Source organism: Harpia harpyja, chromosome 23 (assembly GCF_026419915.1).
Source record: "Harpia harpyja isolate bHarHar1 chromosome 23, bHarHar1 primary haplotype, whole genome shotgun sequence".
Classification (NCBI taxonomy): Eukaryota; Metazoa; Chordata; class Aves; order Accipitriformes; family Accipitridae; genus Harpia; species Harpia harpyja.
The window spans coordinates 16,000,678-16,061,625 of NC_068962.1; the positions used below are offsets into that span (position 1 = coordinate 16,000,678).

The 60,948-nt window shown below is 41.3% G+C and overlaps 2 protein-coding genes across 12 annotated transcripts; one reads left to right on the forward strand and one right to left on the reverse strand.

The window, feature by feature from the left end:
- The first annotated feature begins 12,147 nt into the window (after window positions 1–12,147).
- Window positions 12,148–41,399, forward strand: CPM (carboxypeptidase M). 5 transcript variants are annotated; one of them, XM_052774154.1, is made up of 10 exons: window positions 12,230–12,244; window positions 12,445–12,595; window positions 13,819–13,890; window positions 27,762–27,859; window positions 35,859–36,031; window positions 37,507–37,691; window positions 37,941–38,111; window positions 38,953–39,105; window positions 39,788–39,936; window positions 40,690–41,399. In XM_052774154.1, exons 4-10 carry the CDS (start codon window positions 27,845–27,847, stop codon window positions 40,921–40,923), a joined length of 1,080 nt encoding a protein of 359 aa, XP_052630114.1. In that variant the 5' UTR covers window positions 12,230–12,244; window positions 12,445–12,595; window positions 13,819–13,890; window positions 27,762–27,844; the 3' UTR covers window positions 40,924–41,399. The 5 variants fall into 5 exon arrangements, with proteins under 5 accessions (XP_052630113.1, XP_052630112.1, XP_052630114.1 ...); XM_052774152.1 differs by lacking the exon at window positions 13,819–13,890 and having other exon boundaries at window positions 12,154–12,244; XM_052774153.1 differs by lacking the exons at window positions 13,819–13,890; window positions 27,762–27,859 and having other exon boundaries at window positions 12,148–12,244.
- A 485-nt stretch (window positions 41,400–41,884) lies between these two features.
- Window positions 41,885–60,458, reverse strand: MDM2 (MDM2 proto-oncogene). 7 transcript variants are annotated; one of them, XR_008233060.1, is made up of 12 exons: window positions 59,831–60,005; window positions 59,612–59,684; window positions 57,360–57,434; window positions 56,855–56,988; window positions 56,647–56,696; window positions 55,313–55,380; window positions 55,060–55,153; window positions 52,527–52,687; window positions 51,375–51,530; window positions 49,642–49,719; window positions 47,505–48,126; window positions 41,885–42,440 (listed from the first exon to the last, which is right to left on the reverse strand). XR_008233060.1 is itself a non-coding variant. In XM_052774159.1 (12 exons), exons 2-12 carry the CDS (start codon window positions 59,851–59,853, stop codon window positions 47,557–47,559), a joined length of 1,482 nt encoding a protein of 493 aa, XP_052630119.1. In that variant the 5' UTR covers window positions 59,854–59,917; window positions 60,328–60,448; the 3' UTR covers window positions 47,095–47,556. The 7 variants fall into 7 exon arrangements, 5 of the variants coding, with proteins under 5 accessions (XP_052630119.1, XP_052630121.1, XP_052630120.1 ...); XR_008233059.1 differs by lacking the exon at window positions 41,885–42,440 and adding an exon at window positions 43,792–46,172; XM_052774159.1 differs by lacking the exon at window positions 41,885–42,440 and adding an exon at window positions 60,328–60,448 and having other exon boundaries at window positions 47,095–48,126; window positions 59,831–59,917.
- Window positions 60,459–60,948: the final 490 nt, after the last annotated feature.

The window sequence follows — 60,948 nt, forward strand, 5'->3', positions numbered from 1 at the left end:
AGGTATGGATGGGAGCATAAAAAAGGTGAAAATAGTTGGATTTTGAAGGGTGGGGAGAGATATGTTCACACTATGCTCAGAAAATGCTCTGTATTATCAGTGGGCAGTTCCAAGTCAAATTTTCTTCTTCCCTCATTTTTGCTGGTAATTTGTCCTTTTAATTGAACATATCTGCTCTCCCCCAGTTCATTTAGATACTTTTTGTACTTTCCTAAAGCTTATTAGCACGCTCCATTTTAATAGCTTCTCCTGACTGTTTCCCCCCCCACTTTTGTCTCTTTCACAGAAGTAATCAGAATTGGCTGAAGCTCCCAGTACACACTGGCCATTCCCACTGAGTTAATGAAATAGATTAATTAAAATATCAATGACTTTTAATGTTACCCTTCTTTAAAATCCAAACTATCCAACTTAAAAATTTCACTGATACTTCTTATATTAGTCAAAGTAACACAAAAGAACTTTCAAAAATTTCTGAAAGAAAGATTTCTATCCAGTTTTAAAGATGCAGGGAGGAAGGCACCTAGTGAACTCTGAAAAGAAGATCCTTGGGTATTTTTGGCTAGAAAAAAGCCTGTTTTAGGTAAATGGAGGCAAACCAGGCCTAGCAATGTCTTTGGTACATCTTGTGAGTCTTGTTAAGTAAAGACAAACGGAACTGGAAAAAGAAGCCAAGCACCAGGATGCATCAGAGTGGAAAAGAAGGTGGTGGATATGCAGAGGGTATGAGAAGTCAAGCTTGTTAAGAGCCGCTTCTGTGCCCTCCTCAAGGCCAAGACCAGATCCCTGAGGTTCCCAAACCTCAGCTGGTACCAAATATCTTAGAAAGGTGCTGGCACTGTCCCAGGTGTAGCTGTTGACACAAATGATAATAAACCCTTGCTGGTCTCATTAACTCAACTGGCAGAAAGCAAATAGAACCTTGCTCATGAACCATATAGAGGACGAAATTTCACAGGGCTGAATACCTGTTCTTTCTACTTGTTTTGGATTTTTCATGTGGAAGATTAAATAAAAAGTCTCTTCGCTAAAAGAGTATCATTGCAAACCAGAGCGTCCATGCATCCTTTTCCTGGCTCCTTCATGTGTAGGACCTGTAACAGACTTACTAAGTGACACTTGAATTTAGGCTGTAAATACGGGTCATAGCTGAGTCTAGTCTCATCTGCTGCTGAAGCTGGAAGGGATTATCTGAGACCACAGAGTGTGGGAAGAAAACACAGTTAGTGTTTAAGGTTGCAAATACTGTCCAGTTGAACAGGATTATGTCTCTGCCTCTACTATGTGATGCCACTTCGTAAAACCACTTACCAGATGTGCTGTGTTGCTGATTTTTGGGGACCTAGACTGATATGGAGGGGTCAAATTTGTAAAAGTCTCTAGTATTTACAGCTGCAGCTGAAGTCAGTGATAGTTTTCTTTTAAGCAGAAGAAAGTAATATAATGCTAACTATCCTAAAAAATCAATTTGCTGGTGTTCAGACTGGCTGCTAAGACTGATGAAAACTTTTGATCCTGTTTTTTCTGTGCTTCAGTGCATCATCTGTAAAATGAGGATAACATCAATCTTCAGAGAGGCTTATACATTAATGCTTGTGAATTATTCATTTTCCATTTGTATGAACATGACAAAAAAAACCTGAGGAAATTAATGATTTGGTCCTCCTAACAGGGTTTGGGATGTCTTTTTCTGGTTAAAATAGTGTTTTATTGAAATGGACCAGTATCATGTAAATGAAATTGTTTTTAAAGTTCACCTTGAATACAAAATAGGAAGGTTACACTTCTTTTGAAAGTAAGTCAGTTATAAATACAGGTTATATACAAAGTTGGTGAGAAGCTGAGCTCCCTGTCTAGTTGAACGTTAGCTGGAGGGACTAGGTATTGTTTGATGGAGATGCCAGCGGAAGCAGAACAGAGACTAACAGCAGTAGACTTAATGCTAGTGTTGCTTGAAAATGTAAGACAAGAAAATGCTTCTTGACTGACTCCTACTGAGTTCAGCAAAATATCACTTCATGACCATCTATTCTTTCTAAATGAAAGGCATTGAATTAACAAGATGCTTGATTCCATCACTAGTCTCCCCTTTGAAAGGGAACGCCCACAAGATCTTGAATGTTGATTGATCTCTCAGGTGCAAACAGGCCACTCTGAAAAATGAATATAAATGAAAATATTAAATAGTTGCTCTTCAAGTGGCACTAGTTAGTGTGTACTCTGACCAAAATACAGGTCCTGGGTACAGAAAAAAATTTAGTTCATATGATAAATATCATAATACAGGCACAAAGTATCAGAGTAACTCTTGTGCCAGAAATCTTTATTCTATGCTAGATTTATGCTTTAAATCTTTACTCAAGGCCTGATTTTAAAACTCCGCTAATATTTTTTCTATTCTGTGTATATATCAGGTAAAGGATCACTACATAAACTGAGATCAACACACTATCAATTCTCTTCAGAGAACTTAATCCTATATGTAATAAGAGATTACACATAAACCTTTATGAACTCATAAATAGAAGAGACTTCAAAGGGAGAAACTAAAATATTGTATTAAAAACTTTTCCTTTGTATTTTTAACCATATTGAAATTAGAATCATGGCTGAGATTTGCAGAACAGGGTGGAGAATATAAACTAAAGTCCTCCATTAAAATTAGTTAAATTCAGAGTGTGTCAAAGCATTTTAGCCATGTAATCTGTCTCATTAAAGAAAAAAAATTTAGTGGAAATATATCTATTTTCATAACACCTTCCCGTGGACATTTTTTGAGGTCTTTTCTGACCAGACAGAGAAAGGAAGTGAGTGAGAGATGCTGCAGACTAACCATAACTGAAAACCTGAGGGTTCATTTAATCCCCAGACAGCTCCATCATCTCCCACTGGCCAGGGACTCCAGTCCCTCTGGTCTCAAGTTCATTCAGATACTGGAACCGTCCCTCAGCATTGTGGCAAGTAGTAAAACCAGTAGTAAAACTGTTCGTCACAGAATACATAGACAATAATATGGTGGTGTTTGGCTTTCCAGCAGCCAGAAGCAAAGACCATTTACCATAGCCTCCATATTCTGTGGAGGGTGATGCAGTTGCTAGTTCAACATCAGTTATCCATACACATGAACCAGTGTTCTTACCATGTTTATGATACATGCATTGTTGCCTTGTTTTTAGAGCATTTTTGACTTTCAATAAACCTTTCGAATGAGCTATTGCTACCTACAAGTTCAGCTAAAGTCAGCAGAAATACAAGCACCATGTCTTTCTAATTAACCCTATTGACATAATTCAGCAATTAAATAAATACAAAGCTTCTGCAAGCAGCTCTGTTTTCATTTTAATTGCCCATGGTCTTTGCAGAATGTCAAATGATAGTAGACTTATTCTCCACGGCCCCATCAACACATCAGTGCCAAATGTGTGGAAAAATGCTAATTTACCACTTTTGCACACTCTTCAATTACTCTGTGTACATAAATGACAACACAGGGCAATGCAAAACTGAGTCTAGAGAGTCTAGAATCTTGAATGGAGCAGAAAGAGAAATCATTGCCACTTCTTTAATTCTTTGAAGAGACAGGAGTAAGATTTTTTTTCCATGTTAATCAGTTCTGAATGGAACATAATCACAGAAAGGAAAAGATCTTCAAAGAAGAGTAAACAACAATATCATATTTTAACCAGATAAAATGCCCATACAGGACAGGGAAAGTTCATGAAATCACTATTAGCCTAGCAACTCACTAAAATTTTGTTTCAAAGTAGGGTGGGAGAAATTAATGATGACCAAAATTCTGAGCCCAAGTCATTAAAAGGAGACACAACAGAAATTACAGATGCGTATGCCTATGGATCAGCTCTGGTTTTATATAAAGCAATGTAAACTCTAGAGTGACTAATGAAGACAGACATTTCCAGAACAGTAGAACGCCAGCTATGAAAGCTCCCAAGCTTATTCCCTCTCCTACAAGATAGCACACATCATCTTAATAATATGCTTAACTGTGATTGAAGTCAAGAGAACTTTGGCATAAGTTTAAAGTTGTTGAACATATGGTTGTGTGATTTACTGGCTCAGATTCTCTATTTGCAGCTGGGTAAGGCTGGACAACAGATAGAGATAAAGATCTCTTTTGTAATTCTAGATCTAGACAAAAGTACCAAAAATGCTGAGAGTCATTAGGACAACATTGGCTGGAGTGGAGGAAATAAATTTTGGTCCTTTTATAAGGAATAATGTCCTAAAAATAAACTTATGTGAGGAATAATATCTTTTGTGGTCTTTTCTCACATGCAGTGAAAAGAAATAATCCTTTGTTTGAAGACAAAGAAAGAAGTCTGATAAAATGACCTAGTAGAGTGACCACCCATTTTGGTTACATTTAGACTAAAAGGCCAAATTTAGAGGTCCAGTCTCATGAAATGTGAATCTAAGGGAACCAAGTAAAAAATCTGAGTTTACATTAATATAGCTTACATCATAGGGTCAGGAGAAGATGCAACTTCTGCCAACTCAGGTTCTCCTTTAAGTTTAGTCCATTATTTAAAATTATTATAGGTAAAATAAAACCAAGAACTTTCTTCAGTTCATGTAAGAACTGGCTAACATTCCAGTCCTGTAAAACATCTATCTGCCACCATGAAGCTGAGATCCGTACCATGAATCTGTAAGCCAGCAATCACATTAGGCTTATACTGTGTAATTTTGATAGCCACTTTGAAATAATACCAAGTGCCAGAGCACAACAGATCTATGAATATTAGGAGAAGATGAAATAATTTATATTCAAAGGTGGCAGATATGGGAAGTGGAAATTTTTGAATGGTCAAATATCTATATCCATGGCAATCTATGGCAATTTTTGTAATATATAGTGCAATTTGAAGTATTACCCCACAACCAGATAGTTTTAAGGGCCAAATAATTCTCTGAACAGTCCAGTCTGTGATTGAAGACAGAATCCTTCATGTAGTTAGGCTTGCACAGGAGCAGTCATGGTAAATGAAAGGCTCAAAAAAGTTACTCAGTGTGTAATGAAAAGGGCAGATTGAGGCTCCATAATCATCCATTAAAAACCCTGTAGGATGAACAATAATTAACACCATGTGAAAAACAACTGACTACAGAAAAGCTTTTGCTATGCAGTATGTCAATCTTTGCAGTGCATGCAACATTCAGCCTTGCTATCTGTTATGGAGATTTGAATAGATGTCTTGAAATGAGGGCATCCTTCAAGTTATCTTAATTTAGTGATCTCTCTACCACAGGCTCTCTGGGGAATTCATATTTTTCTTCTTGTGTATTTTCAGGCTTCCTGTGTGGGAGACTGCCAAAAAGAACTACTAATGCAAATGAGGTGAGGCTACTCTTTCTTAAACACTTGAAATCTCCTCATTCCCAATGGAGAATTTTATATTACATTTACACAGTCATATATTAACAAAATCAAAATGAAGACATTTGACCCCCAAGATTTGTCTCCTTCTGAAGCTGGTACAGGAAATTCTTTCAGTCTGGGCCTTGCCCAGATGTCAGTTTGGTGCCTGATGACCATGCTTAAGGCTGCTGTAATGTATGTTGTTTTGAAACATCCATTCCAAGGGTGTGCCAAGAATGCAAGAGCGTCCCTTATCCTACACGTCCTCTCTAAGGATGGATTTGACAGGAAAAAATGCTGAGTGGTTACTGTTAGGGAAGCATTATGATTCTTCTTACACGATTTAGTTTAAGAACAAAGCATTCTAAAGCAAGAAATCACTGAAAAGTCTTTGTAAATAAGTGACATTAGAAGAAGCTTAATCACATAAAAATTCAATAAGCCAAGACAAAATTAAGCTTACCTGGTCTTTCTTGCTCCATATCAAAGCTTGACTACCTTTACAGTTTTCTAATCATTCCATAAAACATTAACTAGGAAAAAAAAAAAGTTCTCTGCTGTCAGCAACAACTTTTTTCATCCTGATTTTTGATTTTCTGATAAAGTTATGCATGACCTTCAATAAACTACCTTCAAAGCCTGAGGACTGGAAGATTCGTTCTTTCCAGGTTGTGTCTTGTTAAGGGCTGCTCTTTAGCCAGCCTCCGTAACCACCATGGGAGCAGCTTTTCTCCGTGGACTTACAAACATTTAGGAATAAAAGTTATTATTTCCAGTGCTCTTTTGTGCAGGCTATTGTGTTTGTAAATACTGATTGTATCAAGATAACCTTAATAAGCTTTCTGTCACAACAGGTTGCCTTGGAAGGCTCATTTGGCTGGAGGAACTACCCCTGTATTATCGCTTTCTATACAGAACAAGAAATAGTATCAGACTAAGCCTGATAGAGGTTTCCATATGTGAAAAAGCATTCTCTTTCTCTAATTTTTATTTAATTGGCATTACAAAACTGCTTGACATGCACTAATAATCTACAGTTAAATTCAGCATTACTTTTCCCATATCATCAGTGGGGTAGGAGAGTAACAGGATTTCACGTCCAGCCTATCTCTAAGGAACGAGCCATTGCCAGAAGTGAGGCGCAGCACAAGAGTCTCTCTCTTCTGTGCACAGCTCATTCTTCTGAAGAAACTCTCTTCTGACCTGTGGTGTCACACACCTAACTACCTCTAGCCAGCAGTTCACTCTCCATTCATTCTTACTCTGCATGGGCCATCTAGCCCTTCTGCTTCCTCAGCCAGGGTCAGTGCTTGTATGGGCTGGATCAGGGAGCTGAGCCAGGTGAAGATGAAGAGATTTTTTTTTTGGATTGTGTGTCTATTTGGTTTAGCTTCCAGATGCACCGGTTCCCCAGTCCAGCTGACCACATGGCTGCTTGAGTGCTCACACTGGCAAAAGGGAGGCAGCAGGGTTGGATGCAGGGTTGCCTTGCTCAGGGACAGCTCAGTTTTAGGTTGGTTTGAGCTGGCCACAAAACCATACCCGTATCTTTGGAGAAATGGAGCCTTCACAGATCCATATGGTTTAATAAATGATAGCATAACCAGTACAGATTAATCCAAGAAAAGACTTGCCAGCTGCTTTCAGTGAGGTCAAGTGGCATATTTGTTTATTGCACCACTAAACATTCATTTTTAAACTGCTGATCAGCAAATTCATAGATATTGTATATCTAGAATGCTTCCTTTTCATTTCTCTCCCGAAAGAAAAAGGTTAGTTCAAAACATCACAATGTGTACTTTTCACTGATGGGAGAGTTCAGCGCATACTGTTTACTTGGTTGTCTGTGTAGAAGCCCATTATGCATAAATCAGTGCAGAGAAATAGAGGATTGTTTTATTACACAATGAAGTTTTCCAAAAATGTCTTAATTTCTTGTTCAGGAAATGGCACCATTGTTTACTTGAAACAGATATGTTAAGTGGCCTGGAGGACTTTTGTTTAAGGAGACAGACTAGCCATCATTGTGAGTAAGAGTGTTGCATTGTTCTTGACAATGGCAATTAGGAAGATATTTTGATCTGAAGGTAATTAGCAAAAATGGCGAAATGCTATTCCAAAGCTTGACTAATTTTCCCAATGTTGAAAGCTGAGATGAGTCCAGTTCTTGGGACAAATTTCAGATTACTCAAAAGTATTGCTTAATATCAACAAGAAATCAGCTATGAAGAATCTCTGTAATTTCCATGGTATTAACCGCAATGCATTTCATATACGAATTAGCAGACCTGACAAGATGCTATGTCAACATCTTAAATCCCTCAAATTTTATTATCCTGGGGTCAGATTAGCGAGATGTTAGTGAGCAGAAATCCTACTCTCAGTCCTTTTCCATATGACACCCCCACACCCACTCCCCAGTCCTCTCAATTGCTTTTTCCCAACAACAGTATCTGTAACCCTTCCACCTTCCAGCCCCTTCTCCCCAAGCTCCAGTCCTCCCACCTCCTCAAGACCTCTAGGGACATTCCTCACCTTCCTTCTTCCCATTTACTTCCCTGAAATCCATCGGTCCCCATCCCACTGACCTTCCCATCAGACCTTCCTGGCTTTCTCCATTCTTAGTCCTGTGCTCTTACTTACCTAGGGACCCATTATGCCACAGGTGCAAAATTAAGTTCTGCCATTCCAAGGATAGTTTATTTTCAAATTACATCTAATTCTGTGTGAACTGCTGAAAGGGCAAGTGTAAGCCAATTTAAGAGGAGAAAGATAAAACCAAAATATTTTACAATTGTATTACAATACCCAACACACAACGCTCAAGACATTTGTCTTGAACAAGATCATGTTCCCATGCTTCAAACCCCTGTGGAGCAGAACTGACCTGTTCCACCATAGCACATGACAACGTGTTGTCATACGGTAGCTCAGAACCTCTGCTGCATGCAGATTTTGCTGTTTGCAAGATGGGATGAGTGTGAGGCTTGTCAGGCAGCTAGTTGTGGTTCCAGATTCTCCAGCTAATTCAGTGCATGTCTGGACAGCTTTAAACTATACCAGCTGCTAACAGTCCCCCTCGGGATCTTTTTCTAATTGCAGATTACCAGACACAGCAGGGCATCCCTTTCTTCTCCAGGGGTAATCCTTGTGCTGGGATGGAGGCGAGGAGATTTATGAACCGAATACGCAAGCCTCAGCTGAGAATTGCCTGCGTGGTAGAGACAACTAGTAAGGTGGTGAATGCTTGAGCGATTTCTGGTGCTTTTGTGCTCTTTCACGCAGGGAATCTGTCTTTCACATACTAGTATCAGCCTGTTAATTAACCAGCGTGGGTATTATACACCAGAATGGCTTCATTGCCGTTTATTCAGGTGATTGGTATCGGGGTTTACGCTAATCCAGGACTGTGCTGTCCTATCAAATTCACACATCTGTGTCGTCACTTGTACTGGACTCACTTGTCTGGTCCATCTCACTTGAGAAAGCCTTTATCCCGTGTTTTTCCCACACCAGAAATCTGATTGTCACGTCCTTGGTGTTACACTGATGCAAAGAACATGAAGCTGTAGCCTGTATGCCTAGGACATGATTTCAGATGATAAAGTTTTAATAGCAGCGGTGATCCTTAAAAAGTTTAATGCTTGTTAGTGACCTCTTTGTATTTCTCACTAAAAATATTTTGAAGCTTCAGTTATAATGTGGGGCACTCATTTTTTCTTGCTAATCTTTGGAAAGTGCAGAAATGCTGCACAAAAGATGACAAAACACTAAGTAAGATTTCAGATTCCAAGATTGCCTCTGTGAATGGCTCTCCAAAATCAGAAAAGCTTCCAGAAGATCTTTTTACTGCTGAGACCCATCTTAACAGTGTGTGAAGTGTCAGTCTTATCGTGCTACCTAACTATTGCATCAGGAAGAGTTTTTCGTACCTGTTGCCTGTGACAGGCTTTTCTTTACCTGTCACTAGAGGGCAACACAGCTACTCACATCATTCCTCCACCCCGACGTCCTCCCCAGCAACTCTCTGCTGAGGTCCACGGGTGCGGATGTCACGTCAAAACCTGCATTTTTTTCCGCTGCAAACCCCACGCTCAGGTGCTAGCTTTAATAGTTACTTGTTGAATACTTTTGAATGGACGATCCGGAATGACACTGAGAGGAGAACAATTAATGCTTTTTACAGCAATAGGACTTTGTTTATCTCGCTTCCTTATAGGGGTCATTGTCCACTGCAGTGCTGAGAACAGCAACTGCAAGCAGTTTCAGACACGTACTCCCTGATTTTGAACTACTGATGCCAATGGGAGATTTATTGCTGACTTAATTTCATACAAGATTTGGTCTTTAGTACTGACTTTTACCACAACTGCGTATACCAGTGTGTGCCCAGATTGGATTAAACTGACCTTCTGAAAAGTGATTCAAGAGCAACAGGTATTGCTGAGTTTTGTGCAGGCTGGGAAAAAAAAAAATTAATTCTGTCACATGTAACTCAAATATTGCCAAACAGGCTGACTTGTCCTAACTTGCAAGCACCTGGCATGGAAACAATCTATCATTTTGAACATTCCTAAATACAGTAATGCTCTCATTTAACCATGACTATGATGGCTACATTAAAGGGTGGTGTAATTTCCACAGGAGATAACGCTGTGTGTGATTACCTAGTATCAAAGGTGATTTTAGTCGTTTCACTGAGATTAAGTTTTTACAGCCCCCTGTGATTTTTATCATGTTGCCAACACCCTACTCTGTCTTGGAGTCAGAGTTCTCTGATTTCGTGTGATTATCTTGGGACAGTTTCCAAGTATGTAGATGTTGAATTACCACCTGAGTATTTTTTCTTTCCTGCTTACTCAAGTGGTGTCTCCAGATCATCTTTCAAGGAGCCTATAAATATATATATTCAAGCCTCACAAATTCAAATGTGAAGCTCACACACTTGACTCGTTCCTCCTGCTTCTCTGCAGACATGTTTGCAGTGTAACCCCACAGTTTCTCTCCCATTCCATGTAGCAAATGCAAGTAACTCTAACCAACTGTTAACCTCTTTTTTTTTTTTTTTTTAAATAAAGAAGGTAAAGTCATCCATATTTAGGTCTTACAAGAATTTTATTTTGTGGTAGGTGAGAGAAGGTCTTGTCAAGCTGTAAGAGTTAAAAAATGGTGGAGTCAGAGTATGGGAGAAGGGCTCTGGGGCTGTCCCCTCCCCCAAAATGCCATGCTTGAAGGAACACTATTCAACAGAAGCCAAATATATCTCTTAACCATGTAGCCTTGTACATTGCACACATCCTGTGTAATATGAAAGTCCCTCCCATGAACTAAGAATACTTGAGGGGTCTGGACATAGATATCTTACAACCATTTTTAGATGTATATGCTTCTAGTACATTGGGATACTACAGATACTTGCATTAAAGTGTAGTTTGATTTTTTGTTCTTAAAGCTTTGGGGTGAAAAAAAAAGGTACCTTTTAATTTAATGGTAACTTTTTATTTAAGAAGAACTTTTTTATTAAATACAGCGTCTTCTATTTGGAATGCAGGACTTGTTATTTGGGATTGACTCATACGTTCAATTTCCTTCAATATGCTTTTTCTGACATTGACCAGCATAGCAAACTTCGGAAGAAGGCGGGTGAAATCCTGCTGCTGGTTATAATGAAAACTCCATTTTTCTTCCTCAGAAAAATTATGCAGAATTTACAAATAGTTGTATTCTAATACTCAGCTATATCCACATCACATTTTAAAAGAAATTTAGATGCTATCCTAATTTTTATTGCTGGAGGCCAGCTTCACTTTCTTCTCTTAGTCCTTTTCAATCTTAATAAAAGGTGATGAAAAAGTCTTTGTGGTGAATCCCAAGACTAGGATATCCCCAAGGCAATGTGGTTAGCGCAAAACCAAGAAAAGCGTTTAATTCCGTAGAGATAATCCAGTCCTTTCAGTAAGTGAATACAAGCCTATTAAAAACTCATCCAAACAAACAAACAAAAAAAACCCTCAACACGCTAGGCAGAGATTTTGTTAGATTTGGGCAGTTAAATTCTCTCAAGAGTCCTTCTGCATGCAGCAGGTTTTGTCTGTGGGCCCCAGGGGCTGACACCCTGATCACAGCCCAGGAGCACACAGGTGCTGAGGAAAAGCAGTGATATGAACGGTACGTGTCAGCTGGAGATGGACAGCTGTCACACCTCCCACGGGGAAAAAAAAAAAAAATAAAAAAAAATTAAAAAGAGTTGTTTTTTTAACAACCCTTCCTGTGAATCAGAACAATCACCAAAAGTCAAAATGCAAACTTTTGCACACACCCCCCCCCCCTTTTTTTTTTTTGGTGCCTCCAGACACCCCTCACCGCCTCCGCGAAGAAAAATGAGGCAAAACCAGCCGGGACTCGCCAAAACGCGGCCCCGCTCTTCCCTCAACACACCGCCCAGCAGCAGGGCCAGCCAGCGGGTCCGCCACGACACCAAGTTGACCGCCAGCCGTATGCCCGAGCCCTTTCCCTCCCCTCAACCTACAAGGAGGGACACGGGGAGATGGAAGGGGAGGGTTGGTTTCGCCCCGAGGGGCTGCCGAGGACGGCGGAGAGAGCTTCGCCGCCCGCCGCCCTGACAGGAGCCCGCTCGCGCACAGGTGAGAGCCGTTGGCGAAAGGCGGGAAGGAGGGAGGGGAGAAGGGGAGGGGTGTGTGCCCCCCCCTCCCCGACCCTTGGGCGGGCCGGGGGGATCTGAGTGGATGAAACCCGTGTCAGTCAAGGGCAGGGCGAGGCCGGCGAACGGGGGATGGCGGCCCCCGCCCGGCGTTGGGGCTCCAGTTGTGGAAGAGCGGCGGCACCATGCGGGTGGCCGCCGGGGTAGGAGTGGCGGTTGTGGTGGAGGGGGTGTGGGGGGAGGCACCTGCTCCCTGTGAGGGGAGACGGGCTGAGGCGGGAGGGCTCCTTCTGCGGGCTTGTCGCTGCCCCGGCTCTGCCGCCGCCATTCGGCGGCGGCAGAGCCGGGGCAGCGACAAGCCCGCCGGTTCCCGCGTCTGTTCGGTTCATCCTTTCCTTTCTAGGACGTGGCGGGCATCCTCTGCCTGGTGTCTGTGGCGGCCGCGCTGGATTTCAAGTACCACCACGCCGAGGAGCTGGAGGCGTACCTGAAGGGGGTTCATGCCGCCTACCCCTCCCTCACCCACTTGCACAGCATCGGGCGGTCGGTGGAAGGTAGGGGGTAAGGGGGGGGGGGGAGCGAAGGCTTTCGGTTTTACTGAAACTGGGACGAGTGTGGGTAAAATTGGCTGTGGTGGCGTTTGGTGGGCGCTTGCTGGCGGCCGGGCTGCTCTGATCGCAAGTGCCGGGTGCCTCTCTGCTTAAATCTCTGTGAAGTTTCTTCTTCCTCTTGCTTAAGCCGAAGTAACAAACTCTGACGACACGTATGACGCTTCAGCTAGGGTGGAAGTTCTCCCAACACCTACTTCTTTTGAGGATTGGGAACCCCCTGAGTGGCAATTTCAGAAACAGGGCTGTCCGTAAAGAGCTTAAAATGAGTGGTACCCCATTTGCCAAGTACCCGTTCTAGGTGGGGCTGTAATAGGAGCATGTGTTTCCTAACTTGTGGCTATGTTAAAAATATCTTCTCGGTTGGCTTTACCTATTTTTCCAGTAAATCTGGACTGACTAGAAAAAGAATTTCAAACTCCAGACTGATACAGGGTCTTGTGCTTTAAATGAAGAATGGCATTTCAGTCTCAAATCCTACAGGAAAATATATGGACATCAGTAATCACCTTCCTGGCCTTATATAGATATTTGAATTTATCCCTCTATGACTGGTACTTTCTTACAATAAATCTATAGGGGAAAAAAAAACTTTTAAAGTTGTTTTAAGATATTAGAAAGCGTAGTGTTTATTCTGGTAATACAGTTAATAGAGAACCTAGGCAATTAAGCTGTCCCTGACATCAGTCTGCACAAACATCAGTGGAACATGTGCCCAAGATATGCCAGGGATCGGTTTAAAGCTCCCGACTGTTCTGATACAGTGTGATTGATACTTTCAGGCATTTACAGGAGGCTATTAAACAGGGGAGTGCTAAGCTCAGGTTCATTGCACTCCAGTGAAAATATTTAATAATAAAAGACCAGGTATTGTACTTGTCTATATATTGATAGTCTGTGTATATAGCTGAAAAATGATGTTTACCTGGGGAAAACCAGAAATTTATTTTCAGACATTTCTTGTGATACAGTATGGAAGGAGCCTGGGTCACTGCCACCAATAGCAAAATGCACTGAAAATTTTATTGAATTTACTTTAGGAACACTTATATTCTGGATGTCTTCACTTTTGTTTAAAGTACTAGAAAACAAGTTTTACTGCTGGAGAAAACAAAACTGGAATATGTATCCATAAAATGTTTGTACTCTACTGAAATTGTTCTTATCAGGTTAGTTTCAGGAGTCCTGGCGCGGTACAAAAATAGAATGAGAAGGTTATACATAGCCCAGTGTACTTTGAGGTAAGTTTCTCAGTGTTACCTGTTATTAAATGTTTGTACAAACTAAATGCGAGTACCATGTAGTTAAAAAGGAAGAAAAAAAAAATGATGATAAAGAAGACTTTTTGTCTTGAAAATAAACAAATTGTCTAGAGGAAAATCCACAGCGAATGTGATGTCTTTAAAGAGAACATTGCAATTACTTTTTCTGTGGTTACATGCGAGGTATGTTTGTGTAGAAGAGTATTACCTTCTCTTTGTTCCATTTGAATGACTGCTGCAGATGGCTTTCCTCATGTCTTCAGTCCTTGATATCTCCCCTTCCCTTTCCCCTTCTCATCTCCCATCCCACAGATTTCCTTAGTACTGTGAATTACAGGTTCATCGTGCAAGCATGGCATGTGTAGATAATATAAGCATTGAGATTTTCAGTGTTCAATTTTAGAAACAGGAATGAATGAGACATTTCCCGCTCTGAGGGCCTCATGTAAAGCACACTAAAGTCGCTTGGCTCAAGTGCAGAGTTTCATTTAAAAATGGGCATTTTATCGTGATAGTTAAACTTTTACACATTCTTGCCTGCTTCTCTTCTGAAATTCTTTTCCCCTTATGTACCACGTGCTCTTTTTGGTCTCCTCCTTCATAACCATCTTTGTTCTAGTATTTGTCAGTACCTGTGGCATATAAGTGTATGTTAACAAGATTCTAGGTAGGTTTATATGTTCATTTTATTATTGAAAGAGTGTTTGGGCTTATGGATGGGCTTGATCTTAACAGCCTTGTAAACTCTATTTGCAGCATATTATGTGAGTCACTGCAATGGGAAGGGAGAAAAAAACAGGAGGAGGAGGACTGGCTCCTTCAGGGTTTGTCTAGTCAAGGCTAAACCATGACTTCAAACACAAGAAGTATTAGTCTGTATTTTTAAAAATGTTCAGCTTCCAACTGAGCTTTGCTCTAAACCATGTGCTTAAATAAAACTCACTGTTACTGCATTAGCTTTAACTTCTAAGTCCATTTGTCCTAACTGAAGCTAAGAAGTCTTTAAATGTTGAAATGTAGTTTTGTATTTCATCTGACTGCATCCTCCAGAATTAGTTTAAATGTGAATACTGTGTATGTCTACTTATAGGAGAAAAGCCATAGCACTTCTACCTTCTGCAATAGTAGTCTGACTACTGTAATGTGACACAGGCAGTTTGTAATCAGTCTTCCAATAGCCAAGTACTAAGATTTTGCCTGATAACATGAGTTAACATTGTTTTCCTGTCAGTATGGCTGTGCTTTTTATGCAAATAATTTATAAAAAGTATGTAGCTTAGTCAGCATTGGATGTTTAAAAGGTTGATAAGTTAAGATGTTACTCAGAGATGGGGTCACTGACTCTGAGCATGTTCCTATTCTCTTACAGTGAAAGTAAAATAATTGGCTTAAGTCTTCTTTATGCTTGCTCTGAATTGGTCAATCATCTTTGTCTTGCCTTCTATGCTATTTCCTACACCTAAAAATAATAATGGAAGTGTGTGTATGTATTTGTATGTGTTGTGCAGTTTTCTTTTACATACGTGCACACACACATAAATGAAACTTAAATACCGTTCTTGCAGAAGATCTTGTGGGAAGGTTTTTTTCTGTGAAATCTGCCATATCAGAGATTCCTGTCCCAGCCTAAAAAAAAAAAAGTTTCAAACAACTGTTTGAAGGGGACCTATCCTAGCAACATAGATCAAACACTTCATATAAAAACTGTCATCTAGTACTGGTACCTTTATGTTGTAACTTTGAAACAGGACGATCTGAGCTATTTAGAAATAGTCTGCTGTTCCTGTGAGCAGCATTTATTTAAAACCAGAGTTGTGGGAAGAATCTCTGCTCTCCTGCGTCCTCTCTGCCCCTTGCTTTGTAGTTGTGTAGTTGCAGCATATATTTGTCAAACTCTTCTTCAGAGCAGTAAAGGTCTTAAGCCTGCAGCCATCCTGTTTTCCCTCAGCAAGACTTTGCAGATTCCCATGTTTGTTTAGAAGCAGGCAGAATTGACAACTGGGTATTGTAATTCACACCAGTGAAGTTAGCAGTGTGGGGGAGCTTGTGTAACATAAAATCGGCAATTGCAGCTGGTGGGTGCAGTTTGATTCTTGTCAATCTCCATATCCTTTAGCTGGTGTTGAGAAAGTAAGTATGTAGAAAATGTTTTTTAAAAAATCAGCCAAGTACAAAACCACAGAGCTCAGTATACTAAGAATGGTGCATAATGGACAGGTAAATTACTGGGGCTTTCCCCCCTCACTTCTTGTAGGATTCTGCTCTTTGGAGTATTGTACATAAATTTTTAATGATGTAGATAAGAGGTGTGATCTTGAAACATGGCTTGTGATCCTTTGTATAGCTCATAACTATACCAACAATTTAAATTATGGTCTGTTGATTGCAAGGGGCAAATTAAACCTGTACTCTTACTTCAAGTTACTTTTTATATATAACTCAGTGTTGACTAACGCTGGTCCTAAATAGGTATTCAATTCCTCCAACTGCTGTTTTTCAGATGCTGTAGAGTAGCACAAGAAGAGAAAGATTTTCCAATAAAGAAAAAAAGAGAAAACATAACCATTAATCAAGAGATGGCCTTCGATTAAAGGTCTTCTGCCACCAGATTAGGTCTCTCTATTAGCCTGTCACAGCCTACATATGCTGGTCTTTGGCTTGTGCTACAGGGCCTATATTTCCCTAGGAACAGGGAAGATCAGGTGAATATTGATGTTAATGATCAGTGATGTGGGTTGAATTGCCCTTTCAGTACAATGTTGTTAATTTTTAAACAAATTCTAATCACAGACTTACTTGAAATAAAACTCTTATCCTATGCCTGTGTTTTACCCAGATGGTCAGTCTGTCTGCATTCTCCTCTTACTTGAGGAGAGCACAATAACACATACCTCCTACCCCACTTCAGGGGATGAGGCTTTTTAGTAGAAAAGTATTTCTACTAGCTTTTTAGTCATGCCTCACAAAAGAGCAGTGTACCTTGCATCCCTTCTGGATGGCCTTTCTGCCAAGGACCTCTGGCTGTAGATCCTTGGAGCTACCAATGTTGCTGATTGTCGGGGCTGCCTAATTAAAGCTTTACTATATGTAGCTGTGGTATGGCATATTGTGTTCAGCTGGTTCACATAAGTATAAATGGAGACCTACTCATAATACATTAATTAGTTGATAGGCAACATGTGACTGCTTACCCTGAAGCACTTGTTCCTTAGGCAGTTGTTCCATACATTATTTTGCATAGAAAAGAGATCTAGATTTTTTTTTTTTAAGGCTGGTTTCTTTCTGCAAAAGCTGGATGATGATTGCTAGTTCCGCTTTCAGAACTTTGTATGAATTAGCTACTGGAGATGGAAACAAATAATGCATAGGGGCTGGCTGTAGATCTCTTCCCCTCCCAGCTGAGATACTACCGTCCCTGTAAACTGCTCTACTCCTGGCACAGTAACTCTTATCTATACAGTTGTTCAGATGCAAGAAAAAGGTTAGGGGCTGCTTCTAAGCAGATGATTCTGCAGCTTGATGTCTAGGGCTTACTTGTTGTTATGTGAAAGGTCAGTTCATGGCAGTTGGAGTTATTTAATTAAATGACTGTAGCTGCTGTAAAACATGCTGAGCTCACAGTGGATTTAGGACGGTTGAGTTACATTTCCTGTTTGTTCCTAACCAATGTGTTCTACATCCATGAGTCTTGCAGTTACCTGCGGCATTTAAGCAGAGCTTGAGCAGGTCTGCAAAAGTAACATTTATCCTAAAGCTAAAATAAAAGCAAACTGTGCTCTTAAAGACAGTCATACTGCATCAGTTCAAAAGTCCAGTCTGGACCAGTATTCTTTTTTCCAAGAATAGCTAGAGAAAAGTCTAGGAGTTGGATAGGCACAGCATGATACTCCCTCAGTACGCACTTCTGGCTATGTGCAACCTGGGTGTTTCTGACAAAGTGTATTTCCTAATCGTGGTGGATGTAACGTAGGTTAAAGTACAAAGCTTGCTTTGATGTACAGTTGCACTAGGCTGATCTCAAAATCCAAGAGGAAACAAAGGCCACCAGAACATGTTTCTCAAAGGAGGACTGAGTTACTCTGTTTGTAGGTGCCTGAATTTTAGTTCCTTGTAGTGTCTGTTGCCTTTCTTAAAAGGCAGTCACTAATGTTTCTAAGGAGACATTTTGAAAGAGAATCTGGAAGCAGCTGGTCAAACTCATGTAGCCTGTTAACTAAACCAGAAATAGATGATGATAAGGGTTGGATTCTTTTTAAAAAAGTGAATCTGTCTTGCCTTTTTTCCTATCCAGCCAGTTTAAAAAAAAAAAAAAAGTGTGGGGGGGAAGCTGCTCACTGTCTGAATTTGTAGGACTCTGCCAGTGGGATGTGTATTGTTTGGAGCTTGCTATTCTTGGAGCAAACATAATGTCTGGGATCTGCCAAGGATGTTTACAGGATCTGCATAGTAAGTCTCTTGATGAGGCACTTCAGTGCACTGAAACCCTCAAAGTTCACCAGGAACTTTTCAGCCATGTAGGAGCAACAACCTATAGTCTCCTCCTAGTTTTCTACTCCCTCTCTTGCCTTCAAGTGGCAGGAATAGTTTTGGTCTTCTCTGCCTCTGGTGACAAAAGGGTAGGCCAAATAAAACTGTTGAATCTGGATAAATTGCACTTAAAAACAAACCATCCCCTTTCTTGTGCCTGGCTTGTGTTATAAGCAATCACTCTGCTCGTGGTGATCCAACAGTACTACTGTGAATGGGTAATGTTACTTTCTTTTATGTATACAATAGCTTTTCTGAAAATTACTGGATGCATACCAGTTTCACATCTTTCTCAGAAAATAAAGCACATGTTTTCAGAACTAGGTTTAAAAACCCTGTGGTAACAGAAGCAAGAGTTGGTGAAAAGGAAAAACAGTCTGTTTGGTTTCTGGGAGTGAATATGAAACCAGTTAGTGTAAGTAATGGGGAGAGCCTGTTTGGGCTAATCCTATGTGTCTGTGGTTCTCTCTTCTCAGTGAGCAATACTGGATAAGGTTAGTGTATATTAATTTAAAAACAGTATTTCCTTCTGGGTTGTTTTTGTTTGGACTTTTAAAATTTATTTTTATTTCTTGATTTGTGTTGAAATAAACTGTAAGGTGCTATTGTAGAGACTGTGCTCTGGATTGGCAATTTTTCATTGTTTTGTGTATAAAGTGATTATGAGAACTGGAAATGGTACAGTGTGGTGAGTCATGTACATGTAGGAAAGAAAAAGTTGTCGTTCTCATAAAATACAAGTCCTGTGAAAGTGTTTAAAGCAGCTGTGGATGTCCCAGTCAACCAAAGATTTGTAAACCTTTAGGAAGATAGGCAAGCACATGAGCCATGAACTGTTTTGACTCCCTTCTCAAGTGCTTTGGTTACAAATAAACAGTGTCTAGTTTTTTTTAAAAGTCATTGGTCATTCCCACAGTTCTGCTTATAAGGTACTGACTCTGGAAGTAGATAGGTGCTTATTAAATAGTGGGAAATTGTTACTTTTATTTATTTTTTTTCTCTTTAGAGAGAGGTAGCCTTATGCCTGTAAGAAGGGATATGTGAGAAGAGACCAGAAGTGTTAAGTTAAGCAGTGGCCCCAGCATAGTAACTATGTCAGTGGTAGTGCAGCTGTTGCTGAGACATTCTGGTCCTTTCTATCTTAAGAAATACCACAAATTGGCTGAGATAGGACTGTCTGTATTAGCAGTCAGAAAGTTGACAAATAGAAATACAGAGCACAGGATAGCCCTAACACTTTGAAATAAAATTTAAAAGTGCTGCGCAGGTACTCTACCAATTAGTGTCTCTTGCTGTTATCCTCAAATAAGAATGTGCTTCCTTATCAATGATTTTTACTCCTTCCAATAGCTTACTAAGAACAGTGTGGTTAGATTAGTTCTTGCTAATTATGATCTTTTTTACAGGCTCTCCATTAAGCAGGATACTTGGGGAAGCAAAGCAAGTACTAAAACCTTTGTCCCCCTCCCCAGATAAGAAGCGTGATCAGTTTGGGGTGGGAGGGGGGATGTAGCCATGGTAGACCTCCAGTCTAATGTTACCTTGGGCTCTTCTAGGTTTGTTCTGCTTACCTATGCACTGTGCCAAACATTGCCAGATGTGCCCGGTTAACATATGTGATTGATCTGTATCTTTAATCCTTCAAAAACCTTGAAGGCTTTCTTATATTTAAAGTGTCCTAGCTCTTCTTGGGATACCACCTTTGTTTATTACTAATGCTAATCCAGGCTGAGTCTTTAGATAATCCTTTCTGTCTCAGTGGACCATAAGAACATGGTATACTGAAAGTGAGGATAAACTTTCACAAAAGAATCTGATGTACTACAGTTGTTCATACAGATGTCTGTCTGATCCCAGCTTCAGGTACGTAGGTTATTCTGAGTGTAAACTAGACATTTAGAGTGTCTGTTTTCTGAGCAGACAGCTGCCTTTTTTGGCTGATAATTTACAAAATTTATATCCCCAAAGGATGCATGTATATTACTTACCATAATCGGGAGGGTGCTTTATTCGACAGTCTGGTTAGGTTTAACTCACATATTTGTTCATGTTTGTAAGGCTACTTCTGCAATGCTACTACCTCAGTCATTCTGATTAAACATTTCTGGTTATATAAATAATGTGTTGGTAACTCAAATTCTGTTAGAATCTGAATCAAGCTGTGCGTGCTGTTGGGCAGTCCGCTTGCGGAAGACAAGTACCAAAATAGCTTTAGATCTTCCAGCTTGAATTGTTGATGGCAAATCAGAGTACCACAGGGCAAGGATGCTGCTGGTGCTCGCTTAGCAAAAGGGAATTGCTCCTGAAGTCCTTCATTAGCTGTGGTAGTGTTTGGCCAGAAGACAGTGTTGCCCCACTGTTATCATGGAGAAACTAACACTTTGTCTTTGTACTGAAGCTTGGAAGTGCAATACTAAGTTACGTAAGCATTTAATGTCTTTGTATTCCCATCTTCTTGCCTATGTGTGCGCACCTAGGTGGCAATTGTACTCCTGTTACACAGTGACGCTACTGAACTCTGCAGGGAATACAAGTACAGGTCAGAAAACTTAAAAACCGAAGAATGGTTTATGCTAGTATGCAAACAGGTTTACCATGAATGTGATTTAAAAGTTAGAAGTGATAAAGCCAGGATTGATTTCTTCATCTCTCTCTTCCTGCAAGATAAGGAACTTTTAAGTAATAAGCATAGTTTGACATAGTCTCAGAAAGTAGGTGTCAGGTGCAGCTGGAAAGATACCCTGACATAGTTCTGCAATGAAAAGAAAACTGTAAAGTTGCCTTAGTGTCTTGCATGGTAACAATTAACCTAGATTTACACTAGTATTATAGGTAGCTGGTAAGGATGGAGTATCCCAAGACATTGCAGAATATGTTGCCAAATGCAGTTAAGGAAATGTTTTCAATATTAGTATGCATAGTTAAAGTGGATTAAAGAGCGTATGAGAGATTATGTGGGAATTGTGGTATATCTACAGAAGAATTTATCAAGGAGTGACTCTCATGCCATCCCATCTCCCCACAATATTTTGTATAAGTAATGCAGATGCTAGTTATTTGCATCGTTTCTCTTTCTTCTGTCAAACCATAATTATGTAATGATTGCCTTTGCAGTGGAAGCTATTATAAAAATCAGCTGGTATGTTTATTTCACTACTGTTACTTGGTGTTCTCATCATAGAATCTAGGCTGAAGCTCTTCTGCTTATACTGGAATTGAGCAGGATTGATACAAGCTATGCCTCAGGCATAGCCACCACCCTCTTACGTTCTTGTTGAACAAAACCTTGTCTGTCTGGTCCCCCTTCTTATTTTGCACTGCTTTGATTGTATGCTCTGGGGGTCAGAAGCAGGTATTTTAAAAGTTTGTGTGGAGCACGATAGAGTGAAGCCCTGATAGGGAGAGTTCTCAGGACTGCTGAAATATCAGTAGTCAATAACAATCTGAAAAATAATGATAAAGCTTTTAAGTTGTTTGCAGTTTCTATTTAACTTCTCTGTCTTCTTCTCTTACTATTAAGGTGGCCTTCCCTACAACTTAGGGCCACATCTTTCTGGGTAATATGCAAACCACCCTGACAATATACTACTTGGCCTGTAGAGTTTGTTGCCAAACATTGGGTAAGTAAGAGTAAAAATTAGTAAGTTTTAAGGAAGAGGATATGAAATACAAAGAGAAGTAAATTGTTGTGGCTTGGATCAAATCTCAGGAGTATATTTTTTGAGGTCATTAATTTGATTTGGTATAATGTCATGTCTCTTTTCATAATCTAGCTTTACGTGTTTTATAGGTAACGTAGATGAATCCAAGCAGACTCATATCTGAGGATTTAGACATCTAAAACCTCAATTTTCTAGCCAGTGTCAGAGCAAGTTTTGTATGAGCCATGTTCAGTGCTGTACCGTTCAAATAGGTATTCAGTGAGATCTGGAGCCAGAGTAAACTGTTTTTGACACTTTCCCTCACAGCCTTCTCCTAGACAAACTGGTAAGCTGCAGATTGGATAGGTGGCCTGCAATATAAGGAGGAAACTGGCTAACAGGCCATATTCAGAGGGTGGTCATCAATGTTTTTTTTACTCAGGCTGGCAGCCTGTCAAACTGGGGTCCCCCAGGGATCGATACTAGACTCTGCACTGTTCAACATCTTCATAAATGATCTGGATGATGGGATTGAAAGCACCATCACCACATTTGTTGACGACACCAAACTGGGTGGTGAGGTGGACAAGTGAGAAGGGTGAACCATCTTAAAGAGACCTGGAGAGGCTGGAAGGGAAGAGTGGGCTAGCAAGAACAGTATGAAGTTTAACAGAGACAAATCCAAAGTCCTGCATCTGGGATGGAATAACCAAAGAGCCCAGTATAGGCTAGGATCTGTGTGGCTGGGGAGCAGCCTTGCGGAAAGGGACCTGGGGGTCCTGGTGGAAATACAAAGCTGAACATGAGTCAGCAGTGTGATGCTACAGCAATGAAGGCAAATTGGATCCTGGGATGCATCCACAGGGGCATTGCTAGCTGAGATAAAGGTGTGATCATGCCACTCAGGCTGTATCTGGAGTACTGTGTCTGGTTCTGGTACCCACAATTCAAGAAAGAAGTGGACAGACTGGAGAGGGTGCAAAGAGGGGGGGCCACAAAGATGATCAAAGGGCTGGAGAACATGCCCTGTGAGGAAAGACTGAAGGAGTTTAGGCTCTTCTTCCTGGAGAAGAGAATCCTCGGAGGGGGAACCTCATCACAGGATTGTAGTGCTTAAAAGGGTGGCTACAAAGAGGATGGAGGCTATCTATTCACAAGGAGCCACATGGAAAAAGACAAGGGGCAATGGATGCTAGTTCTGCCAGGAGAGATTTCATCTCAATATAAGAAAGAAACTTTTTACAGTGAGAACACTCATTCACTGGAACAACTTCTCCAGGGATGTGGTGGAGTCCCCATCACTGGAGGTTTTCAAGATGCAATTGGACAGGGTGCTTGATAATCTTGTTTAGGCTTGCTTTCCCATGAAACGTTGGACCAGATGATCTTCTGAGGTCCCTTCCAACCTGGGATGTTCTATGGTTCTGTAATTGTTTCTAGGATTAAATTGTTCTTGGGCCTTGCATTCCAGTGAGAGTCAATCTTTCTTCCTCTTCTCTGTCCTGTGCTTTCTAGGTAGGGACTGCTTCAACATGGATCAGCATTGCTGCAGCTCCTACCCATGAAGTCAGTGTGCAACACATGGCCAGCCCAGGAGGACTGTAGTCAGCCTATTGCTTTTTCTGGGTCAAAGTGGACCTCCATGCAAACCTGAATCAGTAGCCTAGCCTGAGCAGTACTGACACTGGGTCTGGTGCATTGCCCAGTCATTTCACTTAATTTCCTAGCCATAACTTTCTTTGAAATGACAACAGTTCTTTTTCATAGATGAAGCTGTAAAGAACAAAGTGAAGAAAAGTAGAAATAAGTTTCAGAACAGAACAAACCAGGGAGGCAATCCAGATGGCAACATGTACAAATGATTTGGTTTCTTTCCCACTTGATCTGGAGATCAAATTCGATTCTCCATCTTAATTCCTAGTTTTCATAGATCTAGTTAGAATACTGATACTATGCCATGAACTGTGGCAGTGCTAGAAAATTTTAAAAAAGACTGCTCATTCTACTAGAAGCTGTGTGGTCTGGCTCTGTTCCAATACGAGGCTTGTTACGTGTCCTGAGACACACAGTTAGAAACACACGTTTGTCCTGATTACTTGAAATATAGTTCACTAGTTAGTAGAAGTCAGTTCTGGTTTGGCAGTGAGAAATGGCTTTCTGATACACATTCAGTTGATTCAAAGCATGGGAGATAGCTTTGCTGTTCACTTCAGGTACAAAAACAGAGTTATCTAGGCTTTACTGATTAAAGGAAACTATCTATATGCTGAACCTTTTTATATGCAGTAAATTACTGCTGTATGGAAAGAAATCTTACATCATCCCTCATAGGTACACTATCCAGTACTGCAGGCTGAGCAGATCCAGGAATTTATTTTAATTGTTAATGGTAGGTTTAATACTTCTCACAAGCTGGAAATGCCAGGAAATAATTGCTATCTCAGTTCATGGGAGTGTTGATCATTTAGATGGCCCTCACATAAACTATAAACAGTCTAAACACTAATGCTGGAAAGACCAATTTAAATCAGTACTTAATGCTAGTCTATACTTGTAGAGGACCTTGGCCATGACATATACTTAGCTCTTCCTTGTGTTTCCCATGAGTGCAGTTTCACAGTGATAGCAGCAGGAATGAACACTGCTGATGGCAAGGCACTGGAAATTTCTTTTTAATTTGAAATCAGAATACAATATTATTTGTAGAACGTCTTAAATGATAGAAATAACTATAGCATTTTGGCTGTACTTGGACTCTTGTTGCTTTAGTGTATATATAGTACTGAATCAGTGCTAGTGCTGCTGTGGGGAAGTGGCTAAAGAATGTGGCACTGTTCTACAGTGGCTCATGAGATGCTCCAAAAAGTCTGTATGCAATGGATGTGGATGTTGTCATTGCTAGCAGTTGGCTTTGAAATAGTCCTTGTGACCTGCTTCCTTTCAAAGAAATCCAAGGCCTAATCTTAATGTCTAGTTATTGGTGAGATAAGATGCTTCATGTTCTAGGGACTACAGTATTGTTTGGCTGCTGTGATTCGTTGGTTATTTTATATAATAGATAATAATTATGTACAGAAAGGTAATATAATTGTAGTAAATATATTGGTTAGCTTAGTGCAGGACCAGGACATTAAACCATCTCGCCTTCTAGGTCACTGTTTTGTGCTTGTGTAGGAAATCATCGAGGATTTGAGGAAGCTAATGCTTTTAATTGGCACTTATTTCACTTGCTGTGAAAGGGCTTTTTACATGTAACTCACTGAACCCATTGGCTCTGAGATATTTTGAAGCCCTGTCTGTGTGCTTGGTACTCATGCTGATAATGAGCAGTCCCAGGGCTGAATGAATTTATAACCTTATAGAAGGCATATGACTCCTCTGTAGGAAACCACGTGTTTTACAATTTAGCTGTATCCACATCCATCAGGGAGAGAGCTGGGACACCATCAGGTCTCCAATATAGGTCCTTTGCTACCTTAATCTTATAATTTCACCACTTAGATGTTGGATGTGCTCTTTGACACTGCAGCTTCATCTGATGAATCCCTAGCTAGGGAAACTGCGCATTGTATGTTTGCCAGTAGTCATCTTAAGTTTGGGCTGTGACAGAAAGGCTGCAATCGCAATTGTAAGCAGGTATGTTCCTCTTGGTGCAGCAGTCCATATGGCAGCTGACAAGTTGGGAACAAAGGAGGGATGTCTGAAATTTCCTTCCAGTAGAGGGAAGGAGAGCTGGGCATAATGGCTTAGAGGGCATAAGGACAAACAGTCATAGGAGTCACTCTGGATGGACTTCCTTGGTACTTCATTGCAGGTTGCCCCTCGATGCAACCATGGAGAAGATGACACATTGCAGAGATAGAAATTGAGATTGTTGTCCACGCTTGATTATGAATAAAAGTAGCATGTTTTTTTCATGACTAGGATTTTTTTCAGTTCCAAGCATACTTCTGCAGCAAGACTTGTCATCTATTTTCACAGAATTGCAGGATGATTGAGGTTGGAAGGGACGTCTGGAGGTTTTGGAGGGGAGAAGGGCTAGGGTGGTGAGGATTGATGGTGGTTCTTTGTTCCTTTTTGAAGAAGGATGTGCTTAAAAGCTAGCATCTCCGGTTTCTCTGCTCTGTAACTTGCCTAGGTTTATAGAAGTCAAACTATTTTCTTTTTTTTTAATGAAACAGTTTCTCTGCATACAACAAAGCCAAATAACTAGCTTCCTCACCAAAGCACTTACCGTGAACTTATTTTTAAAAGTATGGGTTGCTTGCTCACATTGTCCTTTAATGAAAGAGTCAGTAGCAGCATCTCACAGCTTTGTGCATAGCATATGGATATAAGGGTTGAACACCAATGTCTTCTAGAGTGACTGTGTAAAACTAAGGGATCCTGAGAGTTGAATCTGTCTGCTCTCAGTGCTGTCTTGTTGCTTCTTGATTCTAAGCCTGAGACTCCGATTCAACCTGTTAAGTGAGAATTTAGTTTGGCAGCCACTGTCTTCAGTTTTACCTGTCTTGCAGTTGTTTTCAGTCCATCTTGTCGTGTTCTTTCTGCCCTCTTCAGTTTTTTTCCCCACTCCTGAAGGTACTGCAGTTGCCACAGCATTTTTGTTTTCCTTTCTAGCTATGTGACTGGCTCACTGCCGCTATACCATGAGGGTCATGGCTTACTCCTCTGGGAAATTGTTACGCTCCAGAGTTTATTTACTGCAGATTTGATGATCCACAAAGATTTAGGAAATAACACTTTTTATGGTACTGCATATAGCAGCACCTGCATTCTTTCCTGTAAGTAACAATGACGGCTGGACTCCTCTGAGACAGCTCATGGGTCCCAACAAGCCCTGTGTGAGCTGGGGACAGGTAGCATATATGCAAGGTCTGGGCATTAGCAATCTATAGGCTGTGACCACTATTATCAAGGAACTGGTCCAGTTTCATTGCTGCCATCTGCTGAAACTAGAGCTTTCCACCTCCTTGAGCAGACTAATGGGAAGCATAGTTTTCAAGGTGAGATCTGAAATGCCACAATATCGCTAAAAATAATAATTAAAAATGCCCCTACCCCCAGTGAGGACTTCCAAAATGTTTGTTTGTTTTTTGTTAAAGTTCAGCTTCCTGTGCAGCTTTACTGGTCCTAACTAATACTCATTCTGTATCTATTAATTCTTTCCGTGCTAATTTTTATTATTTAATGTCTCTGATACAGCTCTGCTTGGTATCTCCTGTTTTCTGAGCAGTAACTCATAAATGTGTTTAGTTTTTCTGTGTTGTCTTTAATACAAAAAAGATGCTCTTTCTTTGTGTTAATGAAAACTTCTGTGTGTACTTCAGAAAACCCTTATGATTTAATATTTTGGGGAAGAATGTCTTTTATTTTAAATACTCTTTAGTTGCTTGGTGACTTTGCTTGACAAGATCTTGCTTGCTAAACTTGATTTGAAAAATGTTTATTACAAAAAAAACCCCCTGAACTATTTTCCTGTAACTAATATAACAAGTACTCATAGAATAAAAAACCCACAGCCTACTTAATATGCTATATATAGGACTGACTGGGCAGCAATGAAATATGAGAATTTGTACGGTGGTCTTAATGACCAGCTCTTTTTTTAATTTTTTTTTCTAAGGTTTGTATGATATTATAGTTGTTTAAAAAAATGTTTTTTCCCCTTCCCCTCTAAAGGTAGAGACCTGTGGGTTCTTGTTCTGGGAAGGTTTCCAACCCATCATAAGATTGGCATTCCAGAGTTCAAGTATGTTGCTAATATGCATGGGGATGAGGTACGTTTCAACTTTTGCAATGTCATTTATACCAAATACACTTACCAGAGGTTTAGAGTGAACTTCTTAGGTGTGTGCTGCTTACTATTGAGGTATGTCATACCTCAAAGAAGACCTAATATGTGTGTATTTCTTGAGGAATTTCAAGAATAAAGTTCCCTTGTTCTGGTGGAAGGGCTTTAGGAGACCTTACATCACAGTAAAGAATCCTACAATCCTACATGTAAGACCTCTCAAGTGGAGAGCTTTGTCTTCTCCATGTGAATAAACCCAGAGGCTTTAACTTTCCTGGCAATGAGTCAGATGCAATAGTTTGCTTGTACATTATTATTGCCTAGGCATGAAGTATGACTGATAGAACTCTTCAAATACATCATAAGATTGAATAATAATTGCTGTGAGGCACCAAATTATTTTAGGAAGAAAATTTCTCTTGGAAACCTTAAGCTTAGAATACCTAGATTTACCTGAGATAACACAGTGAGTACAAAACAAAAAGCAATTACAGGATTAACTTGCTCTGGAAAGAATGCCCACTTAGTAATGATAAAGGAGAAAATGGTGATTATGAGCCTTCCTGGTGTAGTACATGAATCTGGAACAGAAAGACTTAAAGCTTCACTCTTCTCTCTAATCTTTTTTTGCTTTCTAGTTCCCTTATTCTTTAGCTTTACCTGCTTATATTAGTCATGTTCAGGATCTAAGTTTAAACTACACAATATATTTCTGTGCAGCCTTTAATGTGAAGGGTAAATAATTCAACAGAAATGGCAAAATCTTTTTTTATCTATCTATCTATATCTGCTAGACTGAATTCCTCAAACTAAGAAAAACAGATGTAGTAGGAAGTGTATCCTGTGTAAAGCGTAACATGTCACAAGCAATTGCTATTACTAATACCGTGCGTGAGCACTTGCACGCCTACAGACACTTGTGACATTATGTGCCAAGAATTTTCCCCAAGTTAGACTAGTTTCACCTTGTTTGACAGTGGCTATGCTCAAAGTGCTGCTGGGAGTCTGACTGCTTTGGAATTTAACTCTGTGGGAGGAAGCTGATCCATGGTTTCAAATGGGTACGCGTGTTACTGGATGCCCAAGATGGGGTTTGCAACTCCTAAAACCTAGTGTGTGTCAGCAGGGTAGTCTAGGGTGCCTAGGAACTGAGGTTCCATATGACAGTCCCTGCAGACTGCTGAAGGGAATTGAAAACCTATGGCTACAGATGACCCCGCTTTGGTGGGAAAGAGATGGAGGGCAGGATATGATCTCATCCAGAATGGCCTGGCTCTCAAATCCGATATTGCTGGACTGCAAAGGCCACTGCTATTGAAACCTCCACAATGAAGCACTTCTGCCATTATCACTGCCTAGCAGGATATGCACAAGGAACTTTGACTGTGGAGACACGCACCATTTGCATATCCACAGGGTCAGGAATGCTGGAGATCAGGCAACCTGGATCACTGCCTAGGATCTAAATTCTTATATTGACTTTGTGAGGAAATGAGGCAAGAATTTTTTTTTTTCTTTTTTTAAAGGGATCTGGCACTGTGTCTGAGTTTGAGCAGGGTTGATCCTTGAGCTGCCTAGGTACCCTATAGTATTAAGTGCCATGCTGCATTTTAACTTGTTCATTAGACCAAGCATGCACCTAGGGAAGATTCTGGAAATAGAGGATTCTTCCTTTTTAGGCCCTCATGATGATCTTTGCCTTATGGTTTTTTGTGTATGGATGTAACACAGTTGGTGTTTGTTTTTCCTATCTGACCATAAATGTATTTCAGATGGCAGGAAATGAATTCCTTGTATAGAGAAGCATTGAAGAACTTCAATATTTTTTCCCATAATATAAGATTCTGCTGGACTAGTCACTGGGGAAAGATTCAACCAGCCCTGTAATACATTAAGCAGATAAGTTTTGTACTGACTGTATGACAAGCTTCAACTTGTGTTCCACAGTCTTTCATAACTTAAAATTGCAGGATTATGGCTTCATTGATCTAGTTGGGTCTTTTGTGCTTCAGTGATGCTTTTCATAAATGGTACAGAGTGAGAAAACTTCTTTTCTCAAGTGTTGTTTGGTGATGCTGCCCTTCTAACCTGTCATGATCACACAAATGACATTTTTCTTTTTTGACTCAGCTGGCTGGCTGCTCCTGAAACCTAAAAGTTGGGGGGGAGCCTGAATTGCATGTGTGCAGGCTATTTGCACATGCTGCTGGAAGAAAACCTAGATTATTTGGAGAGCTGCCCAGCAGGGAAGTTCTAATAAACTAATGCGAGTATGCAATACTAGGAAGAGTATTTTTTCAGAACTGGAAAGATTTATTTTTTTAAGTAGGGTAATTTTTCTTAATACTGTAAGACATGACCAGCCAAGGTTTAAATGATTTTATTTTGTGATCACCATTGCCAAATAGCGTGAACTTTTGTCCCAGATCCCCAGAGGTGCAACAAAAGACTTCTCCCATTCTTTGTGTGCCTGTATGAAGTTGGACACCATTTTTAGCAGTACTTTTTGTTTAACCTAAGCCAGATTAAAAATGATAATTAGAGGTAGTTCAGTCACTTGCAGCTATGTGAGACTTTAATCAAAATGGCACTAATAGACTGCACAAAATGCATAAGCCTGTGCAATGTTAATAAAGTCTGTACTGAGGAAGATGAGGGAGAGTTTGCCTGTTGTTCTGGGGCAGCTCTCATTCTGAACTGAGCAGCAGTCTCTCTTGTCCCAGACTTGTACTATTACTTGAAAGATCCTCTCTTCTTCAGTGTGCACACTCACACGTTCCTCTCTGGGGAAGAACTTATTCCACTTAACATCGACTGCAATCAAACCCCCAAACACTCCTAAGTCATAAATGGAGCAGAACTATCACCTTTTGACCAGCTGTACCAGTGACTTGAGTCCAATCTACACAACTGAACCACAGGATCTAATTAGGCTTTTCCTAAACCGTGTATATCACAGAAGGGAAACCCTTTAAGGAAAAGCACATCTGAACAAAGTGTAAACTACTTGTGCATTTCTGCTTGTTCCCTTTAATATATTAAGTATATGGCTTCCTTAACTTTCTGCAGATATAGTGTAACTGGGCCATCACAAGATAAACTCTTTCCCAGGATGGTAATGCTGATACCAACCCTTTTCTCCTAAATCATCCACTTCTGATCACTTTCTTTTATTAGTGTAATAGTATTTTGCCTCTTTCGTTATGAGAAGCAAAGCCTGTACTGATAGGCCTGAGCTAGCCTACATGAAAGATGTGTTGATCTTGCTGGCTTACCTTGTGATTTAAGTTAAAGCAACTAGACTGTTTTCCATGTCATCATACACATAGTCATATCCACAGAATGGTTTCCTGAGATATGGTGACTTACTAGGGCTTGGGTGACTGAGGACTGGGGTAGGTTTATTTGTGATCAACATAATTGGGGCTTAAAAAAACCAACCAACCAAAAAAAAAACCCCAACCAAAAAACAATGAACTAATGAGTTTTGTGTAGAATTTCTCACTCTCTTTTCCAAAAAAAGAATGGCAGTGGCATTTACACTATCAAAATGCCAATATCAAAAAAGGTGCTTTTTCTTCCACCAGGTTGGGCAAAAAGAGTTGTGTCCACATACTACACAATCTGCTATAAGGAATTTTCAGCACATATCTTATGTCCTTTGCACTGTGCAGTATAGTATGGAAGTGGTGTGGCAGGGAAACATACATGCTCTAGAAAAGAGTAAAAAAAAAAAAAGAAATATTTCTTGTGTAGTGAACTATTTTCCACCTGGCTTCAGTATCAGCTGATGTGGTATAAAGAAGGTCAGAAGCACCAGAGATTTCAAAATTCAAAGCAACCAAATCTATTTGCTAACAACAATTTAAAAAAAGCTGGATGCTGCTGAGAGATCTTTCAACACAGGTAGGGCTGCTGCCTTGCCCCAGTTACCTTTTTCCTTATCTTTACTCCCACTCAGAAGAGTGGGAAAATAAAAAAGTGATCCATTTCTCAGCCAGGTGAAGCCTGTGCTGAGAAGCCTGAAGGCTGTGGAATTTGTCCAGGTGGTACCATCTTATGCCAGTTACTAGTTCAAAAGCAGGCTTTATGTTGCCATTTCCTTAAGTGATAATCCAAGGAACTGCAATTCCCTGTCATACATGTGGTAGTTCTTTTATTTCCATAGCAATTGCTGCTATAGAAATAAATGGGTATGTGCCAAACTCTATTTGCACAAACAGTCACTTTAACACTTTAGTAAAGAAGGACAAATAGAGTGGGGTGTGTTGCAGCTGTGCATGATAATTAGTGCTTTACAAGTGTTAAAAAGGAACATCTTGTAAGTGTGGCATTTAAGTGGTAAACCAGGATGGACTATTGGTTTCTGTGCTGTAACTCCACTTCCTTAGGCGGGGTTGTGCTAGAGCTAGGTCTGTAGAGCAGTCAGGGCTAGAGCAAGGAGATGGGCAAGACCATGTTGCTCTGAAACAGGTCCTACCTGATGGTTTGGATCTTTCTTTCAGCGTAGTTCAACTTAAAAACCAGGCCATGTTTAAGGAAAGAATTTTAATCATAAAAATGGGCAGAGTCTATCCACCCATAGTCCCCTGGTATTAGGTCTCTCATGTGGTAACAAAAATGTTTTAAAAACAGGGGTGCTGCAGTGAAGTGTTACAGCGCAGGTGCAATTGGAGATAACCTTAATCTTTTAACTGGCTGCTGCTAGGGCTTCCTGAGTAAGCCCTTCAGTAGCTGAGCAGGGCGCTGACCCAGCCATGCCAGAAGCAATAGTCAGCAAGTTTAAGGGGTATGTGTACAGAAACAGCAGTAACACCCTTTTCTACAGTGTCGATCCATGCCCTGACACATGCATGCTGCTTCATTCAGGACTTCCCCTGAGGATCCCTGAAAGCCTTTCACGCTGACTCTCTCCCTTTGGGGCACACAAGGAAACAGACAGCTGAAAGTGCACAGAGAAACTGAATGTCTAACTGTATCCCTGGAGGTGGGAGAAAGGGTCTTCCTTTGCTTTTGTGTCACTCCTCATGTGAGCTACAGCAAAACAATGCACCTGGGCATTGCCCTTGGGATACTGCAATTAAAACCAAGTATTCATCGTGTCTTCTCAAAGTCCCAGAGCACATAAAGGCTGTCCCCTGCTCTCTACATCCTCATATTAGACTAGAGGCAGGTTAAGGTGTCTGTCCTCGACTTTACTGTCAGCAACCTACCTCCACTGTGTCTAGATCCTTTTTTTGAAGCTTCTAATGGCTCTACCTGGCTGGGTGGCAGATGCCTTCCAAGGGCTTGATCAAAACTTGAGCTATACTTTCCCAGAAACGAAAACTTTCCCTCCCCTCAAACATCTCCAGATGTGCTTTCTCAAGAAATGCAGGGTACTCTGGACCAAAACAAAACCACCCCTCAGTTGCCCCACCAAAACAGCGTTGTAATAAATACACTCTTCTCCCACAAGGGAATGATCAAAATGCCAACTCTCTGTGATAGAGATTAGCTGAATTGTTTAATCTACTACATACTTAGGTACAACAATAGCTATACAAGGAATCCTATAAAACAGGGTTAGTTTTTAAAATACTGTATATGTAAGTAAGTCTGGGTTTAACTTCTAAGTGTAAAGAATGTCATCCATGAAAAAGCTGTCATCTTCCATTCTTTATAAATGTTGTCCTTTTCCACCACCTTCTCTTGTTGCTTTATCTTTTTTTTCCCCTTCTTGTTCTGCTTCTCTACTCTTTCTTTCCTGGATATCTTTTTGTCAGGTACTGCAGAGAAGTACAGTAGGATTGGAGGCACTTTCCCAGTTTCTCCAGAGAGCAGTCCAGTCTTGTCTGTAGTTTAGCTACCTCTGTGGTAGGGCTGTTCTTGCTGCTTCTGAGTCTGCCAGCTTTATCTCTCATGCCCAGGGCCACGTCTTGGCTGACTTCCCTCCCCTCCTTTCTTTCCCCCCTGCTCTGTGTGCTTCCCAAGATGTCTATCACCCAGAGCTGGAACTGAGGTGCCTGTACAAGACAGGTTCTGTTGCATCCCTTCTTAAATTTCACAGAGTAAATTTATCAAACCTGCAGAGCAGTCTGCTTTCATGTGCTCAGGTGCTGTTTTGAAAGCTACTGGCAATGGAGGAAATTGGGTACCTTTTACCCCTTGTCCAAGCCCATTTGCTGTGTTGTCTAGAAAAAGAACAACTTAGTTACTGACACAGTATATGCATTTGTGTAACGCAGCTTCCCCTAACAGATTACTGGATGGTGGCTTGCAGGAGATCAGCAGGAGCTGACAGGCAAGGGTTAGAAAACTTAGGAACAAATCTGCTGGAGGGCAGGGTGGGAAGAGATCCTTCTTTTTCCCTGTACAAACTCCATGGCTGCCTTCAATTTTGACACTTAAAATGGTGTGATCATGTTTGGCACTACATTGTTTGTTTGTTTGTTTCCCCTGCAATAAACAGCAATTGCCAGCTAACTGGCAAGACATGGTTTGCTCCCAACCTGAACAGGAGTTACACCCAGCCCTCCTTGCCCCATCGTGTACCCATGTGGCTCCTGCAGGCAGAGCTCCTGCTGGACAGTGTCTGTGTTCCTGTTTACCTTAACACCTGGAGCAGGACTTATCACTTAAAATGTACCAATGCGAAAATTCGACGAGATATTAGTGCAGCAAATAGCTGTGGAGAAATAGTCCTTTTCCCCTACCTGATTTCACCTAGCTTTTACCTTAGCCTGTACCAGTCTGAAAGCAAGGACATGTTTATCTGCAACACCAGGTTCATCTAGTAATGCTGCTCCATGTTCCTCGCTTTAGAAAAAAAAAAAAAAATTCTTTGAAAGATTTCCACTTCAGTGGTGCAAGACTCATTCAAAAAGATACTGAGATGCTGTAGCTCTGAATTAGAGCCTGCAGTGATTTACCAGGCTTTGTTCTTAGAGATAAATTGTCTCTGGAGCACATCTAGTTGCAAGTCTTGATTTGTTCCCATCCCAGCCAGGGCTTAGGAACCCTACAGTGCTCTTGAGGCATGGGTCACAGTGCTATAGGAAATGCTCCTGAAAAGTATGGTTCAGTGAATGCTGTACTAGTGGTTTCTGGGGTAGAATAGGATTGTTCTTAACTCACTGGAGCTGAATCTTGCCATTGTTTTGCCTGAAATCTGATAGAGCAGACTAAAGGGAGATGTCCGGCCAGCCTTCACGACCTATACAAGCTTACATGAACGAAAATACGTATTTAGCTTTTTCTCTGCTACTGCCTTTCCTTGATCCAAAGTCTGCATCCAAATATCCTTCCATCTCTTCTGCTAAGGATTTATATATACCTGTTTGGTTTCCCTAATGCCTGTGTTCACGGCATTAAAATAAAGCAGTGTAACAGAGAATATAACAGAAGTGCTTATGGGGCCTCTCTTGATCCTGTATGAAAGTTGACTTCCCATAGAAGGTGATCAACAAGAAAAAATCCTGCTCTGCAGCACCTGGAAAACATGGAAGGTGTCGCCTTCCTTTCTTCTGAACTTTACTGCCAAGTGGTGATGCACAGCGCTGATGCTTATGTGCAGGGCCTGGGGTCCCTTGGGCATCAGCACAGAGCTGACTCTGCAGTGCAACTGAGATAGTGCAGTGGTGCGTTTCCAAGCCCACATGCTCTTTGACAGGCAGTCTATGCAGTTTTAGTTTTTGATAAGGCTACGCCTTATCCGTGCAGGATTTAAGCAGTGCAGCTGACACAGTCAGTTTCCCATTACAGAAAAAGCTCTGGTTGATATGGCTTTAAAACCCTTGTGAAAGCCCTCCAGTGACTCCTTTCGTGTATTAAATTACTTTAAAAATATTTAGGGGAGAGCATAAGACAAAACAGTGTTGACCAGGATGCTCTTGTATGTCTGTATAATCCAGTAAGAAAAAACCTGTAAGTGTAAGGTGGTGGGTCTTTTTTTTTTTTCTCTTCTTCTTCCATAGCAGACTTAAAATCTATGTTTCTTTATACAGACTGTTGGGAGAGAAATGCTGCTCCATTTGATAGACTTCCTGGTGACCAGCTATAGACGTGACCCAGTTATTACCCGGTTACTCAATAATACCCGGATTCATATCATGCCAACAATGAATCCTGATGGATTTGAAGCTACAAAAGTGCCTGATTGTTACTACACGCCAGGAAGGTAAGGGCGGCTTAGGAGGGTGGGAGTAGGTAGAAGAAATGGGTGGGGAGTAATAATCGGAGATAGCCAAGAGACTGAGTCATACTTGGTGGCAAGGACAGCCTAGAGGATGCGTGAGGGCTAATTTTGGCCTGTGCTGTTCTGAAGACACACTGTTACGGCATAGAGTTTTTGGAAGACTGAGTCAGACTGGTGTTTATATGTGGTGTGGCTAGAGAAAATTGGTCAGAACGGTATAATGACCTAACCTTTTAGGCAGGAGACCCAGACAGCGAATAGAAGCTCAATTATCTATTTAGACCTTTAGGGTGCTACAAAAAAAGGAAAACTCCATCCACAGGGATCTAGTTCAATTGGAGAACCCTGTAACCCTTCCTAATGAGAATAAGGTGTGTCTAAGCTGGCTGAATGGACTTCTAGAAATGTGTTTGAAGATCATGTTGAACACAGATCTACTAAGAGGAAGGAGTTACGCAAGCAGAGCTAGCTGTAATAAGTGCTGTGCTAATAGCAGAGCTAGGAAAAAACTTACACAGAAGAAAAAGTAACCTAGCGTTGCATCCTGTGCTACTTTTGCATTCTTTAATGTAACTATTGCAGAGACCAAAAAAGGGAGGAAAGGTTTAACGGGCTAGAAAAGGGAAGAAGAGGAGAGAGTGAGAGAATGGGAAGAAATGCCAAAGGAACAGAGTTGGAATATGCACAAAAAGCAAACTCATGAGCCAGAAGTTCTCTTGGATCACTGGCCATGGCAACGTTGGAAGCAAGTGACAAGGTAGTTTAGTTCTCTAGGTGATTGGTGTAGGCCGTCCTTTTTATTAGGAAAGGAATTTATTCCTCAGCAAATAGATAGGACTTTTATGGAGGGTGGTATTTTTTATCCCCTCACTGTCAAATAGACAGAGTTTAACTAGCTACTGAGTTTAAAAATTAATACAGCTGATGCTAAATACCCTCTCTACTCTTGTACTGACCTGTCTGAGTGAAAAAGAAAGCATTTGCACAGGCTGGACATTCAGTTACAGGGAGAAGAGAATAAATCCTGTGTTTGAGTCAAATGTTTTGCTCTATGTCCAGAGTGACAGCAGGACAAAGGACCCTGCCATCCAGTAGTTACCCTGGTCTTCTATACAAGTGGGAAAAACCATACAGAAGGACATCCTCCTCCTTATCTGGCTTTAGGTTCTTCTAATTCACGTATGTGTAGGTGTGTGCATGCTATATGCATGTTAAATATGATTCACTGTTTCCACCTGAAATACAATAGAATTGTTTTATTGTGTCCTGTGAAAATTCCAGTGCTGCCAGAAAGCAAACTAAAGTCCATCTTCTTAATGCTTGAGAAGATTTGCAATGGTCATCTTGCCTGTTTCCCGAAGACACTAGCATGCAACAGATTTTAAGTACTGGGAGGCTGGTGATGTGGAAGTGTCCATAGGCCAAGCAGTAATGGGAGTGTCTTCTCTCTTTCTAAGGTACAATAAGAACAGACAAGATCTGAACAGAAATTTCCCTGATGCCTTTGAAAATAACAATGCTAGCATTCAGCCAGAGACTCAAGCAGTAATGGACTGGATAAAAAATGAAACGTTTGTTCTTTCGGCAAACTTGCACGGGGGTGCCCTGGTTGCCAGTTACACCTTTGATAATGGTAACTCAGGTAAGCCAGTAACAAACTCTCTTCTCCACAGCTGATTTGGTTTAGGAATGTTAGCTGTACCAAAGCAAAATTTATAAGGATTTCTGCAACATTTTTCCAGCTTTTGAGCTGGGATGGGCAGCCCATCAAAACCCCATCAAAATTCACTGCCTGATATGGCTATTTGGGAGATATTTATCCTGTATGTAAGCCAGCACTGTATGTTTTACCAGTAATGAGAGTTACATGATGGCTATCTTCATTCTGCAGTTACCGGCTCTTTGAAAGGCTATAGCAGGTCTCCAGATGATGATGTCTTTATTCATCTGGCAAAAACTTATTCTTTCAACCATGCCAGCATGTACAAAGGGACTGGGTGTGACAACAGACAAACCTTTCCGGAAGGCATTACCAACGGGTATTCTTGGTACCAGCTGGAAGGTAAGAATGTCAGCAATATATTTTTTGTCAGCTGCTTCAGATATGATGTTCTCACTTTCACCTGCCATCTTTGATGGTGAAAGGGCTGTGATTTTGCCCAGAGTAGAGGGTTGATGAAGGGAGTAAGCCAACGTGTTCACGTGGATTCTCTGAGCAGGACCTGGGTGTTTGCAGACCCTCCCAGTCAGCAGTTACAGAAGTGAATGAGGCAGTCTCTGCTGTCTGGCTGCTTCTGTGCCCTTTCTTAAGGCCTGCGTGGCTGCATAGATAACATACATGCGCACGCACTGGTGTGGCACCAAGGTCTTGTCCCTTCAGAAAGAAGACCAATCTTCTGTTCATACATCATCCTTTTTTTAATGTTTGATCACTGAAATAAATGTTTTCATTACTGTTTATGTGTAGCCAAATAGAACATGGGTCCTGTGTACTATGGCACTGAGTGTTGCTTTCACAGTCTAAATTCAAAGCCTTAACAGGCTCTTAGGATGGCTTTGGCAGTGGCAAACTATGCCAGCCTGTGAATTTACCTGCCCCTGTTTGGTTGGGAGCGCTTGAATGAGTTTAAGTCAAAGACCCACCCTTCCTCAGCCATAATAGTCATTCCCGAAACGCCATTGTGCTTTAGAAAACAACACTCTCCATGTAACTAGAGTAATTAAGTTGGTTTTCCACAGGAGGCAGTAAATACAAGCGTGGCATTGAGGAATCATTTATCTGATTTACTTTTCTTGCAGGTGTGTGATGCAAGCACCAACATTTTAACTCTCCTATTTTTCTTTGAGCTTGAACTTGGTGCTTCTTTGCAGCTGAACGCTCTTTCTTTTATGTCACTTTTAAGGTGGAATGCAAGATTACAACTACATCTGGGGACAATGTTTTGAAATTACATTGGAGCTGTCATGCTGTAAATATCCTCCAGCAAACCAGCTGGAAAAGTTTTGGAGAGACAACAAAGCTGCTCTGATCGAATATATAAAACAAGTACATCTAGGTGGGTATGCGAATGGGGAAGGGAGCCAAAGCTGAGGCCAGGCCTGTGGGCAAAGTGGGAGCTCTTCAGCAGCCCAGGTCAGTGTCGGAGCACAGTTGGAAGAGAGCTGCGGGTTAGTGAAGCAGTCGTACTTTACAATGAGTTGAGTTTGCACAAATCTGTTGCTTGTCTTGCGGTTTGTTGCCCAGAATGTCTGACTGCTGTTTTATCTTTGCTTAACGCGAGTGCCGCCTTGAAGGTGGTGTGTGAGAATTTAGGGAAACTATTTCATAAGCAGACAGTGTTGGTATTCTGCCCTTGGGAAGTACTGGATAAGAGGCTGACTTATTTTAAATTTAAAAAAAAAAAAAAGGGGGTCAAAAAACCCCCTAAACCAGTATTGAAGATTGAAGCCCTTCAGTAAAAGACACATGCAGTAAGTATGTATGGTGCTTTCAGCAAATGAGACTTAGAAGCAGAGATTACAATGCTGCTTTCTAACTTAATGGTTTACCCTCATGTTAACAACAACAAAGGATTTTCTGTTTTAATTCCCTTAAGATAGAAGGGACTAGTGATATTATTAGAAGTGCATGAAATAGCCTTTGAGTGCATCCAGGAACAAAACAGCCCGACTTTCTCAGAGGAGGTGGCTCACCACAGTCAGACGTTGTGACCTTTCTCTCCTCTCCCTTTTCCATAGGTGTCAAGGGTCAAGTTACTGGTAAGAATGGGACTCCTATTCCCAATGCCATCGTGGAAGCCAAAGGAAGGGCTCATGTCTGCCCCTACAGAACAAATCAACAAGGGGAATACTTTCTTCTCCTCCTGCCTGGGACGTATGTCATCAATGTAAGTGTGCCGCCTTACTCAATTGTTGTTTCTAATTGCATCGAGTTCCTGAGCACAGTGAGACTGCATCCTTACAGACCAACGAGCTGAACTTGCTCAAAGTCATATACAGGAGCTGTAAAGGCTCTTTAGCAGATTTAAAAGAAGGTAGTATCTTAGAATGTGAGTCAGCAGAAAGGAAATTTGTTTGATGCAGTAGGGTCTCGAGTCCCCAGACTGGCTGGAGATAAGCACTCATCTGACGTGGATGGTGGAGCCAGCTGGGATGAGCGTCTGGACCATGGTGACGGGAGCTTGAGGTGTTTGAGACCAAGAGCTCTGCGGTTTAAGGGCGAGGAGGGGGAGGCTGGGGTCCCCGTAGCCCAGGCAGCGAGGGGCTGACAACGCCACCAGAGACAGTTACTTCCCTGGCGGACATGGCTTCTCTGCAGCGGGTGGCAGTAGCTGCTCCGGGAGAACGGCTCTGCCTGCTGCCAGCCAAGGGCTTATGCTGAAGCGTAACTGCAGGATTCCCTCTCTTGTACAGCATGCTGTGCCCCCCTGTTAGAAGTAAATATTCTCAGCTTTTTGGGTGGGGTTAGTCTTACTGCTATAACGTGAAAACTTTACTCTTTTCTCATTCCATGTTCTCAAACTTAGGTTTAGAACACTTTTTCCTTATGGTGAAAGTGTAAATAAGCACACTAGACAATGATTCACAGCTGAACTCAACGTTTCAAACCAAGTAAGAACAGGTTTCACGTTTGCTCCTAGGCTACTGTACCAGGATATAAATCGATGCTGAAGACAGTGGAAATTCCTGACAATACTGGTAACTTCAGTGCTTTGAAACAGGACTTCTCTTTCTCAGAAGTCTCTATCAAACCAGAAGTGCCTTCATGCCCCAAAACTCCCCTCTACCAAGAGCTCGAACGGGCATCAGCTGCAGTAAAACCAACTCTACATATCTTGGGCTTAATGACTGTTATGCTTGTGATCTTCAAATAAAGTCAGGACTGATGTGACATGGCAAGGCAAAACCTTCCTGCACAAATGTGGCTTTTCAGACAAGGAATCGTATATGCAAAAAGAATGTATGTTTTTATAAACCAAATTCTCAGATTCACAGTCATCTTTATCGTATTTTGTAAAATACTGGCCCAACAATCAAATGTTTTAATTATACTACTGTATTTTTCTACATAAATATTTTACTCTAAAGAAATTCTGTATAGCCAAGGGAGAGAACTATAGAATTTTGATGCAGAAGGTACAAATACATTCTGAAGAATTCGCCCGAGTTAAAAAAGTCCAGGACTGAATTGCCAGTTTTTCATGCAAGCTCAGGTTCCTCGTTGAGCCACCAGCTCATGTGCCACACAACTGTAAGCAATTAGCTCAGTCCCAACTTCTCACAATAAAGCCACTGCTATAAATGAGGAATGACATTTTTACGTATGCTCTTTCTTACCTGGACAGACGAGACTCCTCAGGGCTTAAATAAGGTAAAGACCAGTAATGCGGACACGTTGAGAGGCAGGAAGATGGAAAAGATGTGTAAGCATGGGCTATGTGGCTGGAAGCTTGGTGATTATCTGTGCCATCAGGCAGAGTGAGTCGGGTCTCTGAAAACTGTAGTCCCCTAAGACAGAGCTGCTGAAAACAGTCATCGATAGCTTTAGACTGTTGCTGTTGTCCATGTTTTAGTGAATTTGGTACAGAACAGAACTGCATCCAGTTCAGTTTTTTTTTAAACTGAATAGTTTTAGCAGTGACTTTAGCATGTGCAAGTATGTTACACAGCCCTGCTACTAGACAGTTTGGACCGTGTCTAGCACACGTGCTGGAAGCCACAGTGAGGCACAGACCCGATCCCGGTACAGAGGCCGGCTTCAGTGACAGCTCAACTACCCCTGCAGAAAACCAAGTAGCAGAACTTCAGACAATCAAGTCATTGAGCACCAAGGAGTATATAAACAAATCTTTATTTAAAGCTTTTAAATGCAACATAGTATTTAGTTTCCTCAGAAAAGGAAAAACTGAAAACTGAAAGAAACACAATACACATGAAAATTCTTCTCAGAAATGGATCTATACTCTATGCAATTTAAGTGGAGGGCTGTAGTTGAATGGTTGCTGACTGTGGTAGTATGTGCTCTGGGTATTGGGAAGGGATGCACTGTGACACGTTCTTGAAAGTGTGTTCAGCTAGTAGTGGCAAGATTGCATAGTTATTTAAATTCACTATGATCTAGTCTGTTTAATGGTCAATCCAGCTACATGTAGTCAAACAACAATGTGAGACTCTGCTTTTGGAAAAGCTATTTGGTATTTTAGGTATTATGTAATCATCATGTTACGGCGATTAATTTAGCTCAAAACCAAGAACTGTCCTTTAAAATCAGGCTGTTGAGTTAAAGCAACGTCTACTCAAAAGGTGGAGTATCACCAACAAATTTTACACGTAGAATAGATATACACACACGATAGCAAGGCATTCACTTGAAGCTTTCAGTGCATCTGTGCTAAATTAAAAAAAAAAGCACACATTAGTTAAAAGCAACAATTTTTCACATTCACTAAGTGCAATCCATTGTTAAAAGATACCGTAAGCCCAGGTTTTGGGGGGGGGGGGTTTGTTTTGTTTTATATTACTTGCACAACCTTTAAACAACAACTAACTCAGGCTAAGACTGACTCAGGGACGGACGAGCTGGGGAAGTGCCCTTAGTAGGCAATGCCCCTGGAACAGACAGACACCTGCCCGCTGGGAGAGCCAAGCGCTGGACATACAATAATGCTGGGGCCGTGCATTAAGAGTACAAACGTGCTATGTAACGCGCTTTGTTAAGTACACAGGTGACCCTACAGACACTGAAAGCCTGCACCCACCTGCCGGCACTGCGAGTGACCAAGAGAGCTCAGAAGAGGTTACAAGCCCCTACGCCTGTGCACCTTCAACGCTCTTTCCCACAGCAAATGTCCCTTTTTAGGCTGAGTGTTGCACAACAAAATGTCCCATCTTCCTGGGAAAACTGCTGCCCCACAATACATGTGGCAAGTTAATGTGGAATAAATTAACTACTTCAAGGTGATAAACTCTACCTCTAGTTATGCCCTAACACAACAGCAGCTTTAGGTTAAGGTGGAGAAGAACAGTTCTTCAACCCTCTATTAGTCCTACATTACTCATTTATTCAGTTTCATTATGCTTCTAGTAATTTCCTCATCTCTGTTTTATAAGAACACAATTTTCTGAAACAATTATTCTTGTTGATGCTCTCTGTAAGAATGAGGAATTGTTTTTCCCTCATATTAGTCTTTAAGGGGAAAAATCTGCCTGAGTCTGGCACGTGGCTTCACACCCACACAGACAGACATTTCGGAGACAGTGACATTTAAACAAATTCACAGCAAACAGAACTCGGTGATAAAAAAATTGTACCACGCTGTTAGAATAAACGCAATGCTCTTCATCAATTAAAATTTTGTAGCACTTTTTTCCCTTTTCTAAATCAACCTGCCAACTGACATGGCAGCCACTGCCCCTGGCCCAGATTTCATCCCATGCGCTCGTTAAGAATGCAACACTAAAACAACATTCAAGGGGTGCTGCTCAAAAAAAGCATCATCTTTTGCAGCGTGAATGTTCAATATAATCAGCAACCCAGCTACGTCTGCTTCAGCTGTGCAAGTTTTTTAAAGGACAAAAGCAGCAGGCTTCATAACTAATAAATCTTAAGGGAAAACTCAGTACTTCTTAAAGGTTCTCAAGTACTTCAATATTTGACACTTCTAGCCTTTTTGAGAAATGTCAGACACTGAAACAAAGCAATTTTGCCTTAAGTAAGTACTTCACTTCCTTGGGCCAAGAGTTGTATTTAATCAAAAAGTGGCTTTACTGTACTTCAAAAAAGACTAAATGCAAGTTCTTGCAGCATTCATACGTAACTTGTCTACCTGAAGCGCATGAAGGAACAGACTTGGGCAGTTACTGAGAACTGTGTACTGTCGCGTTTTGGTCAGCATCTGGCCGTCCCTTCAACTTTCTTGGTCACACATTCAAAGGCAAAAGCAATTACAACCCGCTGCAAATTAACCTCGAAACCTCTGGTCACCTCACCGCATCTTCCAGAGCATCGCCTCCGATGTCACCAGCACAACAAAGCAGTCAGTCAGCTTCTTGGCTGCACTCAGAGAACAAAAAGCATTCCAAAGGCAAACAAACACCATCAAAACATTTTCACTCTGCTCAAGTTGCACCAGCCTCCATCTCTGTTTAATAAATGTTGTTCAGGTTCAACACAGAGGTTGTTTTAAGGGAAGGAAAAAAGAAAGCCATAAATCTTATGCTTCTCTTAATCTGTATATAATCTGAACGCTTCTCTTCATAATGCTACAATTTCTTAAATATTTTTCTTGTGACTGTGATTTACTAGGTATGCATGTTTACGTATCTACACACGTACCAACAGACTAATTCAATAAATTAAAGCTCAGAACACTAACCGTAAGCACAAGAATATTTACAAACTGCAATAAATTAAAGATTAAAATGTGTGCGATATTAAATAAGGATCTCAAAGACCTCGCCAAGTAAGAACAATTGTCAACTTCGGTACTAAAATTTTGCCAACTTTTGTGCCGCTACCCAAGGCCAGAAGGACAGGGCTGGCAGACGCCAGGCTGGCCACCGCTCGCCCACAAGTACCTGAGCGCAGGTTGGGGTGACGGCGCAGAGGCAGACCCCAAGGTTTCCTTCAGCCTTTCTGACTGAAGACCGGGCTGGGGCGTCACACAGAGCCCCCCCAAACCCCAGGCGCACACTTCCCCACCAGCGTCTCCTGTAGGAACTGGAACAGACACCAATCCTTGCCACTCCCTTATTTGGGAGGCATCCTTCGGGGTGGGAAAATAAAAAACCAAACAAACAAACCAAACAAACCAAACCTTAAAGTTTTACGAGAAGTTATGAGGAATAATACTAAGCCAGAAAATGTAATTCAAAACAAAGATTCACTCTGACAGTAGTTTGGCCATAGATGCAGAAATCAAAATTACCCATTTCCTCAGCACCATATGGAGCAGCGGGTATTTCCAGCGCTGTTCTCCACAACAGAGACATGCTAGGGAAGTAAGATTTTAGATCATAAAAGGGAAAATTCATTATGCAGTATGCTCTCGCTTTATCTTTTGCCAAAACAGAAAGTGTTACTGGGAGATGAAATTGTTTTTGAAGAAAAATCCCAAAGCTGAGTGAGTGTGAGCAGCACAGATCATCACTGTGACCATACATGTCTTTGCAAGAGCTGAAGTACTTTTTTTTAAACATGGAGATCGCCAAAGGGGATAGATTAGAGCGGAAGAGAATGCCACGAGTGGGACAGTATAATTTGTCCAACAGCTGCTCCCCCAGAACTGCTGACACACCCGTCACAGTGACTGTAGAGAAGGTATTGCACTGAAAAAGCGTAAGGCATCGGAGACGATGTCAGTGGACGAAGCTTTTTCAGTACAGTCCCCACGTTACCAACGCTTCTCCTGAATAAACACGTCTGCAATTCTCTCTCAGCTGCAGACTCCAGACCGTGATACGACCACTGTTTGGTTCTGACCTGCAGGTGCAATGGAAGAGCCTCCGCAAGCTTCACTGCAATTAGGTTTATCAAATAAAAAATTAAGAAAAATAGGAAAATGGCTATCAACCTCAATTCACACTGCTATTAGAAGCATCCTTACCTGAAATATTTAAATACCTGCCCAAAGGACTTCTCTATCTCCAGCTGAAGGGTTATCAAACCCCATGAAAGGTTTCTGCTGACCAAAGAACTTCAAGAACTTCCAGCTACCCCCTGTCACTTTACAAATTGCAAGGGGCAAGCAAGTGGCAAGTCAGAATTTGAAGAAACATATACAGCTGGGGTTTACGTTTGGTTTAGTTAAAATTAATTATGGTAAAACTTCAGAGATACTGCTATCTTTTAGTTGTATTTTTCAAAAATTAGCTCAAATGTACGAGCAAAACATGACCAATTCCGGTAGTTCAGTCTTTACCTATGAAGGTATTTCTTTGCAGGCAAGTAACAACCAAGGGCTTGCCGAGTCTCTTCCGTACAGCTTTATGTCCTTTTCCTACCTGTTGTCTGGGTGTTCACAGCCCCGGTTTACAGACACTTTATACTCTATGCGTCTTCATTCCTGGCACTCCCCTGACTACTTATCTGCCATTCGCTATTGGGCAGATGATCGGCAACTACCTGTAAAATTAAAAGGTGCTAAAAACATACAACTCTTGTAATCTAGTTTTCCAAAGGAATAAATACAATTCCCTGGTACAGAAACTCTCCATCTGGAAAACAGCTGAGTAATCCAACTACATCCTGAAGATACCTGAGCTTACAAAAAATATACTTATGCTACCTACTCTGAACGCAGCACAGAACCGCGTCAGTTCACAGACTCCTTAATAAAGGAACTGGCAAGTTTCACAAAGTTTTTGACAAAGTACAGTGAGGAGACGAGCTAAAAGCAGTAAAGGACAGGTCCGGCGAGACCCATTTTGAGTTGGCCAAACACCTTGCAACAGATTTTCAGAATTCTTGTGATACAGATAAAAATACAGTGCAAGTTGGAAAGACTACTGAATTTAAAGAATGTCTATGTGAACTAGAACTACACAGCCTTATTTGTTTCTGCAGGTGGACTTTTTCCCTTACTATTTTTATTCAAGCAAATGTAGTGATCAAGCTGCACGCTATACTGCTGAAGTCAAAAACAAGTGCAGAAAAAGAATACAGTTGTCCTCTAATATTGCCTGAGCTGACATTACATAGCATCTCCTTCATTTATCTTGCCTGTTAAGTCTCTTCTGGTGCTGCTAAAATAATAACCAGGATAGTACAGACCTCCAACCCCAAAAAGCATTTTAAAAGCCAGTTTCTCAGGGCTTTATAAGAGATAACTGTAAGACTAAACATGGATCAGTGACTTCTCAGGACACACACAGCCCCGAAGTTTACAATGCACACTACAAAAATAAAAAAAAACCACAATACCTTTTCTATTTCCAAAACCTTAAATGATTTTCTACCACATCTTTCCTCCCTTCCTGGTAAGATCTCCCCCGTAATTTGGTTACTTGGAGGAATTTAAGTTTTGGGAACAAGGGAGACAAGATTCTATTTATTTGACTTATTCAGAGGGTTCTGACTGAGCCTGGTGTCTTCACGCAGCAACAGATATTGGAGTCTGGAGAATGTTCTATCTTCTTATGAGGAGGAACTCACATAAGAAAACTCCTCAACATGTTCCTCCTCTCATAATCATTGAATTTGGGCTTTTAATGTCTATTTAATCCAGTAACACAAACGCCGCTAACTTGTATGGAACATAAAACACTTGGGGAAGCAGGTAGTTTACAGGAATTGGTTACTTCTGTTGAGAGGGATTTAAAATCTTCAAGTTGACTTACGAATATTAGGCTAACCTCTTAACAACTCCAGTGCACTTATTTCAGCAATTACTTTTAATACCAGTAAAGAGACCAAAATATTAATTTTCCCATAAGCATACAAAAATAAGTTTCTTACTCTCTTAACCAGTTTATGAAGTTCCTTTTGCTGCTTTCCAGTCAACATCCGTCTAACTAAAATAAGTTAGTACGATCATTTGTATGGGCTGCCTGCACACTGGACAGGGTTTGTTCCTCTTCTTAAGTTTTCTTGCACACGTAAAACATGACATGAGGTGTCCCGTTTTGCCATGTACTATGCAGCCATTTTTAGGTCTGCTCTGACATATGACACAGGGCTCTATGCTGTTAACGGGCAGGCTGGATTCTGTGCTTTCCACTTTGTCTTGCACTTCTCTCTTCTCAGGTTCCTTGTAGTCCTCCTGACTGCTACAGAACATGCTGCTTGATGTTGATGGCTGGGAATAATCTTCACTTTCCTGGGACTCGGAAATTTGTACTGCTTTATCCTCACTCTCCTCCACAGCTGGTTCTTTATCTTCAGTCATTTTCACTTTCTTGCAGTCAGGAACATCAAAACCTTCTTCAGACTCTAGAGGGAAGGAACTTTCTAATTTGCTCTTTTCCAATTTCTCACTCTTTTCATCTGGAAGCCAGTCCTCACGAAGGGCCCAGCATCTGTGGCAATGTCGTGGAAGTGGAGGATTCATTTCGCTACATTCGGGACACTTCCAATAATCCTTTAGTGAATTAAAGGTTGGAACAGCTTAAGCTACTTGGAATGCTTACAACTGAAGTATTCAGAGATTATAAGCAACTTATTACTGCCAAAATAATAGTTATCTTGAGCTATCAACTTGGTTATAATTTAAATGTTCCATTCAGTGTTTGGCCCCACTTTACGGTTCTAGATTAAAATAGTCTTGATTTTAAAAGGACTCTCTGATTTTCTTTCTTTTTTGCAGTAGATTTGTGAAATAAAAATAGAGGTGGAACAATAACAATTTATTGTTTCTTATGCTAAACTGAAGAAACCAGACCACAAAAGTCTTCAGAGAACCTCATGAAAAACTTCTTTCTGATAAAACGGTCACCATTCCCATTACTTTGTACAATAGAGTTCTGAAGTGGAAGCTACTCAAGACTGAAGGGACATTTAACCACCTGTGGGATGCTAAGCTGTTGGTGTGCAGAACGGCCGGGTGAGGGCACTCTGACACAGCAGTGTTGGAGAACAGAAAACATCGGCCATTAAAAAAAAAAAAAAAAAAAAGGAACGGCTGCATCATAGGCTAAGCTGAAAATAAGCCGTTATCTCATTAAAAATACACTTCATTTTTATACGGGGAATAAAAATAAAAAAAAAAACAAACCCAAAACTTATTTAGAGGATTCAAAGCACTTTTTCTTTGAGTCCTGAATAACATCAGTGACATCAAAAGCTTAAAAGACCAATTTTAATTCCTAAAAACAACATACAGACATATTTTTCCCTACATAAGTAGTGCTGTGTTTTTAGGTGGTGGCTAGCCCTGTGTTTTACACACATAGTAAAGTCCCTCAGTCCTACAGACCATCAAGGGACTGGAACACTTCAGACAGTTTTGGACAACAGCTTTACTCAAGCTTCAACTCTGAAAAGCAAACGCAAATAAAAAGATATGCTGCATTTTAATTCTAGCGTGTGCTTTTTTCACGTATGCCTACATACTTTGCCTCAAACCCCTGAATTTCTTCCCACACTTCAAGAATGGTCTCACAGAATTTAGAAAAAGCCTCAGAATCTTTTAATTTTACAGTACTGTTCTGAAAACAGGTTTGCCTTCACATTTTTATGGTACAGATTCCTTCACTCAGATTGGACAATAAAACTAAATCCTATGATTTATAGGAAGAGTTTTCTAAATATCCATGACTTTAAGATTACTTTTTTTTTCCTTTTTGTGCAAAAAGTCAGATTCAGGCTCCAAAAAACATCCTTCCCTTAAGTCAGTAAAACCGTAAGTTAGTGTGGGGTTTTTTTTTTAACGGATTAGGAAGCTTACTAATTTAAAAGAAATAATTAAAAAATCAAGGTTCCTTAATAATCACATGTCCAATAATTAAAAATATTGTCTTGGAATCTTCAAGCATACAAGAAAGAGTCATTTAATTCTTAAGAGATTACTGGTAGCAACCGAATTCATCTATACTCAATGATCTACTCTCTCAGTTCACCCAACTTAAGATGCTTTGCCAGTCAAGTTTTTACTCACAGCTAGAGAAATCTCTGGATCTTCATCAAATGAATCAGCATCACTATCTTCATCCTGGTAAATAGTCAGCTGATATACCTATAAAAATAAAGTATTGATGTAACTGGTTTTTGGCAATCAAAAAATCTATCAGATTTTTTAATCTGACAGATTTTCTGATACACTTTTAATCAAATGTGGTAAGTAGTGCATACATGTTAATTCACATTAGCAAGTAACTCCAAAAATCTGATGGCTGGTTCGGGGGGCGGAAAAATGCTGTTCATGCTTTTAACACAGAGTTTGAAGAAAAGCGTAGACTAGACAGATAGAAGGTACCACCTTCTAGAACAGAGGTGATCCCTTCCCCTCTGCTCAGCACTGGTGAGGCCACACCTGGAGCACAGTGTCCAGCTCTGGGCTCCCCAGTACGTGAGAGATATGGAGCTACTGGAGAGAGTCCAGCGAAGGGCCACCGAGATCACTACGAGATCAGAGGAGCTCTCACAGGAGGAAAGGCTGAGAGAGCTGGGACCCTTCAGCCTGGAGAAGAAGAGAAGGCTTGGGGGGCAGAGGCGGGTCTTACCAACGTGTATAAAAACGTGAAAGGAGGGTGTAAAGCAGATGGAGCCAAGCTCCTTTCAGTGGTGTTCAGCAACAGGGCAAGAAGCAACTGGCACAAATTAAAACGCAGGAGATTCTGTCTGAATGTCAGGAGACACTTTCTCACTGTGAGGGTGACCGAGCACTGGCACGGTTGGCCCTGAGCAGCTGCGGAGCCTCCACCCTTGGAGATATTCAAGTCATTTGGACATGGCCCTGGGCAATCAGCTCTGCTTGAGCCGGGGCCTGGGGATGGATAAGATGACCTCCAGAGGCCCCTTCCAACCTCAACCATTCTGCAATTCTTGACACTGTTGCTGGGAGCAGGGGCACACCTCAATCCTTTCTTCCTCTAAATCACCGCCTTACCTGAGGGTGCAGCTCCACAGCACTATAACCCAGTGCACATCAGTACAGTCAATCCCATTCAGCCTCCGAAATATCACAATCATGTATGTCCCTGACGAATTCTGCCTCTGGTACTTACCCAATCTTGCCACGAGCTGATGCACCTCTTTAAAGTAACAGAAAACTAACCCAGAAAAAAAAATTTTCCCACTTCATTCCTGACATTCCAGATATCTAGATCTCTTGAAAATTATAGTAATGACAATTTTACTGTCTTCTTGCCGCCTAATGAAAATTTCTAAAATTGTGGTTCAGCATCTCTATGAAACATTTATATTCACGGAGGCGAACGATTCAGAAATATCCCTTTGCAAACAGTTACTAGGAAAGTTTTCATTCAGTTATCAGAAGTGTTGTCAAAGCTCAACACATACTTCTATAGTTAAAAATGTAGAGACAGACTCAAGTACACACACTGCCACCGACTCCAACAGCTAGTGAGTGAAGTTAAACAGACAGACTTCTCCAGACTGTCAAGAGTCTGTTTCAGAGCCTGCAGAAAGCCTTAGCACTGTTCCAGTTACTGCCTGGTGGGTGTATAATGGTGACCCAACTGCACAGGCATGTAATTTGATTTAATAAACAACTGGGTGCAGTTTGTGACATAGCACATGCAGTCCTGCAATAAACCTGAAGAGTTACTACTTCTTGTTGGAATCTCAACATGAAGTATTCCTGCAAGTTTCCTTCCCCCTCTCACCACCTCCCCAGGCAAAAAAAACCCGAACAAACCAAATATGTACCTCATCATCTTCATCTGTGAGCTCCTGTCCTTCTTCATTATGGCTATAATCTTCTGAATAAATAGACTCAACTTCAAACTCTACACTGAACTGGTCTGAAACAGAACTGTGGTCAAACCAATCAGAATTTTCGCTTAATGAACTGGCATCAAGATCCTGAAAAAAAAAGAAAGTACACATTCAACCTCACCAGTCCATATCCATGACCATTACTGTTAAAGATAGCTCATGAGATAAAACCACTCAGTTTAATTAGCTATGGAAGAAATGAGACCAGCTGCTGTTAGATAGAACGTCTTTTATGAGACAGACAAACCATAGGTAGGTAAAAATAAAGCGAGACCTGAAAACCTTTTGTCAGCTCTGTAATAAGAGGCTGCAGTCAACCTACAGCCAGCTTGAAGACTGCAGCTACTGTTTCACAAAGGCTCTCCTAAAAAGTGAAAGAACAGATGCCAGAAGATGCTGTCTTTTGGCTGCATGTCACTAAATTCTCTATTCTCATCAACTCCGTTAACCTTAATTTGAGACAGTGGCTAAACAATTACAGAATAGCAAGAGTGAAGATATAGTATTAGTTCTGTCAGTTCAGAATACAGTATATGACTAGGAGTGCTGTTAGTTTAGCTCTTCATGACTTAACCTAACCACAGGTAATTTGCCTCAGTGTTTGCTGAAAACAATAAAAAACAGTAAAGGCTTAGAAAATGAACACAGCATATCATCAGGGCACTACTATGTACAGTTACCAAAGCTGTACTGGAACTACCAACTATTCTGAATTATGGAACGTCTGTGACTGCTTTTCTTATCTTAGCATTTTAAGGAATACTTATTTTAAAACACAAAATGTATCTGGCATTTTTTCAATTCTGTGCCAAGCAGTAAGAATCTGTTTTTGAAAGAATATTCAAAGTTAATATTTAACAAAATTTCACTTCAGCTTTGTCAGCAGATCTTTGAAAGACTCCATTCCACCCACCAACTCCAACCCCACCACCCACACCAACTTTTCTTTCAGCCTCTTTTCCTTCCTCAGACACCACTGAAGGCACTGCTGCTTTTAATTAAGAACATGATGTTTTAAGATGCATATTTGCACTTGTGGTATCTGCAAAATTTGTACCACAAAAAAAAAATATTTTGACTTACAGGAATGGAAAGAGAATCTGTTGAATCACTGCTATTGCTTCTTTCATGGCACAGACCACTGACTACACACCATGAGAGACTTTCATCAAACGTCAACGAAATGCTGTCTGACTTGTGTCGTTTTCTTCTGTCACTACGCAGGTCATCTGAAGAATTTTCTTCTGGGCACATTCAAGAATTTTTATTACTCCAAAACTATCTATGCAATATGCAGTTTTGAATATTCTTAACAGAAGCTTGAAATATAATTTATGTATATAGGAATTTAGGATAAATAAAGTCATTCAGCATTATTTTATGGGGAAAAAAGTAAACGCACCAAAAACTTTTTTAAGAAAGACACAGTAACACCAAGAAACATGAGAAGTGTGAAACGTTCCTGAAGTCAGTATTTCAGGGGCTGGCTTTCCCCACTTGTCCCATCGGTACAGCTTGTAAATGGCAGTCTCCACATGCAGGAAATAAAATAACTGCAAATTTGGAAGCATTTTTACTCCCACTTCACACATGACACGTTAAAACCCCTCCTAATTTGAAGAAATACAGTTAGGATCTTGATTGTCCTAGCTCCCTCTATAGTCAGTAGACAGAAAGGCACTTTCAGAGGGCGGCTAAGTCCAACCCAGAATCTACAGGGAGACAGGGCAACTAGCTCCCCAGGTCACATGCATATGAAGGACCTCATGCTAAGCAAGCTAAGTTCAAGTTTCAGACACCTCAACAAATTTATCAGTTAATAGTTGCACTACACGTAATTGTATTTACTCAACAGGATTTTTGTAACAAACCTTTATGACTTTCACCACGCACTATAGCAAGAAAACCTTCAAGGCATACTATGTAAAAATTGAACTCTGAAAGCATTGCTTTTAGCTGTGCTTATTAAATATGCTTGGTTTGGAGGCAAAAAGACAATGCTTTTTAAATACATCACGTTTTGAAACAACCACCTACAGCAGCATAAGGAGTAGGGGGACAGCATTTTAGGGGTAGGCAAGTCAAAATTCAGCTCCACTGACTTTCAGAGTGTTCGGTAAGAAACTATTTTATAAAAAAAGGTGTTGCAAAGTCAGTATAGAAGTGCAGCGGAGTGAAAACTCCCCAAGAGGCCTCACAACTTTGTTCAACAGACCTGGGTAAGAGCCTGCTGCCCCGCTACAGGTGCCTTTTGCACCCACCCTCTATTGCCCAGCTTCTCCCTTGCCTTGCAAAACACACCCTGACAATCCACGAGTCTTCAAGTCTTGAATCTTTCATTGTAAAAGAAAAGAGAACAAAACACTTGTACATACTTTGAGACTTCTCTTACTTTCCCTTGGTGCTTCTTGGCTCAGCCCCTCTCATTTCTTTTTCCGCCCTGAGAGCCCCACCAAATTTGGTGCCCCCAGGCCCAAGGGTTGCTCCTGTCCATCGTTGTCCTCATTTAGTTGTCATGGCTCCATGCTGTACTGATACTGTATCACCACAACGTTTCTATACACTATATAAGCGGCTCCAAAGGAGCCGCTACCATCCCAATTTAACAAGAATAGTGGTTTAAAAGGAAGATTTCCTATAAATTAGAAAAAAAGTGTACATAAAAACACTATATTAAAAGAACTTTTAAGGTTGTAACAAACTAATAAACGGATGCAAAGACAAGAGTTAATAATCAAACCTACAATAAGTAAGCACAACACAGGACCTTATGTGCTCTGGGTCATGCCTAAATATTACAGGTTATGAAGTTTAACCGAGACTTTCCATCCTTTCACCAGTTTTTGTTACAACATTAAAATGTTCTTTTAATTTAGTGCAAACCGCTCAGCAACGCAGCACAGTTTTTGGACTGACTAACATAACAGTGGCCTACGATGAACACAAAAAAAATACTACACAAAAGCTGAGGAACTGAAAAATGCTACCGACCAACTGAAGAAAAGAAAGTTCTATGCAGCGACAGGTTATCACTGCCCAGGTAATTACAGCCACCAAGTCATGAGGTAACAGAAGTAACTGATGGAACAAACTAATCTATGAAATTCCACAGAATATTATTTAAGTAGAACTGTAGAGAACACTTCCAACATATCCCAAATCATCCCATGTTACTACCAGACCTTTGATGTCTGCCACCAATTGAAATCCAATGAAAACTGGTTTTAGAAAGCAAGCAAAAATGTAAAATTTTGTGGCTGTCTACAGAGGGAACTGAAATTAATTTGACTACATCAGTCTATTACAAACAAAAGTGTTCTCCTCACGAAGATAACACAGCTGATTAAGTCCTGCTGATGTGAACAAGTTTAAGAGATCTGTGGAACAAGTTATTCCATCACCTTACTAACAGTTCTAAAGGTCCAAACTGTAACATGATACTGGAGCAATGCAAGGAATTGCGTATTTCTTCCAGACTGAACATTTTGTTTTAGATAAGCAGAGAAACATGAATAGTATTTGTCAGCATCTTTCAAAGTCAGTAAGGCAACAGAATGTACTTCTTTCCCTAAGTGGCCATGCTACTGGAAGCTCTGCATCATAAATCTGCACATACCAGATTCACTGTGTGTTCTCCTCCTAGAAGACGTAGTTGGTCGGGAAGTCACGTTTGATGAAGTCTGCTTCTCATCTAACTCTTGCATAGTTTCCTGGTTAACAGAAACACTGAGTAAGCCTGAGCACAAATATGAAGTAAAAGGCTAGAATCAACTAGTTGTATCTAAACCATTGACACTATCATACAAAACTAAACGGAATTTACATCTCGGAACATTTATTTGGAGGAAAAAAGAAAAAAAAAAAATCACCGTAAGAACATTTTCTTCTTCAAGCTGAAATCTGGCATCATCCTCAGGTGTGTCAGCAAGCGTAGACTCTGAAACCAAACCAAACACCGTAATACAGCACAGCAGAAAGTCAATTTCAGGCTCAAAAACATTAGAATAAAAGCAAGGGAGAGAAGTTAACTGCGTGCACAGCATTTACAAAGTAAATTCTAAACTTAAAATCCAGACATTTTGCAACAATGGAAAAAACAACCCTGCCCCTTTGCTTTTCAGGTGTGTGCAGCACTTCCCCTGTAGCTTACTTGAAGCGGTAAAGTTGGGAGGAAGAAGATATCTGAACCACAGAATAGCTCAGAATTTTATTACAAATGCCTTCAAATGAAGGCTGTGCATTAGCTGGGATTCTGCAGGTATGAAAGAATATAGGCAGGAAATATTTTACACTTCTTCCTCTCCAAAGCTTATTTTACTAGCTATCATCTTATGGGAACACTGAATTAAAAAGACATTAACTGGAAGAAAAATTAACTGTGGTTAATTACATATGCTTACTATCAGACAGACACTGAATTAATAAATTATCTTTCAAGAATTTGAGAGGTAATTTAAGTTTGCAAACATAAAAATAAGGGATAATAAAGAGAGCATGTTTTGCATCTTCAGCAGCTGAACACTTGCTTTTAGGAAGAATCAGAAACAAAGGGTGTCTTAATATGGATTTAGAAGCCAATTTACAAAATGGCTTCCACTGTTTAACTTCTGGTTCACTCCTTGTATTACTCAGAAATTACAGCTATATTGAGTAACAGCACTCCATTTATGGAGCAGCTACCCACAAAGTTACTGCAAAGCTACATTTAAGTATAGAGATCTTTTATAACAGGACTCAAGTGTAGCTGAGTGAACAGTTCTAAATGTACTCCACATTCAGTTTTGAAAACTAAAACAGAACACTAACAGAAAGAATGAAAAACATTTGCCCTCACTTCAAGTTCAAGAAGCTAGTTTTTCATATTAAAACTTTTTATGTTGTTGAGGGCTTTATCTGTAAGACATACAAGCAAACAACTAATTTTTCAATTTAGTCCTCTTTGTGTTCAGCTCTGATTGTGCTTATTCTGGTTCTAGTCTGACAAAAATTACCCAAATGCTGTTCAGAATTTTTTTCTTCTCCCCCAGAAGAAACAGTGTTTGCTTTGATTCACTATTTGTGATCACTCTGGACAGTAGTGTGTAAAAGCAAGTAGCTAATTATGGAGAGATCAATGTTATCTGATCACTACATGCAGGTACGTAAGTTGTATTTTCCCCTACTGCCATTTCCCAAAACAAAAGGTCCTCCCAAACTAGCTTACCTTGTTGATTGATTGCTATCAGATTTCTGGAAATCATTGAATATAGTCTCCTTAGATGGGGATAAAGAGAGAGATGTTGCAAGTTAGCTACATGTAATTATAAAAGAGAGCTTACCATCTTTGAAGATACAAAGAGTTAAAAAAGGCCATACGCATTATGTTCTCCATCATTTCACAACCAGACTCTCAGAAAAGAATCCCATTTTACCTGTGTTCTTTTACTGAAAAGCTTGTTACTCCAAATAAATCCCCCAGGAGATCATTTGCACAGTGTACAATATGTTGCTGTTTTTCATCATATAATTGTTTAGACATAATATATTGTCCAAGATAGAATATTACCTGTAAAACAAATGACATACAGACATTAAATGCCCAGGTTCTGTTGTTTCAAGTTTAAGTGCAAGAGAAAACACATTAAATTCATTGAGATTTGCTCTTCTCACTTTGCCTAAACTCCCCTTGAGCTGCAACTTTCATCTATCATTCCCCAAGTACTCTGCTGCTATTCTACGGACCACCAGATACTTTTGTTCAGATTTTGAGAAACTTGCTAAACACCAGCTAACAAGTCAGCAGGACAATAAGAGTAATACCTTGTCTCAATATCTTCTAGATAAGCTGTGAACTACATTGCCCCCCATTCACCCAAGACAAAAGAACGATCTGTCTGTACTCACTGTAATCTACCTTTAGAGATTAAAAGTTCTCACCTCCTTCATAGTAAAAGTGTCCTTTTCTGCACCAGCTAACTTTAACAACTTCAACAATAGCGGCTTTGGTTTAACCTGTGTGGGGAAGAAGAAAAACAGTATGCACCAGTTGTTCACCAAACAAAACACTATACAGGTTGGCTTCCTCCTCCTGTATTAATCTGATACACAAACACACAACTACATTAAAACCTAACTGCATCCAAGTTTTTTACTTTGCAAATTTAAACTTAAAAGCAAATAACACAAACCCAATCATACTAAACTTCTCAAACACTGTACATCTTAGCTCAAACCCTCATCTTCCACTGGTACATACAGATTCCTCGATTCGAGCTACAGGACTCATCTGGTAGTTCCAAGGACAAGGCTGGGTCCTGGAGAATTCAGCTTCACTCCTTTGCTCCTTTACAGCAACTCCCAAGGAGAAGGGAGGAAGGCAAACGGACCTTTGTGACTGTCTGTCAGGTCCACAGCACAAGTCACAAACCAAAACACCGGTCCACCTCTTTGCTAGTCTCTTCCTGTGACAGTTTCTGGGACTGCGGTTTTGTATTTACCAGCTGGGCTGCGTTACCTCTGAAGACTTTTTTTAGCTAGGATAAGCACACTCTGTCCTTTCCACTGTATTTCCACCACTGCCACCTCTGCAATGGCCTCCCACCCACCCACTGTGCCAGCAGAGTTATATCTGCTGTCAGTCAATGACAATTTCTGAGGTAGGGGGAAAAGTTTAAAAAAAAAAAAAAATCACTTTCCCCCCACCCCCTTTTTTTTAATTCTTCTTGCCAGAGCAATGTCCTGATCCCATCCACTGCACTGTTCTACAAACAGCTGTGCCAGTACCAGTGCAGGAGATGAGAACAAGCTGCAGGGGCTGCCACAGCTGCAAAGAAAATGCCTGTGGAGCCACTGACAGTTCCCAGTGCAGTATATTCTAGCACTGACACTTCAACAATAGCATAACCATTCTAAGAACAGGCTAATATTTAGCTATCCTAATATATTCCCTAAAATAAGAAAGAAATATTCTAGAAAAGAAACATTTTATAGGAAAGCGTGAATAACATATCACAAGACAAGGAATAAATGCTTAAGGGAAGGGGGACGGGGCGGGACGGGACTTCCCTACATTCCATTTCAAGTATCTGTTAAAACCAACGTTAAGTTTTAATGCATTAACAAGAGATTAGTTGCAAGAATTGCACATAATGAAAACAATAAACAAGCTTGTGGACACCGTTAGATGTCTATTCACCCCTTCCTAAGTGCTGAATTATTTAGAGCATGCGGCATATATTACACTTTCAAAAAGGAAGCAAACAGTAACTTATTCAACTACTAACGACAGCTGAGCATAGGAAGGCAAAGCACAGTTTCAGATCTCTGAATCCACAAGTAGACTCGTGGGTTCAGATCCTTTTACTCCCCAGCCCTCTCTCCCCGACTCCTGCAAGTATCAAGTTCTTCTGCCCGGTAGCATCACATTATGACGACTTAAAAAAAGAATAAACAAATGGAAAAAAACACCAACTTTGACCAGTCTGCTGTTCCGTTACTTTGCTTTTCTGAAGTTCTGCTATCAGTCTACAATTTTAAGCTTTACCCTTCTACAAAAAGTAATCCAGTTCAACGGCCATTGTACACACGCCGTTTTTAACTCATATCTCAGATATAACATACAGGCTTCCATCCTCAGCAAAACTTGCCTAGAAAGCCAGGACAGCAGAACTGTCACTGTATGATGGAAAGCCTGGATATACAAAGCTATAAACACAAACGAAGACTCTTATTACAACTTGCTTATGAGTTCCAAGAGGAGGAAGTGAAAATGCCAAATTTGAAACCCTTCAGTTGTAATGACAAGACTGTTTCACAGGCAGTGTACGTTTAGCACAAGAGAGGTCTTCCACAACTCTTCAGTTATGAACCGTTAAAAATTTCCACCACAAAATACTTACTATGATTTAATCAGACCATAAGATCCTTTTTTTTTTTTTTTTTGAAAGAAAGCAACCTGACCATCAGAGGTCTCCAGGAAACAGAGTCTAGACCTAAACCATCAGCCTCAACTCTCAACCACGAATGAGAAAGATTTCCTTCAGAATTACAGAATCAGAGAGACCATCTTCACCGGATTTCCTGGCTTCTCTCTAACCATCGCTCGCTGAGCAAAGCTGCCCTTCTGAATTAGCAGATAAAAAACTCTGCAAAAAGCATGAAAAACTGGCGCGTCCAACGGAGCTACTGACCAGCGCCTCTTGCTCCGAAGCGGTGACAGAAGAGGCATCCGTAAGGGAGGACATCTTGGTATTGCACATTTGCCTGCAATTAAGGAGAGAACAACCTCAAAACGTGGAACGCAGCTACACAACCTGGGTTTCCCCCTCCCCCGCACAGAGACACCCCGGGGGGGGGGGGGGGAAGCAGCGCGGTGTCCGCAGCCACCCCCCCCGGCGGTGCCCACTCACCTCGGTGCCCTCGTCCAACCCATACGCCGGGCTCCGGCTGCGGGTTTATCCGGGCCGAGTCGGGCCGGGCTGGGCCCTTATATAGCGCTGCCAAGAGGAGGCAAGTCGGGGCTTAGCTCCTCCGCCGGCCGCGGCCCGACATGCCTGAGCATGACCGGCGGCGCTGCCGAGTCACGGCGGCGGCGGGGGGGGGAGGAGGAGAAGGGGCGGGCGGGGGGGGGGGGGGGGGCGACGCTGACTCACCGCGCCCGTCAGAAGCGGCGGCGGGGGGGGGGGAACACGACGGCGTCGTCGTGGAGAAACAGCCCCGTCTCCGCGCCCCTTGTCCCCGTCCCCGGCCTGGCTCGCCTCAGCGCCGCGCCCCGAGCGAACGCCCCGCCGTGCTGCAGCCGCCCCTCCCCCAGCACCCGGGCCGCTGCGCGCCAAAAGCGAGCTGCCAGCGACCCCCCACCCGCCCCCCCACTCCGCCCGCCCGGCGAACCGGGATCCCCACGCACCACCAGCCGCTCCCGCTCCGCTGCCCGGCGGGCGGAGGAACCGGGGAGGGCCCCTAACACGCCGCAGCGCCGTCCGCGCCCAACGCCGCCATTTTGAGCGGCGCGGCTCAGCGGGTTTCCCCTAAGCGCCCCCTAACGGGCTCGGGGCAGCGGCCTGCGCCGCGCTGCGCGGCCCCTGAGGCGGCTCCTCTCACGCAAGGCGGCTGCCGGCCGGCAGACCGACCGACCGACCGACCCACCCCGGGGCTTTAGGGGATGGAGAGGCAGAGCCCGGGCCCGCGGCGTCGGGCGGAACAGAAAAGCCGGTGCCCGGGCTGAGGGGGGAAGGCCTGGCAGCAGCAAGAGGGGCTGGTCAGACCCGCGGCGGGGGGGGGGGGGGGCTGGAGGGGAGCGGGACGCCCGGGCTGCGGTTTGCCGGCGGCTTTTTCTTGTCTGCGTCGCTCCTGTTCTTGTCCGTCGTCCCTTTTACCCCCTCCCGACCGTGTTTACAGCCGCTCCACAAAAACCGTCGGGTTGTGGCAAACAAAACATGTTGTGGCTTGTGGATGTGAAGCATTGAGGAGACGGAACTGGAAGAACAGGGCTTGTTGCTAACAGCGAGCCCAAAAGAGTATGAATGCT

What these genes read in the sequence shown, in the direction of transcription:
- MDM2 (XM_052774159.1), bottom strand. Translation starts at nt 59,853, where the DNA reads ATGGGTTGGACGAGGGCACCGAG. An exon ending in GAGAACACACAGTGAATCTG is followed by an intron (nt 52,688 to 55,059) that starts GTATGTGCAGAT and finishes GAATGTGCCCAG; the next exon opens with AAGAAAATTCTTCAGATGAC. An exon ending in TCACAGATGAAGATGATGAG is followed by an intron (nt 49,720 to 51,374) that starts GTACATATTTGG and finishes TTATTTTTATAG; the next exon opens with GTATATCAGCTGACTATTTA.
- CPM (XM_052774152.1), top strand. An exon ending in CATCGGGCGGTCGGTGGAAG is followed by an intron (nt 12,596 to 27,761) that starts GTAGGGGGTAAG and finishes TCCCCTCTAAAG; the next exon opens with GTAGAGACCTGTGGGTTCTT. An exon ending in CTTTGATAATGGTAACTCAG is followed by an intron (nt 37,692 to 37,940) that starts GTAAGCCAGTAA and finishes TTCATTCTGCAG; the next exon opens with TTACCGGCTCTTTGAAAGGC.